The sequence below is a fragment of the Girardinichthys multiradiatus genome, chromosome 15 (genome assembly GCF_021462225.1).
Source record: "Girardinichthys multiradiatus isolate DD_20200921_A chromosome 15, DD_fGirMul_XY1, whole genome shotgun sequence".
Classification (NCBI taxonomy): domain Eukaryota; kingdom Metazoa; phylum Chordata; class Actinopteri; order Cyprinodontiformes; family Goodeidae; genus Girardinichthys; species Girardinichthys multiradiatus.
In genome coordinates, this window is record NC_061808.1 from 32,568,105 (window position 1) to 32,640,193 (window position 72,089).

At 38.2% G+C, this 72,089-nt stretch overlaps 2 protein-coding genes, 1 long non-coding RNA gene and 2 pseudogenes across 3 annotated transcripts in view; 2 read left to right on the forward strand and 3 right to left on the reverse strand.

The window, feature by feature from the left end:
- LOC124882311 overlaps positions 1-459 on the reverse strand; it is an 11,146-nt gene extending 10,687 nt beyond the window's left edge. The window contains exon 1 of the long non-coding RNA XR_007041856.1: positions 260-459. This is a non-coding gene — a long non-coding RNA (uncharacterized LOC124882311). The remainder of the gene's footprint in view (positions 1-259) is intronic.
- Positions 460-2,616: 2,157 nt separating this feature from the next.
- On the forward strand, positions 2,617-4,040 carry LOC124881837 (annotated as a pseudogene).
- Positions 4,041-20,314: 16,274 nt separating this feature from the next.
- On the forward strand, positions 20,315-21,462 carry LOC124881838 (annotated as a pseudogene).
- A 7,139-nt stretch (positions 21,463-28,601) lies between these two features.
- Positions 28,602-45,218, reverse strand: LOC124882554 (adhesion G protein-coupled receptor F4-like). The gene is made up of 16 exons (XM_047388999.1): positions 45,059-45,218; positions 44,848-44,877; positions 44,122-44,184; positions 37,921-38,111; positions 37,762-37,823; positions 35,849-35,970; positions 35,528-35,734; positions 35,137-35,328; positions 34,881-35,015; positions 34,048-34,226; positions 33,379-33,555; positions 31,590-32,939; positions 31,431-31,472; positions 31,187-31,240; positions 31,041-31,107; positions 28,602-30,062 (listed from the first exon to the last, which is right to left on the reverse strand). Exons 3-16 carry the CDS (start codon positions 44,162-44,164, stop codon positions 30,007-30,009), a joined length of 2,877 nt encoding a protein of 958 aa, XP_047244955.1. The 5' UTR covers positions 44,165-44,184; positions 44,848-44,877; positions 45,059-45,218; the 3' UTR covers positions 28,602-30,006.
- An 18,430-nt stretch (positions 45,219-63,648) lies between these two features.
- On the reverse strand, positions 63,649-68,788 carry LOC124881839 (adhesion G-protein coupled receptor F1-like). The gene is made up of 7 exons (XM_047387662.1): positions 68,746-68,788; positions 66,548-66,694; positions 66,264-66,442; positions 65,574-65,750; positions 64,128-65,498; positions 63,965-64,006; positions 63,649-63,687 (listed from the first exon to the last, which is right to left on the reverse strand). Exons 1-7 carry the CDS (start codon positions 68,786-68,788, stop codon positions 63,649-63,651), a joined length of 1,998 nt encoding a protein of 665 aa, XP_047243618.1.
- Between the last annotated feature and the right edge of the window lie 3,301 nt (positions 68,789-72,089).

The following is a 72,089-nucleotide window of genomic DNA, read 5'->3' on the forward strand; positions in this document are numbered from 1 at the left end:
CCTGAAAGAATACATTCAGATCAAGGAGCAAACTTTGAGAGTGAGTTGATGTCAGCCCTTCTTCAGGTCTCTGGTGTAAAAAAGTCTCACACCACAGCCTATCATCCAATGGGAAATGGATCTGCTGAGCGCTTCAACTGTACATTGGGGAATATGATTAGAACTCTTCCACCACGTGCAAAACATGTTTGGCCTCAGATGTTACACAACTTGACATTCATGTACAATAGCACCATTCATGAGACAACTGGATTTCCACCTTTTTATCTAATGTTCGGCTGAGTTCCCCGCCTCCCTGTTGACGTCCTGTTCAAATCTGCTCTGAGAGACAACAGTGAAGACTCATTCCCACAGTTCATCAAAGAGCTAACAAAAGATCTTCATGAAGCCATGATGGTGGCAGAGAAACATTCAAGTGATGAACAGTCAGTTGGTTACCATAGCAATCAGTAACAGTCAGCTCTTCCCCTTTTTCTGTTGCTGCCTGTTACTGTGGTATGTATTAGGATCAGCTTTGTGTTTTCTTAACAAATATGATTTTTTTTACATATATTTTAGATTAATTTAATCATATAAATTTTTTCATATTTGATTTTGCCATATTTTGTAAATGTTTTAAACTGTTATTGTAATTCATGTTGTGTATTTCAGCTGTGTTTAATATTACAACTGCTAACTGTTTTATCAACTGTTCATTTGATTACTCAGTAGTTTGTCTAGAGTTATTTATTGTATTTTATTTAATGTATAAGGGCAGAAACTGCTGGAGCTGCTAACCACCAACTTGTTTATTTGTCTCTTGTTAGGTATGTTTTACTTTTTGATACAAAGTAACAATTCAGTTGCCAATTGTACAATAGTCTTTGAATGTTAAATATTTGTGTGTACTCTGTTTCTCTTACCACAATATATGTATTCATTGCTAACTGTGTTAAATATAATGTAGAAAATTGATGTAAATTGATGTTAAAACCTCTATACAATCACAGTCAGCTCTCCCCCTTTTTCTGTTGCTGTCTGTTACTGTGGGGCAGAAGCTGCTGGAGCTGCTAACCACCAACTTGTTTATTTGTCTCTTGTTAGAATAAATACAGAGAACCAGAATGTGTCTGTCATGAAGTCAACCTGCTGGATCAGAACGAACAAGATGGGTTACAGTTAGACAGAGCCAGAAGTAGAGTTGAGTCTTCCGAGTTGAGTTTTCATCTGAACTCCATTTTACTAAACGTGATAACTAACTAAACACCACTAAAGATCATTTACTCAGAAAGGTGGTTGGTCCTCATTCAGAATAATATTTTCTCAAATATTATTTTAACATCTCCTTAATAATATTTTCTTAAATATTATTTTTACTAGACAAAGCCAGCTAATTAAACACCTTTGAGAATTGGTCATCCAGAAGGTTGGTTTAATTCAGCAAATAATTCTTAAAAATGTTATTTTATTAAATAATGCTTTATTTGATCATGCATTGTGAATGTTTTTGAAAAGGTATACCAATTATTGCCTACGTTAGTTCCAAGACTAACTTAACTTAATTTCCAGATTCTTCACGACAAGACACAAAACACAACCTCTGGATACAGATGTGCAACAAACTTTCTGGACAGTGAGGTTAACTGTGATGTTAAACTAAGTCTCAAGCTTTTGCTTACACAGAAGAAACCAGACTGAGTCAAAACCTCTAAAATGATTGTTACTAGCATGGAGATATTATTGGAGTTATTAACTTTGACAAAAGTCTAAAATTGTATTCTCCTGGATATGTTATAATGTTCTCTTAAATATAATCAGTGACATCTGATGTTAGAACTCTGATGTTTTGAGTGCTATTGTGACCAGTGACCGCTGATTTCACGTTTAGTAAAAATAATATATAAAGAAATATTACTTCCTAGATTGGAAACTTACAATCTTACAACTTACATCTTCAGCTGATTCATAAAGTGGGCGAGCACGTGTTCTTAACTGGCTAAGGTGTAAATGGAGCATGGTACAGGTAAAAAACAAAGCTGATTAACATATTACAGGTGGCCCAAACAAACAAAAACCCAAAACACCCTCAAATCATGACAATTTTGAAAATTCCAGAAAAGATCAAACTGGCCTTTAAATGTTGAAATCCATGGCTGGGGTCCCAACAGTCAAAACAACTCCAAAGGGCTTTGAGCCTTTTTAATTAAAATTTTCTGCATAGTCTGCATAGAAACAAATTCCTAAACAAGAATATCGACCATTTCCAAGTGGTTTTATTGTTGTATTATCCATCCATCCATCCATCCATCCATCCATCCATCCAGTCAGTGGATTTTATGGATAAATACTTTGACTTGGCAAAAGTTGTTCCATGATGATTTTTACCGTGATACTTCTTATTGGACAACATTTGCAAATCCCATAAGAGGTCAATGAGAAGATAATAAACCTTAATACACAGAGGCCGATGTAGCCTAGAGCACACAGCTCCTGTGCTCTTAAAGGCTGAGAGTTGATCAGAAAATACACAGACACATTGCTCAGCCTGTACCTGGTGGCTTTCTAAAATACTGTGTTATTACAATATCTCTAATGTTCTCTTTTTTAATGTGAATTAATTCTGATTTGTTTCATATCATGGGCACAGACGTTACAGTGAATAGGACTCGCGTTGTCATTGAATTTCATGCCTGCTTTGAGATGAATTATTTTAGTTATAAACTAACCACTTCCTATACAACTGTATGTGTACTGCTATATGGTTTTCTAACACTTTTGTCTATTGTCACTGTGTGTGGAAACCTTTTTGTTATAATTTCTGTAATCTACTTTAAACAGCTGCACACTCCGACCAACACTCTCATTCTGTCTTTGGCTGTGGCTGACATGCTGGTTGGGATGTCAATTTTTCCTCTCAGCATGCTTTTTTCTCCCAGTTCATGTATGTACAATGTAAGTTTATTTTGCAATATAAGAGACAGCTTTGATGTATTGTTTAGCACATGCTCTATTATGCACCTGTGTTGCATTTCTGTTGATAGGTATTACGCAGTGTGTTAGCCTCTAACATATAGGCCCTGTCCCAATACTCACACTCCCACCCTTGTGTCCCTGAATTGCGCGTTCCCGTTGATGGGTTCGAGTGCGTAGTGTGTCCCAATTCTCCAGAGTGGTCCTTAGCCCCGCCCCCTTTGTGTCCCCCATCCACCCTTCGGTGAAGCCCGCATCTAAGGAGACTTCGCCAAAGTATATTACCCACAATTCACTGCTGCAGATGAAGTTCTGAGCAAAAGCAATCACAACCGTCAACGTAATCAGCCATCAAATCAGAATAATAAGAACTCTGTAAACTTTAGACAGCAAGCCGACAAATATATTTTTTTACTGGTTTTCCAGGCTCAACATTGTAACATACCACTGGGTTCAGAGTAAGTCTGGGCAGTCAGTAGGTCATAACACTGAAGTTACCTTTCAAACAAACCCTGGCACGGCGAGAGTCTGGTGTATAAGCCTCCTTCGCTTCCTGCACTTTCTTCTCCTCAAAACAATTGCTTGTTGCATTTTAAATAGTTTTTTTTAGCAGCAAGACTGTGAAAACAGCGCCGGTTCCCGCCCTTTTTGATGTTGCAATTACGGTGCAGAGGTGCAAGTTGATGACGTAACCCCTACTGTCCCAATTCTCCAATTTTGCACGCTTGTAACCTGCGCACTTCAACCCCTACATGCACTTGTACAAAGTACACCTTCATAGAGGGCATAGGGTCTAGTGTGGGTATTGGGACAGGGCCACAGATTTAAAATCAACCGTCATGTTGTCATCATGATTTCTGTGAGCTGGGGGTTTTCTGTTTTTATTGCCATTAGTGTGGTGAAAACTAGATCAAACAATGATGAATGTGAGGACGTGCTTTATTGTTGTTATCATAGCAAACATTGTTGGACCTTTACCAGTATTTTACCTTCCAGTGCTCATAATGCTTTGCATCTACCTGAAGATCTTTGTTGTTGCACAGAGACAGGCATGAAGCATCCAAACCAGGTCTGGAGCAGGTGCCAGTAAGATGGAAAGAAAAGCCACCAAAACTCTGGCTATTGTTCTGGGAGCCTTTCTATTTTTTTGGGCTCCTTTCTTCCTTTTCTTAACTTTTCAACATTTAGGAGAAAACTCAGCACTAGTTCCTGTGATTGAAACAATCTCTTGGCTTTCAATTTCAAACTCTACAGTGAATCCGTTTATCTATGCTTTCTTTTATAGCTGGTTCAGATCAGCTTTCAAAATAATTGTTTCTGGGAAAATCCTAATGGGAGATTCTGTCAACTTGAAGTTGCACTGAAGTTTTTTGAAGAAATGACAGAGATGTAAAAATATATAACAATAAAATTTTGTAGCTAGAGCTGTACCTTGCCTAATTAGAGTTATGTTGGCGTGTATTAAACTTGTAAAAGCAACTGAAATGATCATTTTATTAGATGCTTTAAGGAATAGCCAAATACTAGTCTAAATTGGAGACAAAATGTATTTTGTGTTCCACAGAGTCCTATTGTCTTTTCACAGTAAATTTGAAGCTTCAAACAGAATGTCTTGAAACAATTGAAAATTTAATAAACTACATAAAAGACTCCTTAAAATCTGCTCTTTTTAAAGTTTTACAAATATAGTATAGCACTAGTACAGAGGGGTAATGTGATGTTGCAGGTACAAGTTGAAACATTTTTCATCTTCTCTAATAAAGAAAAAAAAAGTCATAATTAATCTAGAATCTGGATCCACATCAAATAACTGAACACAAATGTGTCAAAAATGTTTTTGTTAATGGAGTACTGGGTAGAGAATGCTTTCTTTAATACGGGACTGTTTTTTACTCTTACTATGTTCTGTTTAATGCATTACAGTAAGTCTAACTCACCTTTTGTATTTGTATGTAGCATGTCTTTTTTAGTACAAGTAGAAGTACAGTGCCTTGAAACAGTATTGACATCTCCCCCCTCTACATTTGGCTTTTCATCTATTTTGTTACATTCCAACCTGTAATTTAAATATTTTTTAAATCTAATTTTATGTGATGGATACACAAAATACTCTAGGTTGGTGAAGTAAAATCAGAAACATATACAAAAAACAATAATTAAAGAAAAAGAAAAAACAGAAACTTTTTCTGGTGCAACCAGAATCTAAGCGTCACATGATCTGTCAGTAAGCTAAAGGTCTCACACTATTAAGATAAGGAGCTCTCCAAACATGCCAAGGACAATGTTATTTAGAAGTACAAGTTCTCAACTCCAATTATTTTTACCTCTGCCTTCTTCCCTCCCATTTGGTTGGAGTAAGGGGGAGTCAGGTTTAGCCTAAACCGGCTCAGTTATGGTTGAAGTGCAAACACACCCTCCATTTCTGCTACCAGTGTGACCCCTTTTCTTTTCCACTGGTTATAATCAGTCTGACAGAGAGAGGTACCCCCAATCCTTGTGGTTTTTAGTATAACAATGGCCACCAGTGGGCTCTAGAAAGGCAAACTTTATCAGTTTATTATTTTACTTAGTACCCCTACACATAGCCCATTCTAAAACACTCAGTAGTTTATTCTAACCTCCCCAACAACCCCACACCATTCCAAACCCTTTGTGAAGTGCCTTGAGACGACTTGTGTTGTGAATTGGCGCTATATAAATAAAACTGAATTGATGTATGAAAGCTACCAACCTCAAATTTGAGCCAGGGAAATAAATAGGTGGTAGGAAAAGTTAATTAAAACACTTAAGGGTGAATGGTAGGGAAAGAAAGAAAAAGGGCAAGATAGTGTAGGATTCAGAAGAAAATAGTGTTGTTTTGTGTGTGTATAGGAAAATAAGAGGAAATTTGTGGAAGCAGTGGATGAGGGGAAACCAGACAGTATTAAAGTAGCCTCACTGACAGTTGAAGTACACTGATCTATGGGCAAGCCTCATAAGGTGTGGTGTGAAATAAACTTTGGTGTCAGAGAGGAAGATTAGATTCCTCTCCAAAGACCAGGGACAGGGGGACATAGCGAGCTGCAGGTCCTGGTTGGGTAGAGGGTGTGAATGTATGCGTGAAATATGGCTAGCACAGAAAATGAGTATCTAGATAGGTCTCTTCTGGATAAAGGGAGGAGGAGAATAGCTGCCTCCCAGCCACTCAAAGGCACAAAGGCACTCATACCTGGATAAAAGATTTTTTAAGGGCATTTAGCTGATGCTAATTAGCTAGTGGCCCAAAATGTATGTGTAGCACTGTAAAACATGTCCCCTTTGCGAACAGATTTCAATTGATTAATTGACACCACAAGAAAAGCACATATATCTGGAGAAGAGTATGTGGGGAGAATTTTAAAGTTATGGGAGGAACAAACAGGATCCAGCCCCATTACTGAAGTGCTACAAAAACTGTTTAAACAGGCCATTATAAAAGCACAAGCAGGAACTGTAAGAGATTAAATGTTAAAACTGGTGGCTGGGGACCAACTCTCCACTGGTCCACCATATTGATAGAGCAGATGAAAACCAAGAGAGCCGAGGGAGTAAGTAAATGACAAGAAGAAAGAAAACAAAGAACAAAAAACATAGATGGTTGTCATTCCCCTTCCTTCCTGTAAATTCCAGCACATACCCCAAAGACAGCTTCCAAATGAATCAAGTTCCTTACCAAAATCAATCTTTTAGGGGAATAGGTAGAGGAGGAATGAGAGGGGGAAGAGGGAGACCACAACTGCCCATGAATCTGATTGACTGTTGGCACTGTGGACAGGCAGGACACCATTGTAGAGATTGCCCAAATGGCCAGGGGTATGCTTTTAATTATTCTAGATCCCAGAATAGGGAATATTTGAAATCACAGGATTTCCAACAAATTCCAAACTATCCACAAAACTCACTACTGCCACCTGAAACGTTTCAACAACCCCATTACAGAGCTCCAGGGCATTTGCCTCAAAATCCTCAACCCAGCCAGGGTCCACCAATACATGCAGCACCAAATCAGAGGCAAATGCCACAGCAGTAGGACTCCCGTGGTTCTATTACAGGGGAAACTCTGTTACACTCTAAAAAGAGTTTTTAGGCAGTAGCTGTTGTTTGGGACTTATTTACATTAATCTTACTTAATTCCTTTGGTTTAGTAATGACTTACTTATTTTAATGGGTTCCATTAACTTAAAAGTCACACATTTTCATCTGAAAATAACTTTTTTACATTCAGTCAAAGTAAACTGGTAAAGTTAAATGTAGCTTTAGTATCCTAGGTTGGACGTCATGACTTAAACTTTGCCCGAGGCTGAGACAGACCCCACAGTATCGGCATCAGCTGCATGTGTATAAAGTGACAAACATTGTATTTGGTGTCTGTATTTAGATATTATGATCAAGTGCAGGTGAAATGCAATTCTGATGCGACTAGCTTATTCATAGAACTGTCTTCGAGTTACAGTAGGAAAGCGCAAGACTGCATCAATGCCTGGTAGCGGCTCATGTGTTGCAGTGGCCACCAGACTTGACTTTATATAAAGACATGCTACAACATGGATACGGCAGTGGTTTTATAAGGGTTAGCTTTACTGGACGTTGATGTGTGGAGGATCTTTATAATGTGTAGCACAAAGCTAATTTAATCTGGTGCAACTCCACTGTGCCCATTAGTGTGAGCTGCTGCTGCTGCAGTCAGTGAAGCTGTCTCTCAGGTACTGTCTATATATGATATGACGTAAAAAATGCATAAAAGCGGGCCTTTTGCTTAAACAAAATGGAATCACTTGGTTTTAAAATCTTACCCTCATTGGGTGCGGTGCTGGTGCTACAGGGGTTTAAGTGTAATCCTTGACCCAGGCTGTCATGGGATCAAATCCTAGCCTATCAACGTTTCCTGACCCTTATGAAAATTGTATTTCTGGCAGGGATCCGAGCTAATCTACTGGATACTCAAAATGCAACCATGACAAAAGCAGTGTTGCCAGATCCTGCGAGAGAAACAAGCAACCAGCTCTATGAAGACAAGCCCAAACAAGCTCAACGGGCAACCACCACACTATGTAAAACAGAAGGCAATTATATACAGTATAAATGTATACAAATATTATGGCATAAGCAACAGGAAAATTATGCTAAACACTTTAACCATGAAAATTTTGAATAACTTAAATTCTTTGAGTAACTTCTACTTTTAAACACTGATATAAAGAAAAGTGCATTTTGCATACATAACAGCAAAGTGACACTAAACATAGTCAATAAATAAATGTCTTTAAACTGTTCACACATGAGTCAATTCCAACAGGCTCAGTGTAAAACCGTCTTTGTTCGTAGTCAGAAATTACATAGGTAAAAGTTAGCATAAAGCCTGGTACAGTTGCATTTACCTGGAGTACAATACATCATTGCTATTTTCCCCACTTACTGCAACTCATTCTCCCGCTGTCACTCTGAGCTCTGGCATGTATGTGTTTAGGGTCTATGGTCAACTCGGGCAGGCGGCGCGATAACCAGGAAACAGGGGTGTGGAATAGACAAACTACCTATCATGTTTTGCTTTATTGTGGGGAGCTCAGAGATAATCAAGGGGTTTCACTTGGAAAGAAAGTCAAGCCCAAATAAACAACTTCACATTTAAAAACAAGCCCAAAAGACTGCCACCCGCGATTCATGAGATTTGCAAACAACTTTAGAAAAAAAAAGCCTAAATTCGTTTATAATAAGTGGACTTGGCAACACTGGACAAAAGTCAATTTTTCATAATGTAAACCAAGTTGGACCCCTATGATCATAATTTATAGTTGCAAAACATCACTGCTAATAACCAGTCTGAATAAAAATCGGCTCAACAAGGTTTTGCATTCTTTGTGGTTAAATAAATGTCACATAGTAATTTGTCGTTTAAACATCCATGCCAAGTTTCATTATGAGGTTTGAGCTGTTTGATATCTTGACATAACTATTAAAAATTTTCCAAAATCTAGAATGATGTTGACAAAAACAATAAGTATTCATAAATACTCGCAACCCCACTTAAAGAGAAAAACAATGTTGGGACCCCAGCCATGGGTTACAACATTGAAAGCCAGTAAGAACTTTTCTGGAACTTTCAAAATAAATCGCAGCCAGGAACAGGAGTAACAGCGGACTTCTCGTTCTGCCAGAATGGTGGAATCCCATTATGTTATGAATTCAGCAAACGTGGAGAGGCAGAAGGTTGTTGCTGATCTCATCTGTTTGTCTCCAGATGAGTGGAATGCTTTAAATCAATTTAACCTTGCTGCATGTGATAAAAATATTAAATAATTACTTGACCTAATTGAAAATCCAATTAGGGAGATTTGGATTTCAGATGTTGTTGGTAGGTTTACCTTGTTGTATCAGCAGAAATCACAACTGGAAATTAAAGGTATTTCCAGATACAGACTGCCCATCGGATGACCCTTCTAAGAGAGAATGCTGTGAAGCTTGAGCTCTCAGAAGCTGAGGAGAGGATGGAGAAAGCTGAAGCATAGTTAGAGGACCTGAAGTCAGATGAGCTCAGGAAAGTTGAATCCCAAAAGTGGGAACAGACCCCCACCTCTCAGGTACCTGATTTCCATTTTCACTCACAGCAACTGCAGCAGCCACATCAGGAGGCAGACTCAGACGACAGGCATCCAGTGCCTACAGAGTCTCCCTTTCCTAAACTTAGTCCAAGTTTTTAACTTACTTCCGCAGACCCTAACAAAAGTGTTGGAAGTCAGACGGTCTCCAGTGGTGTCCTGCCACCTCACATTGCACTGAACAACCACCAAGATGACCGAGCGCTGGACTCAGCATGTGCAAGTGGTCCAACTGGGTGGAAGGAGCAGCCTTCCAAACTGATCTGCACCTCTTCCTTCTGACTCTGTGTCGACCCCTATGGGCCAGGAGAGACGCACATGGTTCTCAGGTGACTCAATCCAACATGACCCACCACCACATGCACAAGTCCATTCATTTGAAAGCTCTCATTTAATTGAGAAAACTCGTTTTCTTCCCCAAAGGTTAGAACATGATCTTCCACCATTTCATGAACCTACCCAGCTTGACTTCTCAGATGGACATGGTCCACCTTGGGAGCATGGTGTCCGTTTTAAGCAGCATCAGGACCCCCTTCAGTTTGCTTATCGCTGTGGAGTTGGAGTTGAAGATGCCATCATACACCTGCTTCAACAAACCCACTCTCATCTGGACAAAGCCAGTAGCACTGTGAGGATCATGTTCTTTGATTTCTCCAGTGCATTTAATACAATCCAACCTGATTTGCTTTGTCAAAAACTCTAGAAGACTTAGGCGGAGGCCTCAACAATCTCCTGGATCAAAGACTACCTGACAAACAGACCACAGATTCTGAGACCAGGTAGTCAGCAGCACAGGAGCACCACAGGGGACTGTGCTCTCACCATTCCTTTTCACTATGTACATCTCAGACTTCCAGTATAAGACAGACTCCTGTCATCTGCAGAAATACTTGAATGATTATGCAGTTGTGGGATGGATCAGAGATGGACAAGAAGCTGAGTACAGGAAGGTGGTGGAACACTTTGTGGCATGGTGTGGAAACAATCATCTCATTTTGAACGTGACTAAAACAAAGGAGATGATTGTAGATTTTAAGAGAAACATGAATAAGTCAAAAACTATTTCCATCATGGGAGAAGAGGTGGAGGTGGTGGAGGAGTATAAATACATCGGTGTTCACCATGACAACAGACTGGAGTGGAGATGCAACTGTGAAGCCATCTACAAGAAGGGACAGAGCAGACTGCATTTCTTGAGGAAGCTTCGGTCCTTTGGTGTTTGCAGCAAGATGCTGCATATCTTCTATAAGTCTGTTGTGGAGAGTGTGATCTCTCCTGCCATCATCTGATTCTGACGATAAGCTATAAGCTTCTTTTGTTTGCCCCAACTGCTAACAGCTCAGACCACGTGCTTGCCTATTTAGTCAGCTAAAGATCATTTACTCAAAAAGGTTGTTAGTTTTCAATCTAGGACATAATATTTCCCTAAATATTATTTTTATTAATAAAGGCAGCTAATTAAACACCATTAAGCCCCATTTCTCCAGAAAAATTTGGTTCTTATTCAGAATGTTTCCTTAAATATTAGTTTACTATTTCCTTAATAATATTTCTTTAAATATTATTTTAATAAATAAAGGCAGCTAATTAAACACCGTTGAGAATTGGTCATCCAGAAGGTTGGTTTTATTCAGCAAATCATTCTTTAAAATATTATTTTATTAAAATAATGTTTTATCTGATCTTGCATTGTGAATGGTTGTTTGAAGGTATACCAATGCCAGAGTTTGGCTCATCCCTTTCAATTTTGTCCTAATGCCCCCACCTTATTGGGTTGGTATTCACAGAACAACCCGTAACAAACCGAAATATTATTTAATAAAATATAAATGTATTAATATTAAATAATATATTCTTATTCATAATCACAACAGCAATATCCTTTGTGAAGTTTCAGGAGAAGGGCTGCATGGTGGCATAGTTGGTAGCACTGTTGTCTTGCACCAAGAAATTCATGGGTTTGACTCCCGGCTCCCGAGCTTGCATGTTCTCTCCGGGTACTCTGGCTTCTTCCAGTCCAAAAACATGACTGTTAGGTTAATTGATCTCTCTAAATAGCCCTTAGGTGTGAATGGTTGTGTGTTTTTGTGTTGCCCTGCGATGGACTAGCGACCTGGTTGCCTGTAGTCTGTAGGAGGTAGGTACCAGCTCACCCATGACCCACTATACAAAATGGATGGAAGTTTCAAAAGAAATGTAAAACTCTTCATGAATTTGTGATGTTTTCACAATAAAATTTCAAATGTTTCTTTTAGGCAATGGAGAATTCTTTTTTTAGCTAACTTGAATTTCTGATTACCATGAAAGTATTTTAAGTCTATTAGAAAAACTAAAATAACATGCTAAAACACATATTTAAGATGATTTACATTCAAGTTGTATTTTAATATAGTATGAGTGATAATGTACTTTTGGATTATTCTGTTTTTGGTTTTGAAACAACTAGATTTTTTGAGTTGAGTTTCCATAAAATTCAAAGTCAGAGGTTTTTGAATTCTTTATTTGAAAGAAACCAAAAGATTTAAGTCAGTCTAACTTAAATCTTTACATTGAACAAACTTAATAAATTAACTTGGATAAACTTAGTTCAATTACTTGATATCAATTGAAGCAATTAATTTAAGTTGGATCAACTCTCTTTTTAGTGTAAAGGAATTCCCTGCTCTAGTGTTAGATACAATAATCGACTTTATCCGTTTATGGTGGACACTGGCACCAGTTATAGTACTCTAAATGTAGATCTTCCAACTTCTCCAAAATTCACTGAGTTAATGGGATTTTCTGGAGAAAAACAAACAAGTCATTTTCCACACCAGTTAAATGCCAAATTGTCCTTGATGAAAATTTTTGAATTTTCATGCATGAGTTCCTTATCCAGAAACAATGTCCCTGAAATCATTTAGCCAGAGATCTAATAGCCACTTTACATGCAACTGTAGTTTGTGCCCACAACTATATGTAATCTTCCCAAATGGTAAAATAATAAGATCCAATTTAAATTCTGAAAGCCAAATCACACAGCTTCAATCATTTCAAGAAGATAATGCTTATGTGTGGTGGGTAAGAGTAGTACACACTGAACAAAATGCAAGTGAAATAACAAATAGACAGTAGCTAAGAGCTACTGTGATTGACCATGTTCTTGTCCATGGTATGAGCATAAGGGAGGCCGGACAAAGGGTACAACCAAACATCAGTAGATTCACTGTGTCCACCATAATCCAAAGATTTAGAGAAGAGAACAGGTAATTGCCTTTTTGATTTTATATTGTTGTTGACAGCAAGAGTCCCCACAACAAGAGACTCAGTTACTGATATGGTCCTTGAGAACAACCCCATTAAACTGTGTGAAATTCAGCAGATCATTGAGGACCATGGACATTTTGAGGGTATCAACAGCATGGTGGCAATGTCACATTGAGTGCTGCCATCAGCAATCGTGGGGTTGTCCACCATCATGCCAACCAGGGGTCCTACAATACCCACCAGCTCCTCATTTTCCTCAATCACATGTGAGATGCTCTGTGAGGGCAGCAGGTTGAACATCCCAATCTGTGTAGTTGTTTGGCACAATGTGAGGTTTCAGAGTCCTCCAGGTTAGAGTTCGGTTCAATATGAACCAAGGTTCAATCAATCTTTGCCTTCCTTTCCTGAACCCTAATGCAGAATTCTTCTCCTCATGGCGATGGAATATATATGAACACCAACCTCACACCAGGGTAAATCTCCTGTAGTCTGGCCTGTGGTGACCTAGGTGTGAGGCGTGCGAAGCCTGGATACGGCATGCCAGGGTTTTTTTTTTCCTGATGCCTGGCCAGATAAAAAGTGACCTGTGAGGTACATGAAGTCCTCTGGCCTGACCCAGTAAGGAGAAATAATGGTGTGGCTGAGTAATGCACTTCTCATTTTTATATTTTTGTACTTTATTTGTATGTAGGCATTCTGTATACAATTGCTAAATGCACAGGATTTCTGTTTTTTGTACTTTTTTCCCCTTTTTATATGTACAAGTGCTAAATACACGTTTTTGTTTTTGTTTTGCAACATGCTTTTAGCCTACAGTGAATAATAAACATTTCTCTCTGCAACTTAATGTCCTGAGCATTGTATTTTAAATTTTTCTATGTAGCGTTTAGAGACTGCTCAGTAGTGTTTTTAATTTTGATTGAATCGGGGCGCGATTTGACAGCATTGTTCAGTTTTGAGCACAGATTGAAATGTTTGAGGTGAAGGAAAGCTGAAAAAAGGCTGAAAAAGGCCTGGGAGACAACAAGGAACACAGTATGCAACAAGAATCAAACACAAACCCTAAATCCGGTGGGCGAAATGTATGGGGAAAATTTACCACCAAAATCAAGAGCACATATATTTCCAATTTAAGAGCAGGATTTCCTTCTGCTTGTTCTCAAACTTGTAATGCTTGCACTTAAAACTTCTGCTTTCTTTCAAATATATTCTGTTCTCTTTCAAATCTTGTTTCCGTGCTCAGATTTGATGCTCCTTGAACAGATATTTTCTTCTCTCGCTTGACTCCTCCTCCCGTGCAAACCTGCTCTCTGCACAGATCAAAAATGCGCTCGCAAACCTGTCATCTCTGCTTGTGGATTTTTTTGGCTCTCGCTGGGATTGGGGCGGTACCATCACCTAGCCAAAGGAAACAGTGTACAGCAGACACAGTCATAGTTGGAGTGCACTTGTTTTTATTCTAGTAGGTGTGCTTGTGTGGCAGCAGTAGATTGCTACATTTCCTCTTCCAGCGCTGCCAACTGCAAGTTGGAAACTGCCACAAACCAGTCATCAAGCTAACAGTGAAGCTGCTGTCTGGATCTGGAATTATTGTTGTTTTCTATCTCAGAAACAGACCAACTGATTGAAGTTGCATCTGAATATTTTGTTTCTAAACAAATGTTTTATAGAATAATTAAAGTGCTATTTTTGACAGCAATGAATGTCTCTACTCTTTAATGTGTGAATCTGCTTATCTAGAGGACAACAGCAGCTAATTGCCTGCCCTTCTCTGTGCCATGACTTCCATTTCATTCAAAACATATAGTTTTTGAACTTATTATAGAAAACTTAATAATAGTCAATAAGTTGTAATTTAAACTTCAAACCAAATATTTTACAGATACTAGCAGTGTTAAGGCTTGCGAAATAGGACCCCGGAATGCAGACGAGCGGGCAGCGTGATGGTAAGTGAAAAAATATTTAATGACAAAAACCTCACTCACAGCAGGAGGCAGGAAAAAAACAACAAATGGGCGAGACAGGCATGGCATGATCAGAAAACAAGACTTGAGCATGAAAAATGTTTCTGTGCCGAATGACACTGGTGTGTATTAATGGAGTGTGACAAGGTGAAACAAGAAGACAGATTAACTAGGTGCAGGTGATCTGAATAAACTTAATTGACAGAAGAACAAAACATGCCTGGAGCAAAACAAACTAGAAAAACATGAAACAAAAGCATAACCAGATCCGAAAACCAAACTTGACAAAACATGAACAAGACGACAAAACTAAAGCATGACCAGAAAAACAACAAACAGAAGCATGATTCAAAAACTGTGAGAACATAGAAAAAAACAGAAACAAAACAACCCTAAATCATAACCAGCAGACCTCCTTTTAAAATAAAGCTAACTCAGACTGAGATTTTTTTAATGCAGTTTATTGTACAATGTGCTGAGTAGAGTTATAATTCCAGGTAACTGGTTGGCTAATCAGTGCCATATTGGTAAACAACTTGTCAAATGCATTTAACATATATTATATACATTTGTCAGGAAATTGCAGGATTTACCATTATTCTTTTTATTATTTGAAGATACAATTTGTCATATGAGTTTCATCTGGGATTCCTTGAAATAAAAATGCTGTTTTTTGTCTTTATCTCCAGGCTTTACAGTTTACAGAGCAAAACATTGGACCAGATTCTTACCACTATAGACACAAAGTTAGACCAGTTATTGCAAAGCAATACACACAGTGATTTGCGAAACACTAAACACACTTGTAGACGTTAGACACAAAAGTATATCATGATGTCTCTTGCAATTCCCAAGCACTGACTGACAAATCACCACACCCATGAGCCAGTTCATTAAACACACACATCAGGTGTGCAAACACATGATTGCTTTATTGTAGACACACCAATCAGGTTTGAGCACTACAAAAATGCAGCAGGTGAGTTCACCTGCTTTCAACAAAATGGAAGGCCCCGGCTCCGTTTCCCCTCATTCAGGCCATGGAAGAGGCTAGAGGAGTCCCCAGAACAGAGCTAGCCTTCTTTATTAGCTTGTTGATCTCTGGCTTTGATGCTGCTATCCCAGCAGATGATGGCAGAAGAGATCACACTCTTCACAACAGACTTATAGAAAATATGCAGCATCTTTCTTCAAACACCAAAGGACCTAAGCTTCCTCAAGAAGTATAGCCTGCTATGTCCCTTCTTGTAGACGGCTTCACAGTTGCATCTGCACCCCAGTCTGTTGTCCAGGTGAACACCAAGGTATTTATACTCCTCCACCACCTCGTCTTCTTCTCCCATGATGGAAATAGTGTTTGACCTATTCTTGTTTCTCTTAAAATCTACAATCATCTCCTTTGTTCTATTTACGTTCAAGATGAGATGATTGTTTCCACACCATGCCACAAAGCGGTCCACCAGCTCTCCGTACTCAGTTTCTTGTCCTTCTCTGATCCACCCCACGACTGCAGAATCATCCGAGTATTTCTGCAGATGACACCAGTCTGTCTTGTACTGGAAGTCTGACGTGTACAGAGTGAAAAGGAATGGTGAGAGCACAGTCCCCTGAGATGTTTCTGTGCTGCTGACCTTTAAATATTTTTCTGTTTCATGAAGACCCCAGATTAACAAATTTTGTACATTCTGACAATCCTAGTCTATGTAATACATTTATGTAGTTAATATGGTGCCCCCTGCTTGTTAAATATTAAGAAAATATATAAACCCAATAAAAATAAATTAGATCTATTTTAATGGGGAACATCATCAACATATAGTTTCTGGGCTTAAAACTTAACAAACTTTCTTTGCCACATCTTTCTTACTATGTATTTTCAGCAATAACAAATTATAACCTAAAAAAGTGTCAGTTAAATGAACAGCTGTTCAAGATGGGTTTAGAAGATATTTAGTGACAATAGATTTGCTTTCTCATGTAAATCAATGCAAAATTAACGATCGCAGCTCATTCGGCAAAAATCCTTCTCTATAAGTTTTGACCAGCTACAAAACTACTGAACTGACAAAAACAAATGGGTAGTCTTTAGTACATCTCTCAGGACTCCCTGATAAATGTAACAGGGAGCAGAGAGCTGAGGTTGTTTTTCCCTACATGCTGTTGGCAGTGCCGGAAGAGGAGATGTAGCGATCTACTGCAGCCACACAAGCAAACCCATTAGGAGGAAAAACAAGCACACCCCAACTAAGACTGTGACCTCACTGTTGTACACTGTCATTCTATTGGCTGGAATGACGTTGTTGGGAGTATGATTATTGATTGAATAATCTTGATCAATAATTATAATTACAAATCATAATCTGACAAAATCAATTTCTTAACCATAAATCCTCATTTACGAATCGAGACCAGAGATGTTTCTGGTGTTGTAATTGTGGCTCAACGCCTCTGACAATTACAACCGTTAAATACTCCGTAATAATTAATAACTATTGCCGGAGATGTCACTGTTTAATCGACCGTTTCTGCTGAAACGTGTGGAACTTGAACCTTATTTTGACTGGCACATCACTTTTTGCACACAATGAAACCCCAAACGCTCTCTCTTTATCTATCTGAATATTTATTAATTTTCACCTACTCAACATGCACACTTCTACAAACACAGGGGTAACACATCTAAATAAGCAAAATCAACAAACGGTAGTGGGTATGTATTGAGTCAACCAGCAGTTTATGGCACTACAGACGAAGGGAGAGGGGGATATGAGTGGTGGCGAGTGGTGGGGGTTGGAGCGCAGCTCCGACTGTCCTTATGGTCTTCTGATCATAAAACTTCCCCCTAACTCCTGACCACAAAGGATTGATAACTTTTGGCGGCAAGTTAGCACAGTGAGATTGAAGACAAAGGTAAAATGGAGAATTTTACCATGAGGTTGTTTTAACAGTCCAGTCTTGCAACGCACCCGCGTTCAGATAGTAAACACAAACAGCTCTGGGGGACACGGCGGATCCCGATATTACATAACACATCAAAGTTTCAACAAGCAAGGTTACATGTACATATTATTCAGAACACATGAGATCCTAACCAGCAATTCTGATCGCTTCTACAACCTCTGACCCTGCCCAGGCCTTCTAATAAAGAAATAAAAACAAATGGGTTTTACTTGTGTCGTCTTCTTCCGAATGAGGGAATTCGAGCGAGGAAAAGTGGGATTAAGTTAATGTGCGTCCACAATTAACTTCAGGGGAACGGTCAGTCTTTGTCCTTTGGTCTTCTTGACAAAAAGGAAAAATATGATCTGACCATCAAAGTCGACTTGAAAATGAAACACGGTAGCGGTTCGTCTCTCCGAAACTCCGTGTCTCCAGTTACGTGTTAACTCACGTCTTCGATCGGCAAAGTGAAATCTCTGGCCTTCTTAGTCCACAGACTTCAGTTATGAATGGTTCGTTGTCCAATGAGAGAGAATGAATGAACTCTGCACAGAATTCTTCTCTTAAAGTGACGCGCTTCAATCACCAGATGATTTCTAGCAGAAGGCGACTTTTCAAACATGGGCGCCTCCTATATAGCACCCTGTGACGTCAGACTGGGGACGCCCAGTCATATCAGTCGCAATGCTCGATGGGATATGTAGGAGCGGGCTGTCCTGGGTACAAAATGGCCGATGCCATTGGAGGGGCACAGTGACGTCCAACAACTTGCAGATAATCCAATACTCAGCAAACAAGTGGTCCAACAGCGTTGGTATCGCTTCAATCCGAGAGAGAGCAAAAAATCCACAAGCAGAGAAGGTAGATTTGTGAGCGCATTCTTAATCTGTGCAGATTGCAACTTTGCGTGTGAGGAGTCAAGCAGGCGGAGAAAATATCTGTTCAAATTTGATCGCGAAATCAATGATTTGAAGGAGAACAGAATATATTTGAAATAAATAGAAGCACGAGTTTTGAATGCTAGCAGACGTTTTGAGCACAAACATTACCAAATTTGAGTACAAGCAGAATGGAATCCTGCTCTTATACAGAAAATATGCGCTCTTGAATTTTGGCTGTAAATTTCCCCTATAGAAGTGAGTCTCTGATAAAGAAAATGAAAGACAAACAAAAGCTCAGTGCAGATGAGCAGCCCCGAGGCCATCATGTGTAGGCACTGAGTTTATGCGGGCAGCTTGGAGGTTGTCAGATCAAATGAGTCTTTAGAAGGCAATCAGCAAAACATATTATATAATGTTGATAAATGTTATGAAGACCTAACGAGAGTTAAGGTCTTTCTACTCTTGATATATTACAAGCACATATACCAGAAAGTGAGTAGTCTATCCAGCTACTGGAAACAAATTCTGCACTATTGACAAAGAAACAACTTTGCTTTAGTTCTTAATCACTGTCAGAACATCTCAATATCCTTTGCTGATCAATTAAAGAAGCGTTACCGATTGTTTTACTGACACACAATAGGCCGTTCTTGGTAATAGTGCTAAATGTTGCAGTTATATTATAACAAGATATTTCTGATATATTGTGCAGCCCTTGCTAACAGGCTGGGCAACGAGTCCACAATTTACAGAATTTGATGGGGCAGATTGTGGGCTCCTACCAGAGTACATGACTAGTCTATGGTTGAGATGGGTCATCTTGAACCCCTCTAGGAGCTAAAGAAGCTGCAGAGGAAGGTTATTTTTGATCATCCACCAGGGGCACAGGAAGTGGCCTTTAAGGTCTTGGGAACATTTGCTGGCAGAAAAAGCATTATTGAACATTCTGATCGCACAGAACCTGATTGCTGAAATGAATACAATGATGGGGCAATGATTAATAGACTTCACATTCCCATTTGTGTTCAATTATTGCTAAAGGGAAACATATGGAAAAAACAAAAAAATTACTACACAGAACATTAATATGCACCCAATAATCTACTCAAAACCCAAAAACACATCAATTCCCAAAGCAAATTTAAAAACAAAAAAACTCAAACCAAAGTGACAGAAACCCAATATCATACAGATCAACAAAATACTATACTGTATGTGTTTATTTTTTATAATACAAAAGTGTGAATTAAATTCAGGTGAAACATTAAATTGTGAATTAAATAAAATTGAAAGATTAAATCAAATACGAAGAGGGTTAGTAAATCTGTTCCAGAAGCTAATGATATGGTATGAGTGACAGATTTAACAACATATAATTATGAATATCCAACTGAGAATATTACATAAAAACAGATTAAAAGAAAAAATAAGTAAATTAAATAACTAATACAATAAAATTCCAATTTTGCAATAGAATTAAGCAGTATAGTAATAATATAAGAGACACCAAAAACATTCTCATATAGTGAACCTGACCCATTTGGGGAATTACAAAGCTCCACGTACATGTTGTCATGCTGTAAGATAGAATGCAGTTTTCCCATCCTCATTGGATAACATTTGTGGGATCCAGAAAGGGATCATAAAGCTTTCTGCACAGAGACCATTTTGGCTCAGAGCAACCATCACTGACACGCTGACTGGTGGCACTGAGACTCACATGGCTGTGAGCAACTAGCACTGATGCTCTAACAGGGTGTAAGTGCTGATTAGCCGTAACAGAGAAAAGCCACTCAGTGCTTATATATGTAATGTCTTTCTGACATATTATATTACAAGCATTTTATATGAGAGATTGTTTTTGTTTTGATAAAAAATGTGTTCAGTTTTCGGTCATCTTAGAAAACAGGACTGATGTGACTGGGTTACTACATCCCTGCTATGAGTAATCAGTTAAGTTACAAAATAACCACATCTCCTTCTGTTGTATTTATAGCATTGTATTGCTTTCTGACATTTCTGTCTCTTGTCACAGTATGTGGAAACCTCCTTGTAATAATCTCTATATTTTACTTCAAACAGCTGCACACTCCCACCAACACTCTCATTCAATCTCTGGCTGTGGCTGACCTGCTGGTTGGTGTACTTGTATTTCCTTTAAGCATGTCATTCTCTCTTAGCTCATGTTTATATAATGACAATATGTTTTGTAAAATAAGAGACAGCTTTGATATTTTGCTCAGTACATGCTCTATTATGCACCTGTGCTGTATTTCAGTTGACAGGTATTACGCAGTATGCCAGCCTCTAACCTATAGTTCTAAAATCAGCCGTCACGTTGTTGTCATCATGATCGCTTTGAGCTGGGGTGTTTCTGCTCTTATTGCAATTGATGTGATCGTTTCTAGATTGAACAAAGAATGTGTGGAGACGTGTTTAATTAATGTTATCATGGCATTCATTGTTGGACCTTTACTATCATTTTACCTTCCAGTGGTCATAATACTTTGCATCTACCTGAAGATCTTTGTTGTTGCACAGAGACAGGCACGGAGCATCCAAACCAGGACAAAGTCTGGAGCAAGTGCCAGTAAGATGGAAAGAAAAGCCACTAAAACTCTAGCTATTGTTCTGGGAGCTTTTCTGTTTTGTTGGACTCCTTTCTTCCTTTGCGTCACTTTTCCACCTCTAACCAACAGTTCTGTACCGGTTATTGTGTTAGACTCAACAGGTTGGCTCGCACTGATAAATTCAACTCTTAACCCATTTATCTATGCTTTCTTTTACACTTGGTTCAGGTCAGCCTTTAAAATAATTGTTTCTGGAAAAATATTCTTTGGGGACTTTGGTAACACAAAGTTACACTAAGGCACAGACAATATAATGTGACAATATAAAGTCACATCCAGTGGATTGCTTTAAAACAGAGATTTCCTAATGTTTTGCCATTGTGGACAAATTTGAGTTAAAGTATGGGCATCAAAAAAAAAAAAAAAAGAATATATATATATATATATATATATATATTTTTTTTTTTTTGTTTGTTTGTTTGAATACATTTTTTAATTAATTTAGTTTGTTGTGATCAAATTTTTTTATTTAATTATTAATTTGTCAGTGAAAGTCCTGCATTAAAATGCAAGAGATTCCTGACTAGTAGAGATGGCGATGCCCAGCTTCACATAACTTCAGCTTAACACCGTCTTCTCCTTTCCCGTGAAACACAATAAAACTCTTGTGTAATACGCTTTGCATGTTCAACATCTATAGAACATTCAATTGGGTGAATTTCAGATGTGATTTCAGGAAATAACAATCAACATATCTGCATAAGGGTGACCAGTTCTTCCTTCTTCCTGTTATCTAAATGTTTCACTAAATCACTTTTTCAAACTGCCTTGAGGTATCTTACATGAAGCTTCAAATTTTTCACTTTCCCTCTCAATATAATCTGGCTCAGTGGACTCTGACAGATGTGCACCTGTCATCAATGGCTTTATGGATGTAGAAACTAGGAAGGTGGCATCCCTTTGGCAGTAGTATGGTTTCAAGAAATTTATATGACAAGGTTTTGGGTTCTTGCAGTGGAATTTGATTAAACTCAGACACTTCAGTGAATGGACCACTATATTTTGATTGAAAAAGATAACTGACAAGCAGCAAATGTTAAAGAACCTAGTCACTGAGGCTCAACTGACGTGCTACAGCCCTCCTGTCATCTTCGTCTTCAACTGTGTGCTTTCCAACCTTCCCCTGACCATCTCAACTTGTCTGTATAATGTAAATCTTAACCCATTCACACACTCTCTGGGGTTATGAGAATGACAGGTGTGTTGACTGACTTACAACATCCCTGCTTTGACATAAATCAGTTTAGTTATAAACTAACCACATCTCCTTCTGTTGAATATATAATGGTGTATGGGTTTGACACTTTTGTCTTTTGTCAATGTAGGTGGAAACATTCTTGAACTTCCATCAAAAGACAGACACACAGATGGATATATCTTCCATGACATAGTACTGTATTTTACATGTTAAACACACACACATTAACTCCTAATGTCTTTGAAGTTGACTACCCAGGAAGAATCAGCGCATGCTCCGGGAGAACAGGCAGAAAGAGACCCAGCCTGAACCTTCTCTGTGAACATCATAAGAAATTCCAAACCATGCAGTCTACAGAATATGACCAATTGTGCAGAAAATAAAAAATGAAGTAAAGTCATCACAATTACTGACTCGATGCAATCTGCTGGGTTTCCTTAGGTAGAAAAACTTTTTAACCAATTTGAATAATAAACTCAATCTGACTGCACTGTTTGATAGTTAGGATTAATTGAAATGTATTTACCTGACTGAAAATCTATATGATAGGACTGAATTGACTTTATAAAGTGTGTTGTCAATTGGCGCTATATAAATAAAACTGAATTGAATTGAACAGTAGGCAGGACCAATGGTGTCTTTAAATTCAAAATTCAAACACAAATCTACTGACCATGATAAATCCCACGGAACCTTAATGTAGAAATGAAACAGCAGCCTAAAGAGCACTGGATGTGGACCACATTTCATGAAGGCCATGAGCCACATGTTCCAGAAGTTGGATTTGTTTGGGTTAAAGTTCTGGTATCCAATTGGCCTAGATGTCAGAATCACCCTATCAAACATCTGGCCCAAAGATTGCTTACATTTGCCCTAACACAATTATTCATTTAAAAGTTATTAACTAAAAAGAACATGTACATAAAGTCCATACTCAAGAATCCTTTGACTAAAATATATTATTAAATCTTTACAACAGCAAAATGTTTTAGCAGACACTATATGTTGAACAGTTTTTTTTAAACTGCAATGACACAGAAGTAGACCCGAAACAAAAACTAAAATGTACAAAAAACCAAAAATGGTTTAATTAAGAGTATACTTTTTACCAAATCGAACCAGTCTTATAATTTATCGCCAAACCATTACTTCCCCATCACAGAGGACAGCACCCACTTGACTCAATGGTTCAGTTCTCTGAAGATAGAAGATGCTGTTCTTCTACAGCGGACAAGAACTTTGAAAAACAACACATTGAACTTAAAAATGAGATTAGATGTTTTTAACCAACTGTTGAGTTTCATTAAACTGGGTAGGAATGTTTTTTTAGGAAAACTGTCCTGATTCTTTTAATTTTAAACTATTTAATGTTGAGCTGATGGTGGGTCTTATCTCTCTTATCTGCATTGGTCCTTGTGGGACACATTGACAAAGCGTTCTTTGTGTCACACACAGGAGTTACTTCCTGCAGCAGGTGCTTTCCAGGAAGGTTACTATGTTTACAGAAACACACAAACAAAACAGGCTGTGGTGGTTATTTTTATACAGGCAGCATCTGATTTAGAACCATGGTGTATGAAAATGTCATATAAAAAATAGCCAAAAATAATATAGTCAAATATTTAATTAATTTTAAGTTAATTTATTATAATCTCCCTTTATAACATTCATCCATCAGTCAGAAATACATTTTTATAATCTTTGAAAGTAGTCTTGATCATCAGCTTTACATGATGTCTGAAGGTGTTTTTAAAGTCTTATTTGTATTTTGCATTTAACATTTTCAACAATTAATTGTTTCTGCCAGTACTTTTAGGAAAAAGGAAAAGGTCCAACAAATACCTGAGAGATGCATTATACCTGTTCTCGTTATGATCGTTCTCTCTTTGTGAAAATGTTTTTGGAGCAATTTTTTTTTATCATCTTTTGAATTTTTAAATAAATATCTTACTGATTATTGTTGAATTATCTTTCAAGTTTTGGGGGCTCTTGTCTCTCTCTGTCTAGGAGTTAAGCTTAATAAACAAACAAAAAACATTGTTTCTCGAAAATGTTGAGGTGCTGGACTGAAAAAAAAAAAAAAGAGTAAAAAAGCTGCCCCACTCCAAAGAGACACTTTGACCGAGGGGCCTAGTGGTTAGGGAGCAGCGCATTTGCATTCCAGAAAGGCCACAAGTACCCTGGTTCGAATCCCACAGCCTGCCACTCTGGGTCCCTGAGCAAGACCCTTAATCCCTGAATGCTCCCCAGGCACCGCACAATGGAAGCTCACACAATTGCACTGTTCCCAAGGGATTGGTTAAATGCAGATGACAATTTCTCCATTGTTAGATCAATAAAATCTATATTATTATCATGAATTGTAGTTTGAAGCATGATGTGTACAAAACTGAACGGAGATTAAAAGCACTGAAATAATCAAAGCAGTACAATCTTTACAAATGGACCTTTGGTAATGTGTGCAGGACAGAAACACAGAATAGGAAGGTATTGGAGATACTGGTGAAAACCTACATCACTGTTTTTGTTTGAATTGTACCCTGATCATGCCCCACAGCCACCAAAACAGAACCCCTCTCATAGCAAATTCCACTTTAAACCATGACTACAATTATACCCAGACTGTGGAGTTGATGAAGTCCTACCACCATCTGCTGGCAAGCTTAAGCGGCAAAATGACTCTTTCCTTACTGAAACTATCTAAGCAATAAAACATTTCTAAAAATTGCTATAATAATAAAATCATAAGGACATGCCTAGATTTTTTGATGTACCTCTAATGCTGGTTAGAGGTTACAGTTGGTTAGAGGTTACATGTGTTACATCTTCCTACATATATACACAATTGACTGTACAAAATAAAATAACATGAGATCAGTCCAAGTACGCATGGTGTTGTTCTGGAACTCTGACTGTCTGGTACTCATCAGAGAAACAGCCTGGGGGAAGAAACTGTCTCTGTGGTGGCTGGATTTAGCAGACAGCGCTCCATTCAAGCGCGTTTTCCAAGGTTGCTGTTGATAAATTAGGATTTATTGCATTTGCCAAGGTTGCCATTCTTACATTCATTTCAGATGTTAGGTTTGAAAGAGCTGCTGGGTGTTTGGCCTTTTTTTCTCTGGTTGTAGTTGATGGTATTATTGATGTCACTGCCAAAAAAGGTCAAACAGTATCAATAACAAGTTAGTTTAAACACATGTTCTCTTTCGTATTAGCTAAGTCATTTTCTGAAAGCTAAATTCTTTTGAAAAGCAACAAATTAATATGCTTATTTGCGACTGACTGACATAAACTGTGATCGTAATGAAGTCCGTGTATGTGTGTGCAGATTTGATTGCTGTTTTTGCTGCAGGTTTTTCTGGCAGATGTCATGTATCTAAGCAACACATCCTCATATTGACATACTGACATTGCTGACATGAATATTCGGAAAATAAAAAATAATGAAAATTACATAACTTTGAATAATTATTAATACTGAAGGTCTTCAAATGGAAATCCGTAGTCTAGATCAGGGGTCTGCAAGCTGCAGCTCTTTGGTCTTCCATTGTGGCCCTTAGAATAGTTGGCCAACAATGATAAAAAATTTTGTAACTTTTTAAAAATGTAAAGGTAATAAATAAATGCTATACATAGTATTTGTTTTTATGCTAATAGTTTACAAAGCATTTTATTTGTGAAGTAACTTCCTTTTTGTTTAGGTTGCTTTTTTGACATCATTTTTTTAATACTTGAATGTTCCATAAAATAAAATGTATTCATTGCCTTTTATTTTATGAGTTTCCTTAACTTTAAACCAAAAAACAAGAATAAACATTTTTTTTCTTTTATTTAAAAGTCAAAACAAATGTCCTGTAGTGGATATTGAAAAAAATAATAAGCTATTTTGTTTTGAAGGGTCATGTAGCTTTTGTTTTGCTAAGCCAATTTTGTTTAGCTGGACCAAAGGAAAAAGGTCAAAAATGGCTATTAGGGTTAAGGTTAAGTTTGCTGACCTCTGGTCTACCTTACCCAAATGAAGTCTTTTGTGAACCAAAAGGTTATCAGATTTCTACAGAATAAAAAAAAATGCAATAGGGTGAAAAAGAAGTATTTCGCTGTCTACAAAAACAGCAGTTATGAAGGAAGATATAGATTTTCATCTTAGGTGAATTAATTGTTTGTTTATTTATCTAATGAGGAACATAAACCTTTTTGTGTACAAAGAGATAATTACAAGTATTAAAATCAATGATGCAAAATGTTACACAAATTACCTATGATGATAAAAAAGACCTTAACTGAGAGTGCAGAATGTAAATGACCTGGAAGTACTCACTCTAATTTGAGTAGATGTGTTAGAAGAGAGTCTTCAGACCTGTATTCCTCTGAAAAGTATTAGACCCCTTAAAGAACTTTTTGATTTTAGCTTTTTTGGGGGGAACTCTAACCCTAAGTCATCTCGGTCCTTAAGAAGAAAAGCACCCCTTGACCATCACACTACCACCACAATGTTTGATTGTCACTATGTTATTTTATGTTTATACTGCATATAATGGAACACACAGCATTCAGTGAGTTCCACTTTTATTACATCCATTAAGAGAATAATTTTCCAAAAGCCTTTGGGATCATCAAGATCCTTTTTAGGCAAATGTGAGATGGGTATGTTTTACTTTGGTTAACAGTGGTTCTGACCTTGGAACTATAGATGAATTTGGTAGGTTGGCCACTCCAAGGAAGGTTCCCCACTGTTTCATGTTTTCTCTATTTGTGGATAGTGGTTCTTACTGTGGTTCTCTGGAGTCCCAAAGCATTAGAATTGGTTTTATCATATAATTTAGTGACTTTCTTTGGCATCTGTTCTTGAATTTCTGCTGATAGGGACATGTTGAAGGTTCTGTTTGAGTAATTTCTTAATTACTAAGTAAGCTTTCCAAAAAAGATACAAAAATAAATACAGTTAATCACAATCGGTTAAGGTGTAAGGGATGTTTATTTTTTTGCATTGGACCAGGTTAGTTGGGGTAGCAATTCCCTGTCCTCTTTTGAAAAATGTTATTTTCATGTTTGTAGGTTATCTTTGTCTGATATCAAAAAAGGCTTTGAAGGAGATGAGTCACTTCTGAGACTTTTGTTTTTTGTTTGAATGAAAAAACAGTAAAACAGTAAAAGCATAAATACAATCTTTCTGTGAAGAGAAGGCTTTACTAAAGTTAAAGTGAAGTGATATCATTAGCTGAGAGAAAACATTTTAAAGAACTTGTAGGATTATTTCAACTCTTGTTTTCTGGCGACCTACAGTGCCTTTGTCAACTTCCTTAACATACATTCCCCGAGTTGCTGAGAGACTTGTTAGTCTGGTTTGAGAACATAATTTCTGACAACTACACATGCAATGCTTAATTATCTGGTGCACCGTTTAACTGTGATTAGTCTTCTACCTTTTCAATTCTTTCCATTATTTTGTGAGTGAAAACTCACTAAACAATTTCAGAATGGTCTGAAATACTAGGTCTGAACCCATAACACGTAGAAGCTCCAAGCTGAGGGGCTACAGGAGCAGAAGACCACACAGGGTGTCACGTCTGTCAGCTAGAAACAGGAAACTGAGGCTAAAATTCACACAGACTCGCCAACATTGGACAGTAACAGATTGGAATAATGTCTGGTCTAATGATTCTTGATTTCGGCAGCAACATTTAGGTAATAGGCTTAAAATGTGGTGTTAACAACAAGAAAGCATGGATCCATCCTGCTTTGCATCAATTCAGGCTGGTAGTGGAATAGTGGTGTGTGTCTGTGTGTGTTGGGGGGTAGATTTCATAGCTTACCCGATTATAGTTGTTATTGCCCATCCCTTTATGAACATGGTGTCCCCATGTTCTGATGGCAACTTCCAACTATATACTGTTTTATCTTACTTTACCAGAAGGTCAGAAATAATTTTCACTTCCTTCATGAGAAACTAAAATTAATTTGTTGTCTGTTTGAATTTACATAACAGGTATTTTGGCAACTGGCAACTTTTAAACGCAGGATGCAAACATATTTTCTCTATCACGTACTCAAGCTTTACAAGTTTAATCTTTAAACTCTGAGTCAAGCCTTTAAAACCAGGAAACTCATTAAGAGAAAATGCAAGCAGAATGCAGGAAACAAAAAATAAACTTGGCATAAAGAGAGAAACACAACAGAGATAAACATGCCGGTTTTATTTAACTCAGACTAAAATGTAGTTGATAAAATCAGTAAAAGGTTGTTAGGTTTATTCCATTATTACAGAAGAAACTTCTTGTCTGAATATAAACTATATAATCTCACCCCTTTCAATTCATTGAAAATTAAAAAGTAAATTAAAAAAAGACTCACTGTTCTGATTAAATTCCTGTTTTTAGAAGTCCTTATGTTTTCTTTGACTAGCAAGGAAGCATTTTGAGATGTGAAAATGAATAAAAGTGAAAAAAGTGTGTTTTTTCTTGTTGCTACACAAGTACAAAAAACAAACAAAATTAATCAACATGGACTCATCTGTACCAACTTTATAATATTTTGCATCTATTCAAATTTTAGCTTCTATGACCAAGTCTTAAAAATCTGGAAAACTAAGCAAAATTTACTTTATTCTGCAGATTTTATACTTTCATCAGGAATTTTTCTTGCCTTTTAGTGCACATCTTTTAGTAAATATAGCTTTAGCTGCACACATTTAACTTTGCAGCAAACACAGTCTGATCTCTAGCTAGATAGACTGTCACATATTGTTTGGACATGACAAATAAAAAAATGTAGCATAATGAGCTCACAGCTCTGAGATGCATACATACCACATTAGTTCCACTGCTATGGACCCAATCTAATATTCAAATGCCATAGCACTGACATAAAAATAAACATTATTGTGATGTTTAAGTGCTCTGTCTGCGCTAAAGAAGATCCACTTATCTCAGCAGACTAAAAGCTCAGAGTAGCTCCATCTGAAGAATTCTAAGCTACTGTCTTATTAATTTAGCTGATAATTATTTGCCCAGTTTTCTGTACAAACAGACTGGAAAAGATATTGAAATTACATCTCCAAATCTTTAAGTTTGGAAAAATAAATAAAAAGAGACAGTGACATTACAAAAGTAACATACATATCCTGATGCAGTGCAACACTGGGTATTCTACACCATTCATCCAAACAAAAAAATCAACTTCATCTCTTTACATTAATATCCACATCAGAAGTATTATGTGTTCACAGCAGCTTTATAATCATTTTGATCCTACAAAAGTCTACTATCTTTTATCTGTTAACTGTGCTTTGGGTGACTTGTTTTAAAAGGTAAATCTTTGACTTTCCTGCCTCCACTTTGTGCACATTAACGTTATGTAAAATAAGGAACAAAATTAGTAGCCAACCATAAAAAGATTATGAAATCTTCTGATCAAATGTTGGGATGACAAATGCATTAAACAGATATTACTGCACAGTACTAAATATTTTGAAAACATACGTATAGGTAAGATGAAAATGACAATGCCATATTTTTAAATAAACAAAATGCTGGTTGGTTTAATTGACTGCCTTTTCAAATTAACCATACTTGTCTTTGCTTTGTATTAAGTGTTGGAGGCCGTGGGTACATTAGAAGACACATGGTAGCCATTCGAAGAATCTGCAACAAAATACATTTTACTTAGTTTAAGGTACACAATACACCACCTTATGCAGTATTTAAAATAAATTATCTTCTTGTTCACATTTTTTAACTTTACAGCTTTAAAACGTAATGTATGTTATTGGGATTTTATGGGACAGAGCAACAAATGTACTGCATAATTGTGAAGTTAAAAGAAAATAAGTTAGTATTTGGCTTGCCATCGTTAGTACTTCGTAGTACTTCTGTAATTAGAGCAGCAAGTCCTTTTGAGTATGTCAACCTGCATTGCACATCTACAGACATTTTTGCCCATTCTTTGCAAAATAGATCAAACTTAGACTGGATGGAAAGCTTATGTTAATATATATTTTTTGCAGCCTCTAACACATTTTCCTGTAGTTACTTCCATTTATTTTCCTATGAACTCTGACCACCTTCCCCTTCCCTGCTGAAGAAAAGCATCCCACTGATGCTGACCCAATGATGCTGCCACTACCGTGTTTTACCACGGGGATTAAGTTCTAAGTGTCATTTTTCCACCACACAAGTTTCATTTCACTCTCATCTAACCAAAGCACATTCTTTCACATGTTTGCCATATCCCTGACATGACTGCTGATGCACTTTAAACAGGATGTCTTAAACCTTTCATTTAACATTTGATTTTTGGAGTGCACGATTAATAGTGTCAGGTCAAAATATTCTTGCACTTGAGGTGTGGATCTTGGGCATCTTTATGTTCTCCTTGTCTGGCCAGTTAGTGCATGTGGACGGCCATTTCTTGGTGAGTTTGTGTTTGTGCCATGCCCCATTTTCAGATGAGTGATCTTTAAAGCTGTTTTCTAACCTAACCCTGCTTTAAACTTCTCCACAACTTTCATCCTGAGTTGTCTGCTGTTCTCATATACTTGTACACTACGGACTAAAATAGAGCTTTAAGTATGTATATTGTAAAAACAAAAATAAAAAAGGTTTTTTTTTTGTCTGACATACGTCTTCGTTTTCTCAGTCTCCTGAAAAAGTTTCCAACTCCACTGGATAGGGTTCCAGTACCGGTGCTCTAAAACAAGAATAAAAGTAAATGTGAGAAGCCCTAAAACTAAACAATGAGCTAAATAAATTAGGAAAAGAAAACTTACGGTTGTTCTGCCTTGGGAGGTAGCTAGCTGAGATGGTGTTAATGCTGACCGCACCTGAAAAGTTTTTTCCTTCAGTTAGTTTAGTACTTTAAGAACCTTAGGAATTATGTAGAACAAGGAAAGAACGCTCTTTATGAAATAAACCCAATGACTGATTCCACTCCAATGTCTGTGCTTTAAATTCCAATTTTTATTGTATTATCTTGTAAAGTTAACAAAATCCGGACAGCTAAGACAAACTCACCGTTCTGTCCAATAGTGTTCCAAACACCAGAATGAAGAAACCCTTTTGAAACACACATGGTGTACGTGACATACCACAAAATAATCATTTTATTTTCATTACAATATTAATAAACCATCAGTGTGAGAATATAAAAAGTTATTAAACATGAAATGTTACCTGCAGTGAATTGAACAATGCAAATGTTATATGGATCCCCTTGTTTTGTGGGCTGACCATGGTTCCAACTCCCAAACCCCAAGTAAGTCCAAAAAATGGAGTGAGCACAGCCAAACTCCTGGCGATCACCACCAGCACATGTTTCTCTCCTGCTTGGGCAGCATTCTCCCCTACTCTTCTCCTCAGCAGTTTGGCTATCACCACAATTAGGATGATAAGGTTTATCACCACTATCATAAGTGCGGGGATCACAAACCCAAGCAGAGCTTTGGACCCATCCCAGTTGAGCCAACAGACAACATTTTCCCGGATGTATTGATGTGAAGGGGCAGTTGCAGCTATGGTTATTGTTGCAATGATCAGAGGTGCACCATATCCCAAACAGAATCCAATTATCAGCATGGACATTTTAGACAGCCCTCCTTCAAAGACGTTGACAGTTCGGTAGAGCAACAGCAGTCCTGATGCTAACATCCAAAAGAACAGGGCAAGGTAGAAAAAATGGATAAAGAAGGTAGTTGCTGTGCATGCTGACTCATTTTTTGTTTTTGAAATGGCTGCTCCAATGATGAACCAAATGTCTGCAATCAGGAGAGAGACTGCGATATTAACGATAGAGACGTGACGCAAATATGATGTTGTGTTCCTTCTTATTTTTCTCCATACAATGCCTTCAATTATGAGACATATGACCAAGCAGGCGATAGATATGCCAACTCCAATGTAGGTTATGATGTCCAACGCACGATCGTCAGGACTGGAAGGTGACATTAGAATAGAAAACGAGGTGGTGTGGTTACAGTTGCAGCTGACTGTTCCATTTATACTGTCTACAAATGAGCAGCCATCATTGCTCCATCCTCCAAGACCGTCAAACAGGTCAAATTTCCAGAAAACACATTTAGGGTTTCCCAGGGTATCATTCAAAACATCAAACGCAATCGATATGTTTGTAATGTCAGAATTTGGACGAATAAGTGCAACTTTTCCATTGATAACAGCAGATGATAAGGTAGCTTTTTCTCTTGCAGGAAGCACGGTGTCCATGGAAGCAAATAATATTACAGTGATTGACTGCTTGCCTCCCCCAGCTTCTGGTATGTCTATTTCCACTGAGGAATTAAAGTCTTCACTGAAAAAGTTTGTGAAATTAGTTTTAGTGAAAATAATATGCGGTGTATTTATCTTCAGAGGTTGATTGACAACACTGGTTGTTATTCCTTCAAAAGCTCTCAAAAACAAAGAGCTGGCAAATTTGTTTTGTTTGTTTGTACTGTTTTCATTGTTCAGGTTAAGCCATGACTTTCTTGCTGTGTCAGTGGTAAGAATGCCTGCACTTTCCATGATGTTCTGTAAAACAACAAAAGAAGAACATATATTTCTACATCTGTGGCACACATTTTGTGGAAAAGAAAATTGTGACACAAAAACAGTGGCATTTTTTTTCATAAATAGCACCCAGTGCAAGTCCTATTAAATTGTGTCCAAAAGATCTGAGTTTCTGGGGTAGGATAAAACGCAGTGCAGTCACACACAAAACACATTGGCTAACCTCCCTATTCTTGGCAGCAAACAGGAGGTGCATACTTAACACATGGTGCGCCAAAATCCCCACCGACTTCACATGTATATTGTAAAATCAATAGAAAACATGTTCAGAGCACAACTGATAGACAAGTTATACTTTTAACCTGGTGTTTGTGCACTTCCCTTTTTAATGCTGCCCTGGGACACTGTCTATATAATCCATTTCAAAAACCACCACTGCACACAAATTTTCACTACCTACCTTTGTGGATTCTTCAAATATTGTGATATTTAAAGAATCAGCCCTCTTGGCGACATTTTCTAAGATCTGAACCATGGCTCTGATGGTGGCTGGAGAATCAGTTATGGTCTTAGTGTTGTTGATAGCTGCATCCTTGAGATCTTTCAGGAATCCTGGCAGGGTAACTTCATCCAATTCCTGTCCCATTTCAAGAACGGAATATTTATTATTACAAGTTATTGAATGGCTTAAATCTAAATCACTTGGAACTGTTATTACTCTTATAAAATGCAGAAAGATATGTAACCCTGTATCATTTTATATTTCGGTTTTTTAGGCTCATAAATGCAAGCTTTTGATCAATTAGGTGTTGGATTTAAAGCTGTTTTATTTAGTTTTCTTAGATTTAGAATATCGATATTAAGCACAGGAAGCTGTATTATTGAGATAAAATGCCATAAAATTATTTGAAATGACAATAACATAATTAAAGTTCATCAAATAATACCATATTATCTGTTAATCTGTGGAAGCTATCTAGTTGTGCTTTATACTCAGGTGGAAGACAAATTCCTCATGTCCTCAAATGTTATAGTTTTAGGTCTTAACATTGAAGCAAATAAAATGTTTCATGAAGAAGAGGAAGGACTCTATCAACAAGTTTCAGACACATAAGATGAAGTGGATTACCTCTGACTGAAGGAGCAGGTTATGTATAACTTCTAGAACACAGTTGTCTTGGAAATCTTGATATGTGCCATCAATCTTACAAACCGCTGTTTTGTTTCCCACTTTGCCCTTTTCACAGGATGCAACAGCTTCAAAATCTAACTGTCCGGCACTGAAATCCTTAGTGCCTTCACAAACAACTATACAAAAAGAAAAACTGTTTTAGGTGATTTTTAGCTTACTTTCCAATCACAATCCATGCCAATATAAAACCCTAAATTTTTTGTATCCCCTGACAGATTTAGAAATAAAGTATTGTATTTCAACTGTATTTCATCAACAGGTTTCTTCAGAAATATTGCTATTTTGGAGCGGCCCAGTCAAAGTTCCAAATTTAATCTGATTGAGAATCTGTGGAGGGAGCTAAAGATTAGGGTAATGGCAAAGCCTTCCAACCTCAAAGATTTGGAACTCATTACTAAAGATAAGTCCTTAAAATACCATTGGAAACATGCAAAAGACTGCTCTGCATTAACAGGAATGCTTTGATCACTGTAATGTAAGGAATCAGTAGTGGTTCTACTGATTATTAGGAAGGGTATAAATCATTTTCAATATGCAATTTTCTACATTAAATGTGAATACAAACTCAAAAATGTTACCTCTTACACATCATCGCAGTGTCTTTTGGGAGAGGTCTGAGTCATTTCCAATCAGAAACCAATTTCTTAGTTGAATGAGAATATGTTTAAATCTAAATCAACTAGGGGTATAAATAATTTGGGGCTTTACTGTATACATGGCATGGATTGTATTTTACTTTTTGAGGTTCTGTTGTATGAATAAATACCCACCATTTGGGGTTAATGTCAATATGATTGTTTCTTTGGCCCCTGAGTTTGTCACTTGACAGGTTATTGTCTTTTGCTGTGTGGTGCATCCCTTAGGGGCTGTGTACACATAGCTGATTTCTGAATCTGGAGAAAGGGCTAAATCACAGAATTATAAAACTTTGTTTAGAGTGCAGTTCAGAGCAAATATTCACAGTCTGAAACTTTTACATAGTATATTATCATAAAGCCATAAATTATGTGATTGTTTAACATTTACTTGGAAGATCCGGGCCATTAAATTGAACCTTGTAATCACTGTTGACAGAACACTGCAGTGTCACAGAATCCCCACATTTCACTGTTCCTCTGACAGGGTCCACAAAGATCAGGGGTGCTAGTTTGGACTTTAAGACGCTGCTCTGTGTAAAAGTGGCACCGTCTGCCCGGTTCATCTTACATACATATGTTCCTGAAAGACAAAAACAAAATTATCATTGTCGACCTAATTTTCCAAAGTAAGACATTTAATTGCTGTTTATTGTATGACAACAAGATAGTTGCTATCTTTTTTTTTTTTAACCTTACAAGCTGCTACATTTCAGCACAATAATTGCGGTTATTATTGGATCCAGGTAAACAGCTGTACTGTAGGCCTATACATTTCATACCTTCATGAATGTCAAAAAACTTTCTGATCGTGTATTTCGATGTTCCGTCTTGACTGGGTTTGTCAGTTTGGATGATCTTGTCTTTAAATGTCCACTCCACCGTCAGGTTTGAACCGAAATTAGTAGGAGGAGGTCCACATGTCACAATTACAGAATCTCCAGCAATTATTTGCTCTGAAGGAACTGAAGTATTAAATGTTTTAGTACCTGTGTGACAGAAATATTGAAATAAATTATAAACAATTATCTTCCCACACTGGCTTATAAATCTATATGAGAACATAATGAGACAGTGGCCCAGATTTGTTGAGGCTCACTTACTGACAAACCTCACAGGATACTTTTCTGCTAGTTGGTTCAACATTTCATCTATTACTAATTGAACTTGTGTTCCACCCTGAGAAGAACTGCTGAGAGTAAAGTCAGCGATGGTACTTCCAGACCTGGAACACAGAATTGGATCTGTTTAACTGAATCTTGTTCAGGGGTCACAAACATGGCAACCAAATGTAATTTGAGATGACACAGTCATAAAACATCTTATGAAAAGCATCATCCTTGAACTTTATACATATCTTATCATCTGTTATTGTAAGCCATGAAAAGCTTCCAGGGTTGCATTTTTTAGTAATCTGACAGTCAATGATGTGGTTGTGGCCTGACTGAATAAGCAAGGACTCACAGCAGCAATGGTACCAACTCAAACATAAGATTATAGCATAATACACAAAAGATTGAAATGCATTTGGTCACATAGTAAACAGGCACACTGATGGGGAAAGGTAGTGGTGTTGATTTGTTTTCTTTATTAAATAAGCAAACACCAGTGTGATGAAATATTGCCTCCTCAGTTTTTGTTCTGGATACATCCTGAATAAAAGTCTGTTGAAAGCTGAGATCGTATTTTGATAAATGTAACTCAGGTATGGAAAAACGTAATAGCTCCTTTTCTATTACTGTTGGAAGCCCTAGAATTTTAAAAGCCCAGGGCTCATTTCGATACAATTCTACTTTGATAATTTCCCATTCCTGTGACCTTGCTTTCACTGGTAAGACGTCCTAGACTGGGGTAATTCTTTCCAGATTTACCCCAGGGTTGTTAAATGGGAGGGGTTGTGTGCAGCAAGGCATTGCACCATCAGCAGCAGTGATGGCAGAGGTGAATCTACATGTTCACTGTTTTTATACCATTAATTTATCATAGAAAGTGGTTTAAAATGTTTTTAAGTGAGAAAGTAGACCTCAAAACCTTATCTGTGCAGTCAGTTGATCAGAATTAGCGTTCTAGTTCCAGGTTTGGATGCACTTTCCCAAAAGCTCCCAGTGATTCTCTTCACCCTTGTGTCCTGCCATCATCTACTCCGCTGATTAGATAGTCAAGGTATCAGTTCCCTGAACTTCTAAACTGATTATCTGTTATTTTTGTTTTTTGTTTATTCTAATAAAAATGTTACTGGACATTTTGCTGTTTGTGCTGTAGATATCTCATATTAGTTTACCTGATTATTGTGTGAGCAAGAGAAAAATAAGTGTGTTAAATCAGAATTTAGTAGTTATTGTAAATGAATCATGCAGTTGTAAATCAACAACTCTGGTTAGATGCAACTTAAGGAAGAATGGAAGGAATTATTCAGCTGTATAAAGCTAGTCACCATCTATTTGTAGGTTGAAACAAAAAATAATTTATAAGTTAATAGCTTGTTAAAGGTGGCCTTACTCATTTTTCTCTCTTTAAAAGACTGCACTATACCTGGATTCAATGTATAGGGAAATCTTGAAGTATGTTTGGCAAAATGACAGATGGCTCCATCAGGTACAAGACAACCAAAACTACAATTACACTATTACAAATTACAAATTACAAATACACTATTTACTATGTTGAATTAACAAATATGTCCCCTTGTGGATCTAAAATGGCTGCCTTTATGCAGGGTTTGGACAATGGCCCTAAGATGCTCATATATAGGTTGATTGGTTAATAAAGTGGGTTGAAATTTCCCAGACCTTGGTCAAGGCAGGGGTAGGGGCAAATTGTTTGAAACCTTTGCTGCAGCTACAATAACAAAATACATTGACAAATGTTTTGGGATGGACTAAAATAAATCATTAAAATATGCTAATGATCTGCATGAACTAGCATGAACTTTAGTATTTACCAGCAACTTAAATAGCATATCATTTTGAAAAATATATTTCTGCATATATGATGTAAACTATAAATTAAGACTTACCGTAAGGTCAGATTTGTTACGCTACAGTCTTTTGACAAGTGCTGTTGACAATTTGTTTTAGTCTGTTTGAGACAATAACATGGTCAAAGAAAAAGTAAATGTAACATTCTGTATAATAAATTTATCCATGTTAAAAAACTGAAATGAAAAATGGCTTACAGCATTAAGAATATCTTTGTAAACATCACTGTTTTGTGTATTGAATGAGTCCTTGAAATCCATGTTCAGAATAATGTTCCCTTTTACAGCAAAGGTTTTAGTTGTTGTGGCTACTGGTGTTGTTGCGTTTGTCACCATGGTAATATCCGGTGTTGTTATGTTTGTCACTGTTGTCACTTCTGGTGTTGTTGCTGTTGAAAAAGGGGAGGAAAATGAATACTCAAAATGTCAGTGATAGCTTTGATCCATTAAGTCCTTTCAAACAAAAAAAATAATAGTTGCAAAACAAGGAGCCAAAATATTTATGTTTAAAATCTCCTGATACAACCTTTTAGTTCAAGAGTTTATGATGCTATTAAGCCTAACAGGGTTTTTAGGGTCTGTAAGAGTAAAATGGGGCCAGAGAATCACAGATCCTTCACCATAAGTAAAAGTGGGCATTAAGGGGCTTTTCCATAAATATCTTTTTATTTAATGTTAGACCACCTGGAGTGTTAGTTGCTAAAAAGGTCAGTCTTAATCCCCTTCAACATCATAGTTAGATCATGTACGTTGCTGGAATTGTCGGAACAAAGGGAAGTCCCTCACAACTTGCGGGGAATTTTCCCAGAATTGACCTCTATGTAGTTATCTTTTAGTGTTTTAAAGACAAGCAAGTTGTTGCACATCACCCTCAGCATGTTATTGTCTTCATTGGATTTTACTGATTAACATTGTTTTCAGATCAGATGAACAATGGAGAAAAATAAGATACTGTTGTTCTGTTTGCAGCTGGGGACTGAATAGCTACTGCAGCTGCTGTTGTCTTTGATATATACTACATCAATTCAATTCAATTCAAAAATACTTTTTTAATCCCAAAGGGAAATTAAATGTTGTTGTAGCTCATTATGAGGGTTTCCTGAAAGAGCCGTTGTAGATGCTGATGGCTGTGGGCAGGAAGGATCTCCTGTAGCGCTCCGTCTTACAACAGTTCTGAAGAAGCCTCTGTTGTTGTAGGACAGTCTCATGAAGAGGATGCTCAGGGTTCTCCATAATGTTCTTCATTTTATGAAGAATCTGTCTTTCCACAATGATCTCCAGAGGTTCCAGAGGAGTCCCCAAAACAGAGCCAGCCTTTTTTATCAGCTTGTTGAGGTTTTTTAAGTCCCTGGCTCTGATGCTGTTTCCCCAGCAGATGATGGCAGAAGAGATCACACTTTCCACAACAGACTTATAGAAGATATGCAGCATCTTGCTGCAAACACCAAAGGACCTAAGCTTCCTCAAGAAGTACAGTCTGCTCTGTCCCTTCTTGTAGATGGCTTCACAGCTGCATCTCCACTCCAGTCTGTTGTCCAGGTGAACACTGAGGTATTTATACTCCTCCATCACCTCCACTTCTTCTCCCATTATAGAAATAGTTTTTGACTTATTCCTGTTTCTCTTAAAATCTACAATCATCTCCTTCGTTTTAGTCATGTTCAAAATGAGATGATTGTTTCCACACCATGCCACAAAGCACCACCTTCCTGTACTCAGCTTCTTGTCCATCTCTGATCCACCCCATGACTGCAGAATCATCCGAGTATTTCTGCAGATGACAGGAGTCTGTCTTGTACTGGAGGTCTGAGGTGTACACAGTGAAAAGGAATGGTGAGAGTACAGTCCCCTGTGGTGCTCCTGTGCTGCTGACTACCTGGTTAGACTCACAACCCTTCAGTCTCACAAACTGTGGTCTGTTTGTCAGGTAGTCTTTGATCCAGGAGATTGTTGAGGCCTCCACCTGAGTCTTCTGGAGTTTCTGACAAAGCAAATCAGGTTGGATTGTATTAAATGCACTGGAGAAATCAAAGAACATGACCCTCACAGTGCTACTGACTTTGTCCAGATGACAGTGGATTTGTTGAAGCAGGTGTATGATGGCATCTTCAACTCCAACTCCACAGCGATAAGCAAACTGAAGGGAGTCCTGATGGTTTACTGTTTGCTTACTCAGGTGGGTCAACAGGAGTCTCTGTAGGACCTTCATGATGTGAGATGTCAGGGCAACAGGTCTATAGTCATTGAGGACTGATGGGTTTTCTTTGGTACCGGAACAAGACAGGAGGTCTTCCACAACACTGGGACCTTCTTCTGGGCCAGGCTAAGGTTGAAGAGGTGCTGCAGAATCCCACAGAGCTGCTTTGCACAGGCCTTCAGGACTCTAGGGCTGACATGATCTGGACCTACAGCCTTATTCCGATTCAGTCTCTCCAGTTGCATCTTCACTTGACTTCTTGAGACACACAGGTGGAAGGGGGAAGCAAAGGAAGCATCAGCATCTTCTGATATGGTTGAAGGCAAACATGTAGAAGCAGTAGGTTCTATGGCTGAGGTGGAAGATAAAAAATGTGAGGTGTTACTGGACAGCTGTGGGTCAAAGGAAGGTGGAATGTCTGTTTGGCTGTGAGCAGGACAGGAGGATGCGAAGCTTGTTTCTGAACTGAACCTATTGAAGAATGTGTTCAGTTCATTGGCTCTGCCCAGACCTCCATCGGTCTGATCATCCTTCTGCTTGAAGCCTGTGATCTTCTTCATACCTGTCCACACATCTCTGATATTGCTTGCTCTCCAGCTTCTTCTTGTACACCTCCTTGCTGTCTCTTATCTTGACTTTAAGTTGCTTTTGTATACTCGTCCATAATTCCCTGTCTCCCTCTCTGAAGGCTCTTTTTTTCTTGTTAAGCAGGTCCTTCAGGTCACTGGTGATCCAAGGTTTGTTATTGGGGAAGCATCTCACGGTTCTGGTGGGGATGATGTTATCCACGCAGAAGTTTATATAGTCGGTTACACACTCAGTCATGGCATTGATGTCCTCTCCATGTGGCTGGCACAGTGTGTCCCAGTCTGTAGCCTCAAAGCAACCTTGCAGAGCTTCTTCAGTTTCCAGTGACCATTTTCTCACAGTCCTCTTTATTACTGGTTGCCTCTGAACAAGGGGCTTATATTTCGAGCAGAGAAAAAGAAGATTGTGATCTGATTTGCCTAGAGGAAGTCTTGCTGAAGAGATGTATGAGTCCTTGACATTTGCATAAAACAAATCCAATGTTTTGTTTTCTCTGGTAGAGCAGCTGACAAACTGTTGAAACGTTGGAAGTGTAGCAGAGAGTGAAGCGTGGTTAAAATCACCAGAAATTGCCACAAAAGCATTGGGGTTTTGTGTCTGTAGCTTAGCAACAACTGAGCTGATGGCATCACATGCAGTGTCGGTAACAGCGGAAGGTGGAACATAAATTGTTGCCAAAACAACACTGGTGAACTCTCTGGGTAAATAATATGGATGAAAACTTACTGCCAACAATTCAATATCTGGACTGCAGAGATGACACTTCACAGTTACATGTCCTGGATTACACCATCTGTTGTTCAGAAGTACTGCCAGTCCACCTCCTTTACATTTGCCACTCCTCTTTAAATCTCTGTCTGCTCGTATGGTTAAAAAGACCGGCAGAGAGACGCTGGATATGATCCTGCAGCCATGTCTCAGTAAAACACATAATACTGCATGCCCGATACTCTGGCTGGGTCCTTTCTAGGGCTTGGAGTTCATCCAACTCATTTCCCAACGATCTCACATTGCCCATCATAATCGACGGAAGAGATGGTTTGAACTTCCTCCTTCTCTCTCTTCTCTTAGCTCCTGCTCTGCATCCACAGCATCTCCTTTTCAACTCATCAGGGATTTGGGGTTGTAGTTGAAGTATTATTTGAGCTTTTGACATATTAATCAGCTGCTCCCGGCTGTAAGAAACAACCCCGTTGCCATGGCAATGCATAATAACAAATGTCCAAAAATAGAAAGTATTAAGAAAAATCCTCCAAGCTGCACAGCATCCGACACCGGAGTGGACAGTCGTCCAAAAAAAATCAACTGTATCCACCACAAGAGGAATAGTTCCCAAAAAAGAATACATCGGAATCTGAAGTCACAGAGCTACTCCAACCTGCTGCCACCTTGAGCAGCGCAATTCTAGAACATTTACTCACAAAAAATGATTGCCTCTTATAAGTTATAGTGGTTACGGTTTTATGACTATTTTCTGAGGTGGAGTGGGGGCGTAATAAGGGTGGTCAGTATTAACCTCCATTCTGTCAGGATCTTTCAGCTGATCGTAAGCTGTGATGAACACATGTAGATAACATCTTATGTTTGTTATGGATACCAAGTGACCCCAAGATGCAATTTTTAATGCAATTCTGTAACAGTCCAATCTTGTTTTACCTCACATAACATTCTTGTGATTGTGCATAATGGCAAGATAAAATTGGGTCCTTGCCCAAACTAGTTTTTCTGTTCTGTTTTTTTTTTAAATTAGTTATTGCTTCTGTTGTAGATTTCAGAAAGTTTAAACAAGGAAATATTTTCCTGTAGCTTATTTGTGACTTATAAAGCTCAAAACACATGAGTGTCTTTTCGAAAAGGATCTGAGGCACAACATGTTTATATCCCAAGGAAACAGGAAGTCATGAATTACTGATTCTTGGGCACTGTGAGCAACTCAAAAAAGGAAAATGTGCATTTAATATAAAAATAATCCAAAATTATTATTATTAAAATAAGGTATATTACACTTGCATACAATATATTTAGATAAATGTTTTTCTGAAGATTCAAATATAAAGTTTAAAAAAATTACACTCCAGGCAGTGTCTTCAGATCTTGAATCATCCCTTATGTCTGCTGCTACTGCTGCTCAGCTTCGCCTCAGATATTTCACTAAGTGCTGTATATATACTGTAAGCCTGGATTTACACTGTATATGCTTTGCTGCACTCCGCTCTGACCGCAGACTTCTCTGCCCTTCTGATTTACATCTGCACTGAAGCCCAGAGGAGCTCCAAGAAATATCTGCAGATTGTGCAATAAAAGCATATGATAAATGCAGTAGCAAGTCCAAAACAACTCATTCTGTGGAAGTTAAACCAGTTAAAACTGCTTTACTTTTCATTTTATCCATCCAGATATTTTCCTATGTTTTGTTCTATAATGGGTGAGTTCAATGAGTGCAGCAAAGCTATATTTGTTGCTTAGTTTGGTGCATTTAGTGTTTAATTGCTTGGTTTAGAATACCATAGTGAATGTATATAGACCAGTACTAAACTACTTTATTTAATGTAAACAATTGCTAATATGTACGTGTATATATAAATAAATGTAATGTATGTATTTATTGATATAGTGAGATCTAGTCTGTCTTTAGTGAATTGTTTTAAAATCCAAATATTGTGCTCATTCTGTTTCCTGTTGGTGCGGTATGATTTATTTATAATTGACTCCGGTTGTGCTGCGGCATCCGGCAAAAATAGACTGGTCGAATTAGATGTCCGTCCATCTGCACGCCGTAGCACTTGTGCACTGCCATTTGATGAAAGATGACTTTCTTCTTCTGACTCTGCTTTGTTTCTTGCTGACAGTGACTGAAATTTATCTGAAGAAACATCAGACTGTGCTACTGTCTGTGTTGTCAACCATTGTAGCAACAGTCAGTTTATGTGCCAGGGTTCCCCTTTTACGTCATAAAAGAGCGCAAAGTAGTCTGGAAGTGCTTCTTTAGTGAAATTTATGACCATATATCCTTATGTAAAGTGTAAACAGTGAAAGTTATATTCTACAAAGCAAGCTTTGTGGAACCACTAAGACAGACGTCATTTAACTTCTTTAAAATTGTGAAAAAATCAACCCATTCTTGTTAAAATGCCAGTTCAAAAGTTACCCATGAATAATCACTTCAGGGCTTTTTCTACCATTAACAGAACATAATAACAATAATGCATTCTGTATATCCTGCTTAGCTGAAAAACAAACAAACAAATCTATTAGAAGGAAAACAAATGTAGATACATAAAAAGCTTGGTTGAACAGTAAACAGCCTTAAATTAATACTTTCTTGAAGTATGTTCTGATTCAGTTTAAGGCCTTTGGGTTAAACACGAGACGTCGTTTAAGTTCTCATGCCTAGAACTACATACATTAGAATCTGCACTAAAATACCTTATATTGCATAAATAATTGAATCAAAATAGGAGAAAATTTCAAACTTTAGGCTTGCAATGAAAAAGAATATGCCAACAGACCAGGGAACCTGAGAATTTTCACAGTACCAGGAGAAAGGGATCACTTTCTGCAGTCGTTACAAGTTCACAGCCAGAACTTAATTTGTAATATATTTTGAGTCATACCATATATTGTTGTTGAAGGAGATGGTGTTGTTGAATTTGGCATTGCTGTTGTTGTTGTCAATACTGTAAATAGAAAATATATACATTAATACTCTTACATGCCCTTATGTAAAGTGTAAACAGTGAAAGTTATATTCTACAAAGCAAGCTTTGTGGAACCACTTAGACAGATGTCATCTAGCTGTTTAAAATTGTGAAAAAAACAAAAACTCTTTGTTACAATGCCAGTTCAAAATTTACCCATGAAAAATCACTTCAGGCCTTTTTCTATCTTTAACGGAACACAATAACAATAATGTATTCTGTGTATCCTGTTTAGCTGAAAAACAAATAAACAAATCTGCTGTAACCTGGTTGAATAGTAAACAGTCATCAATAATTGGATGACACAACCCATAATCTTGGAGAATCAACGGGTTTGATATTTATAGACAAAGTGGTCTGTGATGGGTGGTTTGTTATTGTGTGTTTATTTGGCAAAGCTAACTACTAGTGATATCACACAAACTGGATGTTCCACATAATTTTTAAGGAGACAATAGGGAACAGGCGAGGTATACTGCCAAGAGCCTTGCACATACACTGAAGGAGCTGCAGGCATTCCTGGTTAGTACTAGTTTTGTGGCTAGTTTTGTTCACTTGGCAGATTAAGACTTTGTTAAAACCTGTTTTTAGGAAAAGATCAAAAACCTTGACTCACACCACAGGTTTTCATGTTTTACATACCTGGAGTAACGGTTGGGCAGATAGAGTCATCTGTGGGTCAATAAGAAATTAAATATTTGAGTTTTTGTCCAGAAAAATCTAAAACATTAATGTATATTCAAAATAAAATCACCTAGACACAAATCTTTTGTGTAATTAAAATAAAAGAACAGTATTTATGTACTGGCACTACACAAACCTCTACATAACTGGGGTTAAAGATTTCACTTACTGGTGATAGGCTGACAGAACTTGTTGTCAGAGGGAAGTCCATATATGCATGTACAGGTTCTACTGCTCACATTATTGCATGAATTGCTGTTGTTGCACTTGTCACATGGCCAAGCAAAATCATCCTCACAGTTACAAAGCAGTCCGTTGGTGGAGTTTGGAGAGCATGCTGTATGTTTCATAGAAGGAATGTCATTGGATTGTTTATTATTAGCACCATTGCTTTATGTGGTTTGGTATTCAACAGTACACATTACAGGTTCTTCTCATAGGGGACTTCTCTTTTGTGGTAGCTAACCCTACGGTACGTCTGATCTGCACTGCTTTCAACAGATTTAAATGCTGATTTAACAACCAAAGAAAAAAAGCATGGGAAATGCTTACACCTATCCTCCAACCACTGTTTAACAATGCATAAGCAAAAAAGTAACCTTTATAAACTGTTCAGAACCTACATTTATTGTTAAATATGCTTTTATAGAACAACTAATAAATCTAGGTGGCAAGTGTGGGATTGAGGAAGGGGAATAGAGGCTGTGGTTCTTTACCCACTTGTAACATCTGATTAAGGAGAAAGAGCCACATGGGACACATACCCTGTCTCACCCTGGTATGTCACTTGTAGTCCTATAACTTTAGGTTTTTCCCCAGTCCAGCAGGTCTAAATAAAATAGCTAAATGATCTCGTTAGCATACAGTCAAACTCTAGAGTCCTGCTAATTAAATTCATACTCGCCGTCTCCCGCTACTTCTGGGACCGGGTCGCGGGGCAACAGACTTAGTAGAGACGCTCAGACCTCCCTTTCCCCAGACACCTCATCCAGCTCCTCTGGATGGTGCCAATGCGTTCCCAGACCAGCCAAAAGACGTAGTCGCTTCAGCGTGTCCTGGGCCGTCCCATGGGCCTCCTCCCAGTAGGACATGGCTGGAATACCTCCCAGGGGAGGCATCCAATACAGATACCTGTGCTACCTTAACTGACTCCTCCCGATGTGGTAAAGGAGCGGCTCTACTCCAAGCTCCTCCCGGATGGCCGAGGTCACGCTATCTCTAAGGGAGTGCCTGGCCACCCTGCGGAGGAAGCTCATTTCAGCTGCTTGTATCTGGAATCTTGTTGTTTTGGTTGTGACATAAATTTAATGTCCACAGGTGAGGGTAGTGTGGCTAATGATTTAATCATTGGATGAGGGTGTGATGAGCAGAGATGAAGAGCAACATCTATAGGTTGCAAGACATTTGTCCACCAGGAAGGCACTTTGACAACTCTAAGACAGACTGTTGAAAAGTATTACCTGTGGTGAAGAACAACTTTGTCACTTCCAAATATTGTGAAATGTTTGCAGGGAAGGGTTGATTTTTCAGAGCTCTTCTAAATTCCCCAAGTAAATCGGCTTGAGCACTTGAGAATGGAATGTGCAGGTTAAGGCTCACATCAAAGTCCACCAGCTCTGTGGATGTAAGGAAGAAGTCTTTAGATAAGCTAGACATAACCATACAAAACAAATTTCCCCAGTAAGATTTACAGTCCCATACACACAACATATGAGGCACAGTATGGACAGTTAGAGCCATAGTTATTCATAGCCATGGCAAATGAATCAGCCAAAATGTTTTTTTTTTTTCTGGTAGGAAAGGAGACAAGCATCTCTCAAAAGAAAACCAATATAAAAGGAGCATCAGTTTTGAAAAACAAAAATCTGTTTACATTTACAATTTACTAAGAAAATGGTATGTCAATAATAATGTACACCCTTGTCACGAATCAAGAGAAAAGTCTTGATTGGCATTACAGCAAACTGCTGACAAGGTTTTTGCATGTTTCCGTTTGTGTTTTTCGACACTTTATTTTTGATGATGAGGTCCCAGTCTTTAAGGTGTGAAGGCCTCCTTGCCATTACCCTAAGTATTTTTGAAAAGTCAAACTTTAACAATTCAATTTCTGTGTAGAACTGCAGAATTTCTGGCAGAACAGTTTCATACCAAAAAAGAAGGCTAAAACGCTTGTTTTTCAGTAGTAGTCATTTGAGTCAATTCCCTAATATGAAAACATACTAGTTGTACTTCTGTCCATTGAACTATTTCACTTTTCTCTATGTGTATATAATAATTATTAATTAAGAATTATTGTAGGATATATCATGAAGTATAAAAAATTAAATTAATGATCAAGTCATCATGAATTCATGTGATTAGGTCACACTTGATCATGAATTGAGGAATTCTTCAGACATTAATTAATACTCAAAAAGTTAGCTAAATGAATTGGCCAAAATTGTAATTTAATTCCATGATGATATTTTGAGTGAGGTATTGTAAAAGTGATGTATTTGCTAGTAAATCATGAAATCCTTTGGTTTTGTATTCCATAGAACTCAGCTTCATCAAAAGCCATCTGAAGGAGAACCCTGTAGTATAGCTGCTTGGAGTTAACCTGATGATTGCCCTGCTTGATGATGGGAAGAAAAGTCCTCATGTGAAGATCGGTATGCATCATACCGATCCAGTTGATACCATTGACGTCCTGAAATCTTTCCTAGCAGTGTGCAATTTGTTACTGAAGCTCAACAGCTCTGCCTGCCTCGGCTGCCTGTTAGAGCCCTTTTAGGATTGAAGGAAACATTTTTAGATCCAAAAGGGCATGTCTTGATTCTCAGAACTTTGAAAATGAGCTTCTGTTTAAGCTTAAAACATATTTTAGTATTCTTGAAGAGATGGGTGAATTTCTAACACATGAAAAAAATTCATACTTTATTAGATTTGAAGTCTCCATGTTGATTATGTTAAGTTTATTTTTGCAGCACTAGAGGCCTTTATTTTTCATTTTTCAACAAAAGTGGACAGGAAAGAGAGCGAAGAGAGTGGGGACATTCAGCAAAGGTCGCTGGGTCCAGGGCTCAAACCCAGAACAGCTGCATCAAGGACCATAGCCTCTGCTCATGGTTGCGCACTTAACCCCTACACCACCAGCACCGCTATGTTTCAAGTTTTATGACTAATGCAACTTTAGTGCTGAGAATACCAAAGTTCTAAACACACACACACACACACATATATATATATATATATATATATATATAGTTTGGACACACCTTCCCATTCAAATAGTTTTCTTTATTTTCATGACTATGAATATTGTAGCTTCACACTGAAGGCATCAAAGCTATGAATTAACACATGTGGAATTATATACTGAACAAAAAATTGTGAAACAACTGAAAATATGTCTTATATTCTAGGTTCTTCAAAGTAGCCACCTTTTGCTTTGATTACTGCTCTGCACACTCTTGGCATTCTGTTGATGAGCTTCAAGAGGTAGTCACCTGTAATGGTTTTCACTTCACAGGTGTGCCATGTCAGGTTTAATAAGTGGAATTTCAAGCCTTATAAATGGGGTTGGGACTATCAGTTGTGTTGTGCAGGAGGTGGATACAGTACACAGCTGATAGTCCTACTGAATAGACTGTTAGAATTTGTATTATGGCAAGAAAAAAGCAGCTAAGTAAAGAAAAACGAGTGGCCATCATTACTTTAAGAAATGAAGGTCAGTCAGTCCAAACAATTGGGAAAACTTTGAAAGTTTCTCCAAGTGCCGTCGCAAAAATCATCAAGTGCTACAAAGAAACTGGCTCACATGAGGACCGCCCCAGGAAAGGAAGACCAAGAGTCACCTCTGCTGTGGACGATAAGTTCACCCGAGTCACCAGCCTCAGAAATCGCAGGTTAACAGCAGCTCAGATTAGAGAACAGGTCAATGCCACACAGAGTTCTAGCAGCAGACACATCTCTAGAACAACTGTTACGAGGAGACTGTGTGAATCAGGCCTTCATGGTGAAATAGCTGCTAGGAAACCACTGCTGAGGACAGGCAACAAGCAGAAGAGACTTGTTTGGGCTGAAGAACACAAGGAATGGACATTAGACCAGTGGAAATCTGTGCTTTGGTCTGATAAGTCCAAGTGTGAGATCTGTGGTTCCAACCACCGTGTCCTTGTGCGGCACAGAAGAGGTGAACGGATTGACTCTACATGCCTGGACTGTGAAGCATGGAGGAGGAGGTGTGATGGTGTGGGGGTGCTTTGCTGGTGACACTGTTGGGGATATCTTCAAAATTGAAGGCATACTGGACCAGCATGGCTACCACAGAATCTTGCAGTGGCATGCTATTCTGTCCGGTTTGCGTTTAGTTGGACTATCATTTATTTTTCAACAGGACAATGACCCCAAACACACCTCCAGGCTGTGTAAGGGCTATTTGACCAAGAAGGATAGTGACGGGGAGCTGCACCAGATGACATGGCCTCCACAGTCACTGGACCTGAACCCAATCGAGATGGTTTGGGGTGAGCTGGACCGCAGAGTGAAGTCAAAAGGGCCAACAAGTGCTAAGCATCTCTGGGAATTCCTTCAAGACTGTTGGAAAACCATTTCAGTTGACTACCTCTTGAAGCTCATCAACAGAATGCCAAGAGTGTGCGGAGCAGTAATCAAAGCAAAAGGTGGCTACTTTGAAGAACCTAGAATATAAGACATATTTTCAGTTGTTTCACACTTTTTTGTTCAGTATATAATTCCACATGTGTTAATTCATAGTTTTGATGCCTTCAGTGTGAAGCTACAATATTCATAGTCATGAAAATAAAGAAAACTCTTTGAATGAGAAGGTGTGTCCAAACCTTTGGTCTGTTATGTACATTACATAAGGGCATGTGAGAGTATTAAAGTGTAAACAGTGAAAGTTATATTCTACAAAGCAAGCTTTGTGGAACCACTTAGACAGATGTCCTCTAGCTTGTTTAAAATTGTGAAAAAAACAAACAAGACAAGAGGGAACAGGCGAGGTATACTGCCAAGAGCCTTGTACTAGTTTTGTTCTACATGTGACAATCATCTAATGCATAATACGTATCTTTTGGTTAGTTGATCATTTGGTGTCCTGTTTTATTCCCTCTGTGTCATTTCTAGGTTTATTGTTAAGATTCCCTCGGGCTCTCTGCTCTGGTTCTTCCCCAACTGCGCCACATTTTCCTGATTAGTCACACCTGGTCCTCATGTCACTCATTCACCTTCCCAGAAGTTTAAAAGTCTTTCAGTTACCCTCCATCCTTGCTGGGGTCTCTGTGGCGTATTCAAGGTTCCTGGTTCTCTTAAACGTCTCACCATATTTTCAGTTTAAACTAAGATTTGGACTTTTTCCTCATTAAACAAGAGACCAGTCAAGCTTTGATTGCCTCAGTCATTTCTGCACTCGGCAGATTCAGACTTTGTTAAAACACGCTTTCAGGAAAAGATCAAAAACTTTGACGTAAACCTCGCTAACACAATTGAATGTATTTAGAAATATCTTCCCTGTCTTTACTTAAGCTTGATATTTGGGGAGCAGATGAATAATGTTGTGGTCTGACTTCCGCATAAGGTAAGTTTAAGGCCTTTGGGTTAAACACGAGACGTCGTTTAAGTTCTCATGCCTAGAACTACATACATTAGAATCTGCACTAAAATACCTTATATTGCATAAATAATTGAATCAAAATAAGAGAAAATTTCAAACTCTAGGCTTGCAATGAAAAAGAATATGCCAACAGACCAGGGAACCTGAGAATTTTCACAGTACCAGGAGAAAGGGATCACTTTCTGCAGTCGTTACAAGCTCACAGCCAGAACTTAATTTGTAATATATTTTGAGTCATACCATATATTGTTGTTGAAGGAGATGGTGTTGTTGAATTTGGCATTGCTGTTGTTGTTGTTGTCAATACTGTAAATAGAAAATATATACATTAATACTCTTACATGCCCTTATGTAAAGTGTAAACAGTGAAAGTTATATTCTACAAAGCAAGCTTTGTGGAACCACTTAGACAGATGTCATCTAGCTGTTTAAAACTGTGAAAAAAACAAAAACTCTTTGTTACAATGCCAGTTCAAAATTTACCCATGAAAAATCACTTCAGGCCTTTTTCTATCTTTAACGGAACACAATAACAATAATGTATTTTGTGTATCCTGTTTAGCTGAAAAACAAATAAACAAATCTGCTGCAACCTGGTTGAATAGTAAACAGTCATCAATAATTGGATGACACAACCCATAATCTTGGAGAATCAACGGGTTTGATATTTATAGACAAAGTGGTCTGTGATGGGTGGTTTGTTATTGTGTGTTTATTTGGCAAAGCTAACTACTAGTGATATCACACAAACTGGATGTTCCACATAATTTTTAAGGAGACAATAGGGAACAGGCGAGGTATACTGCCAAGAGCCTTGCACATACACGGAAGGAGCTGCAGGCATTCCTGGTTAGTGCTAGTTTTGTGGCTAGTTTTGTTCACTCGGCAGATTAAGACTTTGTTAAAACTTGTTTTTAGGAAAAGATCAAAAACCTTGACTCACACCACAGGTTTTCATGTTTTACATACCTGGAGTAACGGTTGGGCAGATAGAGTCATCTGTGGGTCAATAAGAAATTAAATATTTGAATTTTTGTCCAGAAAAATCTAAAACATTAATGTATATTCAAAATAAAATCACCTAGACACAAATCTTTTGTGTAATTAAAATAAAAGGACAGTATTTATGTACTGGCACTACACAAACCTCTACATAACTGGGGTTAAAGATTTCACTTACTGGTGATAGGCTGACAGAACTTGTTGTCAGAGGGAAGTCCATATATGCATGTACAGGTTCTACTGCTCACATCATTGCATGAACTGCTGTTGTTGCACTTGTCACATGGCCAAGCAAAATCATCCTCACAGTTACACAGCAGTCCGTTGGTGGAGTTTGGAGAGCATGCTGTATGTTTCATAGAAGGAATGTCATTGGATTGTTTATTATTAGCACCTTTGCTTTATGTGGTTTGGTATTCAACAGTACACATTACAGGTTCTTCTCATAGGGGACTTCTCTTTTGTGGTAGCTAACCCTATGGTACGTCTGATCTGCACTGCTTTCAACAGATCTAAATGCTGATTTTACAACCAAAGATTAAAAGCATGGGAAATGCTTACACCTATCCTCCAACCACTGTTTAACAATGCATAAGCAAAAAAGTAACATTTATAAACTGTTCAGAACCTACATTTATTGTTAAATATGCTATTATAGAACAACTAATAAATCTAGGTGGCAAGTGTGGGATTGAGGAAGGGGAATAGAGGCTGTGGTTCTTTACCCACTTGTAACATCTGATTAAGGAGAAAGAGCCACATGGGACACATACCCTGTCTCACCCTGGTATGTCACTTGTAGTCCTATAACTTTAGGTTTTTCCACGGTCCAGCAGGTCTAAATAAAATAGCTAAATGATCTTGTTAGCATACAGTCAAACTCTAGAGTCCTGCTAATTAAATTCAAACTCGCCATCTCCCGCTTCATCTGGGACCGGGTCGCGGGGCAACAGACTTAGTAGAGGTGCTCAGACCTCTCTTTCCCCAGACACTTCATCCAGCTCCTCTGGATGGTGCCAATGCATTCCCAGGCCAGCCGAGAGACGTAGTCGCTTCAGTGTGTCCTGGGCCGTCCCCTGGGCCTCCTCCCAGTGGGACATGGCTGGAATACCTTCCAGGGGAGGCATCCAATACAGATACCTGTGCTACCTTAACTGACTCCTCCCGATGTGGTAAAGGAGCGGCTCTACTCCGAGCTCCTCCCGGATGGCCGAGGTCACACTATCTCTAAGGGAGTGCCTGGCCACCCTGCGGAGGAAGCTCATTTCAGCTGCTTGTATCTGGAATCTTGTTGTTTTGGTTGTGACATAAATGTAATGTCCATAGGTGAGGGTAGTCCTGCTATTGATTTAATCATTGGATGAGGGTGTGATGAGCAGAGATGAAGAGCAACATCTAAAGGTTGCAAGACATTTGTCCACCAGGAAGGCACTTTGACAACTCTGAGACAGACTGTTGAAAAGTATTACCTGTGGTGAAGAACAACTTTGTCACTTCCAAATATTGTGAAATGTTTGCAGGGAAGGGTTGATTTTTCAGAGCTCTTCTAAATTCCCCAAGTAAATCGGCTTGAGCACTTGAGAATGGAATGTGCAGGTTAAGGCTCACATCAAAGTCCACCAGCTCTGTGGATGTAAGGAAGAAGTCTTTAGATAAGCTGGACATAACCGTACAAAACAAACTTCCCCAGTAAGATTTACAGTCCCATACACATAATATATGAGGCACAGTATGGACAGTTAAGGCCATAATTATTCATAGCCATGGCAAATGAATCAGCCAAAATGTTTGTTTCTGGTAGGAAAGGAAACAAGCATCTCTCAAAAGAAAAAAACAATATAAAAAGGAGCATCAGTTTTGAAAACCAAAAATCTGTTTACATTTCCCAGGGTGTACCCCGCCTCTCGCCCATAGACTGCTGGAGATAGGCACCAGCTCCCCCGCGACCCACTATGGAATAAGCGGTAGAAAATGACTGACTGACTGAATGTTTACATTTACAATTTACTAAAAAAATGGTATGTCAATAATAATGTATACCCTTGTCACTAATCAAGAGAAAAGTCTTGATTGGCATTACAGCAAACTGCTGATAATGTTTTTGCATGTTTCCGTTTGTGTTTTTCGACACTATCTTTGATGATGAGGTCCCAGTCTTTAAGGTGTGAAGGCCTCCTTGCCATTACCCTAATATTTAGATCTCTCCATATCTATCTAGTCTCTGTCATGTTTAATTTGGGACTCTGGCTGGATGACTTGAATATGCTTTCACCATGGTTAATGGGGGGTGGGAGGTTCATGGGGTTGAGATCAGAATTTATTAGGTGTTTGGGACTGTTTCGTCCTAAGACGGCTTTGGTAAGCGGGCTTGTTTGGACAGGGTTGAGACCTCTTTTGTTCGTGACCCCTGCTCTGGATGGGGACAGGGGTTGTTGAAGGCCATGGTCAGGGCAGGGGGTTGTGGTCTTGCCCAAGGTCTTTCGGGTTTGGGCTGTGCCAGCACTAGTCTGGACTGGTGGATGTTTTGAATGTTTGTGGCTCAGACCTCCTCTGTGTCTGCCTCGGGTCCTAAGGAGCCGGTCTGTGGCTCCTCACATCGGCTATTGAATGAACCCTTATTTATACGAGCACGCTCACACATACACCCACAGATGTTTGGATTCAGGTGTTAACAGATACACACATATGCTCTATATTTAGTTGCTGTTGCAACTAAATACATCTTGCATTTATTAGTACCGTCTACTTTTGTTTTCTCTTTATCCTTCTTTTTCTTTGCTATTCTTTTCTCCTTCCTTCCCTTTTACATTTTTAACCCACCTCTCTCTCTTTCTTCAAAGTTTCCCTTTCGCAATAAGAACACAAAAAAAACATTAAAAAAAACACAAATACATGATCCATAATGTTAATGCCATACCTTTATCTGGTGTAGAAGTTGGTGTTGTTAGGGTAATGACTGTAAAAGTATAAAATAACATTAGCAGAGACAGACTTTTCTCAAAGTCTCTAAATAGAAAAGTATTTTCTAATGTAGCTCAAACATTGTATGGAGTAACAAAATATTTCAACACAATCCATTGTCAGTGCTGGAGGACATATAAACATGTGGCTAACATCCCAGCTTTTTCTGAGCATTATGTAAATTGTGTTGACCTCACATTACTCTGCTAACAAAAGCGTGACATCTTACTGCAGTCAAGTTCAAAAGTGGCTTTCAAGCATCATGGTTTTGGGAAAACAAGTTGAACATGTTTATGTGCAACACATTCTTCCTTCCCACACAAGCCTGAAAGTATTTTGTTTCTTGTTTCCTTCTTGAGTAAATCACAGAGAAGTGTTGAGTGCCTCAGGCATCATATTACATAATAAACAAAGTGATTAGAGAGCATTTTTGAACACTGCTAAGAATCAGAGATTGCACAAAATTCTCAAACTAATGAAGTAATTAGGTAATTTGAATCAAGTGTGTAGGAACAGAAACAGATGGAAACCTCAAAAGACAGTTGTTTCAAATCACTGGGAGTTTACAATCAGGGAAGTTGCAGAGGACTCCAGTACCAACAAGAAACAGTTGAAACCTCATATTAACATACACTTTACAAAAGGATCACTTAAACGTTTTTTTTTCACTGACATTAAATCATCCTGTACCAGCTTATCTTTGCTGGAACAGAAGGGGCTTGGCACCCATCTCTAATTGAATGAGAGCCATGGTAGACCTTTTTCTTGTTTTAGGTTAGCTAGAAGTACTAAAATAACATCTATCTGCAAAATGGCAAAATGAGTGAGATTTTTTTAGAGATCTTATTTTTAATTTTACATACACTTCATGAGTATTTGTTAGAACTGCCTTTAAATTTTGACTAGGTTTAAACATTTTGGGAATCCTTCCAAAACATTTCACAATAAATCAGAACTGGTGTAACTGAGTAAAAGTTGTAGACCTAACCCTAACCTGCACACCTTTTCAGCTCTGCCCACCAACTTTCAATGGGTTGGAGATCATCCGCTCCAAAATATCTTTGTCATGGAGTTTTGACGAAAATTCACCCTGAAAGACTCACCCTCCACCCCCCGGCCGTGGGTGAAGGTGAGTGCATCTCTTCTCCATCCAATCAGCGTCAGATCCGGATGTGTCTTCAATCCATCATCCTCCGAGGCTTTGCTTTTAAGAACTTCCAGTCTTGGATTTCCCGCTCCTCAGCTGAGCTTCGTCTTCAGTGTAAGAATGTCTGACTATGAGTCTGACGATTTCACTGGCTCCGCTCAATTCCTCATCCTCCTTCCTTTTCTTCTGCTCGTAGGAGTGCTCGCTTAGCATCCAGTCGTGTTTGCCCTTCTCCATTGTCCCAGCTCAGGGCGAGCGGGATTTCTCCGGGCTCCGACCTGGACGCCTCTCAACTTGCTCAGCTTGTCGGGTTACTGCCTTACCCCGGTTCTTCTCCATCTCTGCCTCCTGCCTCCTCTGGAAAGCGCCTTCGGAAATCACAAACCCCACAGCCAAATGTCACTGGGGTCACCCTGCCTCCACTCCGGCTCCTGCCGCCGCACTGCCTGGCCCATCCTCTGTGTCCAGCCTTGGGCTCGGCCCTTTTTGGGGGATGACTCATATAATTCTAAGCCTAAGACATTCATTTAAGCTCATGTCATTCTCAGCATTCATGTCTTCCTCCGGGGTTCGAGCGCCAAAGATATTAAATTTTATCGATAAGCCATCTTTGTGTTTCCTATTGTGAGTCTTTTCAGGTTGAAATGGAGTTCAGATGAAAATTCAAACTGAAAGACTCACCTCCACCATCTCCCTTCCATACTCCTCCTGGCTCACTCACATTCACCCCCCTACCAGTATCTGATCCCAAAGGGGGGAACGACTCATATAATTCTAAACCTAAGACGTTCATTCAGGCTTATGTCATTCTCAGCATTCATGTCTTCCTCCGGGGTCCGAGCGCCAAAGATATTAACTTTTATCAATAAACTTCTCTACTCGCCATCTTTGTGCTTCTTATTGTGAATCTTCTCAGTATTTTGGTGGTATTGGCATTTGGAGGACCCATTTGTTGCAAAGCTTTACTTTGCCTTGGATGTCTTGAGGTGATGCCACAATACCAAATCGTTATATGAGCTTTCCCAAGTTGTTTAAAAGTAAAGTAATCCAAATCTATGCAAACAACCAATTGTATGTAAGTAATTAAACGTCACTAAGCTATTGTTTTGATGTTGGAACTGAACTAAAACAGGAAAACTTGAGTCAAATTTATCTTCAGACCGTGAACAAAATTAGTTATGTATCTTTTTTACAGTGCATGTAAATATTTATTTTCTATTGTATCTTTTAAACCTAAATCTTAAACCTACCTGTTTGGCTGCTGTTTACCTGGCAGAACTGACCATCAGCTGGGAGGTCATTAATGCAACCACATGTGTCACCGATGATAACGTCACAGACTCCGTATGTAATGCAGTTTTTATGAGACCAGACAAAATTCTCCTCACACCTGCACTGATGCCCAGTTTTATTTGGTGAACACACTGCGGGAAAAGAAAAATGTCAACACACTGCACACTGCAAATTTTAAATGTTATTTTTGAGAGTAGTGGAAAATGCGTCGGAAGCTTTTTACATTCAGTGAGGAAATTAAAACTAAACTGGAGGTCTGCAATCTGTGGCCCCAGAGCGACATGTAGCTCCTAGGTGCCCCCACAATGGCTTTGGTAACGCTGACCAAAAATGCTACAGAAAAAAAAAGCTATGTACTAAGTATTAAGGCAATAGAAGGATTAGTTTTAAGAGTTCTTGACATGTTTTATGTAATTTCTCTATTTGATTTTTAAAACCGAGCAGCACTACAGGTATAAGAAACTATTTTCTGTCATTTCATGTCAACCGGCTGCAAGTTGTGTGCTTTGTTTTTATTTTTTTTAAGAGGTACCTGTTTGTCTTTACTTTCCATAATTATGAAAGGACTCAGTTGGCCCCAGGCAACTAACATTTTTACATTCCTACTTTAAAAATATTAAATCATTTATTCTGTAATTGATGATAAAAAAAAAAATCCAAAGGCCAAGGAGGCTTGTTGCTCAAGACACATTTTAGTCTGGGAAAAGAGGAAAAATGGCTCATCGGACTGTAAGGGCTGACAACTTTTAAACAATACTGTACATTACCTGTTGTTGCGTGAATGTTGGACATTTCAGTAGAGTTGTTGATAGGTATTGGAAAACTGAGGTTGTTGAGAATCGACAGGAGAACCGCCAGGTCAGAAAGGCTTATAACAACCTTAAGATCATAATCAGTGAAATCTGTGGGAGCTAGAGAAAAAACAGACAAAGAAAGATGCTGCAACATAGCTGAGCCAATTATTCTTCCCATATATTACGCTGATATGCAGATAATAGTCATTGTGCTTTGGAGCAACTCACTTTCTCGTTTTTCTCTAACATGAATGCTGGGTGATTTAATAGCTGTCACTTCCTGTAATAATTCCACAGATTAGTCCAGACAAAATAACTAGAGATAATTGGTTTGTACCATTTGTTGTAGAACTTGTTGCATTATTATTTTTTATGCTGACCTCAAACAAGACGGACAGAGACTGTCTGAATCCCGGCTTGTCCAGAGTGTTGCATACAACAAAAAGAATAACAGCAAATCGTAGCATTTTTGGTAAAGCCATTCTCACTGCAGAGAAGATAAATATCATCATTACTAAAAATAAAATGCTTTAAACAAAATTCAATTAAGATTTGAACAACTGTGTACATTTGAAAAGAAAGGTGATTATTGGAAAGACTACAGGTAAGTCAGTAATATTTAATAGACATAAGATCACTTGTTAACAAAAAACGTATGCACAGAGAAACCAGACACATCTATTTAGACAAAACACACAGCTTTTCGTTTTTTTGCACAACGCTGTCCAAATAGTTAAGGCTTCATATCAATGCTGCCTTTGTCTCTATTATCATATTATGGCTTGCGAATTCTTAGACATATCTTATTGACTCCATCAGTGTTTGATACCTTGGGAATTAGAACATGTTGGTCAAAATTCACCTGTTATAAATTTAAGTTTAAACAACTAGATACAGTTCAATAATATTGTGATGTTTTAATGACCACTGTGAGACAATTAAGGCTAAAGACTTTAGACCCTTATAGGAAGAGACATCCAGAGTAAATGAATCACCAGAACACAATAAAAAATTCTAAAACATTAAAACTTTCGGATAAGTCCCAAAACAAAACAGCTCCTAAACAGTCACAGTGGTGTAGTGTGCATTGTGGTGCAGTGGTTAGCACTGCTCCCTTACTCATCAGCAAAGGTTTCCTGTGATGTACATTCATTGAAGATTGGCTTTGGCTTGGTTTATTTTCTGGTCATTTTATTTCTTCCCAGATAGGGTCCAGCTCGCAGTACTAAGCAAAATTCTAAGTACTTCAATAAAAAGCAACTTGGCTTCCTAAACCTCCCACACAAAATCTGATCATGTTCTGATCATGGATTTGGATTTCCGTCTTGCAATTTGAGGTACGTTTTGGAACTGTATCCTACGAGGTAAACGAATATTTTTGTTTACAAAAGCATCTTTATGTTATTTGACTATGTGTGACAGTTTAGTTTACAAGAAAAGTGTACATTATAAAAGGCTCCAAACTGTAATTACAAATTCCTGTTGAGAAAACTATCTTTCAACACTTTGTTTTCTCTCCTCACTTTGTCAGCAAATCTGAATGAAAGCTCTGTAATTATATATGATTGTAGATAAAATTCTTAACAATAGCGTGATAGATTAGCTCAGGTTTTCCTAACCCAGGTCCTGACTTAAATGAATGGGTGATGAACAAGGTTCTGCAGCACTTGAAGGCACGCTGGCAAAGTAATGCAATCATGTTAATCAGGTGAGCTAAAGCAGAGACACATCTAAAACATGAAGGATCGTGAGCCTCCTGGACCAGGGTTAATAACACTGGTTAACCTAAAACCAGTTTAACACAGACTAAACTTGATAATATATTTTTTTAATATGTCACTCATGACTAAAACTCATTGCACATAGAATCTTTGCAATCTTAAAATGTTGTCCTTTTCTATTTGGGAAAAATGAATAAGTGCTGGAGATTTCCAAAAATCTTAGACTTTCTTGAAAATCTCAGTAAGCATACATCTCTGCTATTTGTCAAATGATTTTAAAAAGAGACATAAAGTGATTTTTGTTTATCTTTATTGAGTAAGCAACAGGTTTGTGTATCTTCTTCAAACAGGAAATTTATAGTAAAAGTTGAAAAGCGTAACAAGAATCAGTATTTGAATATCAAGCTCCGCTAAACTGGGCATACACTGATAAAAGTTACGTTTAATTACTTTACCTCTCCATGTAGTCTGGTGTGCAAAGAGGCTTGTGTCTTGAGTGCACGTTCATTGTACTGCTCTTCTTTAAATACAAAGAGGAAGAGTCATCTAAACAGGGAAAACCCCCTTTGTGAGATTCCTGGAGTACTTTGCTCAACTCACAATCATTGCATAATCCCCAACAAATGCACATCTACTGCTGGATCGCTTTGGTCTTATTGTGATCCTTTTTCTGTTTATATCAATGTTTGTACCATTTTCTGGTTCATTTACATTCTAATAAAAAATATCCACCCACAGGTGCAGACACAGTGTTATAGTGCCTCAGGAAAATGCCTCAGATAATTCTATATCTGTGCAACAGAATGGCTTCAAATAGTAAGCAAGCGCTGCCTTAAAATAATTTCAGGGGAATCTTAGTTTTGTATTCCTCATTCCTCATCTTCTACACTGCCATAATTCAGTCTGTCCTGTCTTTGTCCATCTCAATGTGGTTTGGCTCATTCACAAAAAAGGACAGGTCCAGACTGCAGCGAACAATCAGGTCAGCAGAGAGAATTATTGGGACTGACCTTCCCTCCATCCAGGACTTATACAGGTCTAGGTTCAGGAAAAGGGCAGCTACTACCTCTGCAGAAATCACGAACACTGCACATGAACTGACTTTTAAAGAGTTTTACTTTCAGGTTGGCACTATAGAGCGGTGTTTGCTAAAACGAGCTGCCACGGAGACAATTATTCCCCCCCGAGGCTGTTTCTTTGATTAACTCTTCACAGAGTTTCACAACAACACCATGCATACTTGGACCCTGATCTAACATTATCTTCTCTTCTAACGTCTCTTGTGTATATTATTACATTTTAAAGATTTTAATTAATTAATTTAAAAAATAAATAATAACAATGATCTTCGCTAAGTGTAAAATGCTATGTTTGTGTGCACAAACGTGGCAATAAAGCTAATTCTGATTTTACTTGTTGATTTTAGCCACCCCCATTATAGAGGCAAACACTAATAGCAATAAATAAAACAATACAGCCGCCTTATACCATTTGGTTTTTTTACATTAACACCTTTACTCAGAAGATTTTAAATATTTTTAACGACACAATCCTCAGAAGTGACATATTTAACATGACAGAATATGATAAACTATTATTATAGAAACATGACGTGCAACATGTTTTAAACAAAACAAAAAACATACTTTCAGCGTACTTTCATGGTAAATGAGACAGACGAACAATCAGTACAGAATTTAGCTGCATATACTAAGTATAAATGCTCATACCTTTTAGACAATTATTATCATAGTTTGGTTATTAACACACTCCAGTGCAGGTACAACTACAGACTTGGAAGGAAGTTTAAAGTAATTTATAAGGGAGATTACAGTGAAGATATAAAGACTGGCTGGTTCATGAGTTCGCAGTTCTGGAGGAGTGAGTGCCATACACCTGATAGGAGCTGAAGTTGGCAAATTTGAACGGAGGTGAGCTGCTTGTCTTTTGTGTTCTGAATCTTTTTTGAAAGGAGGTGTTGCAGACAGAGGAGACAGGAAGTGAGGCAAGTTCCTGCTGACTGAGCTCAAGGAGGTGCTCTTAGAGACAGTGAGGAGATCCAGAGGGTCCGGGGCAAGGAGGAGGAACCAGTAGGTCGGCATAGACCCCAGCAAGACACTAGGAAAGGATCAGAGGGAGGATCCAGGATGTGGAGAAGGAGCTTCAAGTAAGTACTAGTAGTAAGATCAAAATATCACAGCAACAATGGTCCAGTTTACCACAGGAATATGGAGAACAGACAACTCTCCCCTGCCTCAGTCAGTCTTTTAAACAGCCTCCTGATGAGCCTTAAGGAGCAGCAGCTGTCGTTCATTAAACAACCTGCTGGCCATACCTACTGAGAGGTGACACACACACACACACACACACACACACACACACACACGATCTGCACTCATCCCCACAGATAATTAAATACCTATACAAATCCCAGGAGTGTGTGAGCTGAAAGCACATTCAGCTGTTACTGGTGACAAAAAGAGACAGAATAAAATCTAAAACTCTTGCTGATTACTTAGTTTTTAAGTTACTGAATTTCCTGTCATGCTATTGCATAAAAGCATTTAATTTTATTTGCATTGGAAGTGTCGAGGTAGGAAAACTTTACTGGCCATCCGTTAACTCTTACATTACTCCTCACCTCTCATCGACTCTTTTTATTTGGCACCCCAAAGGACAATCCTCAGTCAGAGATCAGTTGTACGTTTCCACAAGTTTATTAAAATCCATCTGAAATCACGTCGGGGTCACCAAATTGTCGGAGTTTGTCACCTAGAACTCCTGCGTGTTGGTTTGTTTTGGAAAAGCTATCCTATACATTATAGTAAAAATAAAAACACAAAGACTGCGCAGTTAAGTTTCTTTGCCTAGCGCCAGGGAGAAGTGACAAGTACTACACCGCTGGACACTTCTGACACTTCTCCAGCTTCAGCAGTTTTTATTCAACAGCAAGGCATGTACATGCAAAGAAAAAACATACACTTTATCAGATGTCAGTTGAACTGTCTGATATATCTTCACTGTTGCCGGGCAAATTTTATCTAAGTCAAACACACACAGAGGCCTGTTAGCAGGCCACTAAGTTACACAATACATTTTATTTCACACATTATTAAACATAACTTGAACATAGCAATTCAGACCCTATTAAGTAATTTAAATGTTTCCAACAGAAGACAGGATGCCATAGGAAAATAATGTTCCCACATCACCATCCCATGCATTTACCACTGTAGCATACACAATTGAATCAGGTAAACCAGACTGCTATTCCTCCACACATCATGTATGCTGCACATGTGCAGCGTTGCTACAGCAAAAAAATGCAACTGTGCCTCAGATGTCCCAGCCATGAACCAATAATAACATGGCATAATTTCACACTAAGCCATACAAAAGCTGTTCTCACCTGTACTGTATATGTGGAATGGCTGAAACTGACAGTGAGGCATCACTTACTGTCAGGTGAATTTTCCTGTGGAACGGAAGTGGGGAAAGTCTTTTTGTTCAGGGATTCTAGCTCTGACTCCTCCTCTTCCGGTGATGCTAGAATGTAGGTTAGTGTTTACCTGAAGGTGCAGAGAGGTTCATATTGGCCTTTGTGTAAAGTTCAGTCAATGTTCCATCCATGTTTTTATCTATGGATGGGGCCCAATATATTCTGTTACTTTAGGTCCACTTTTGAAGAAAAAAGGTTGAATGGCATAATAGCTAAGCCGATGTTAAGAACTTATATAGAAATGAAGGATGTATATGAAACAGAATTTTATGTGCAGGCAAATTTGATTGCCAGAGAATGAAACTGAAAGGTTTACTCAAACTCCAGAAGCGAACAGACTAGTTGGTCTATGTGAGTTGGGAAAGGTGGAAAATGAAGTTCATTTTATGTTGTATTGTCCTTTTTATGATGATTTGAGAATTGTGTTTTTTGATGATTCATTTGTTAAAAAGCCTGAAATGTTCTGGTTCAGCAATGACGATTAGATTAAAATGTTATTTAATTTTTATGTATTTAAACTGGCAACCTTTGTTTGTAGAACCTGGAAGAGGTGGCAGGCTTATTTATTTAAATAATTTATTTGTATGTTGTGTCCACTGTATCTGGTCCTTATGTTTGTTTAATGGTGTCTCATAAGCCCTTGAGGGCTGGGCATACTGAGGTATGCAAGACATGAAAATAATAAAATATTGGTTCATTCATTTTCATCTTAATGTCCAAAAGATTCACCGACTGAATGAGGATTTTATTTTGGCACCGGTGGTCTGAAACCAGAAGAGGAAAAATTTAAAGATACACCCATAAGTACAATCAAAGAAAATAAAACTTGACTGATAAAACTGTTCTTACATTTATCACATTCTGGCAGGAGAATGTCATTGTTATTGCTGATCGTGCCTAAAAGTTAGTCCTTAAGTTAGTACACCGCATGAAAAACTGTAATTATTGTAATCCATTATTCTGCTGTTGAAACAATGTAGTGCAACACGTTATGCATAATATTTTAGGTTGACAAAAGCCTGACAGCTAAGACAAACTCACCTTTTTGTCCGTCAGGGTTCCAAACATCAGAATGAAGAAACCCTTTAGAAATACACAGTTGAGGCCATTTCAGTACATGTTGTTACTATTTAAAAAAAAAACAAGTAAAAACTGGAATATTAACAAAACACTATTCAAAAACTCTTGAGGTAATTATTATTACCTGCAGTGAATTGAAGAATGTAAAAGCCCAATGGATTTCATCGCTTTTTGTGTCAATCAAGGTTCCAATTCCCAAACCCCAAGATAGTCCAAAAAATGGTGTGAGCACAACCAAACTCCTGGCAATCACCAGCAATGCATTTTTCTCTCCTGCTTGGGCAGCCTTCTTTCCTACTCTTCTCCTCAACAGTTTGGATATCACCACAATCAGGATTATGAAGTTTATAGCTGTTATCATAAGTGCAGGGATCAGAAACGCCAGCAGAGCTTTGGACTCATCCCATTTGAGCCAACATTCACTGTCTCTGATGTATTGATTTGAGGGAGCAGTTGTAGCTATAGTTATTGTTGCAATGATCAGGGGTGCACCATATCCCAAGGAGAATCCAATAGCCAGCATGGATGTTATAGACAGCCCTCTATGAAAGACCCAGACAGTGCGGTAGAGCAACAGCAGGGCTGAGGCCAACATCCAAAAGAATAGGGCCAGGTAGAAAAGATGGGCAAAGAAGGTAGCTGCTGTGCATGCTGGTGGACTTTTCTTGCCTGCATCTGGAACGGCCGCTCCAATAAGGAACCAAATGTTTGCAGTCAAGAGACACACAGCGATGTTAACGATTGAGATGTGACGCAAGTATGATGTTGCGTTCTTGTTTATTTTTCTCCAAATGATTCCTTCAATGATGAGACATATGACCAAGGAGGCTATAGAAATACCAACTCCAATGTAGGTTATTAAGTACAACTTAGGATGGTGACTGTGAGTTGACATAAGAATAGAAAACGAGGTGGTGTGGTTGCAGTTGCAGCGGATTGTTCCAATTTCATTGAATGCTAGCATGCACCCCTCATCACTCCATCCTCCTTGACCCTCAAAGAGGTTGAAATCCCAGAAAACACATTTAGGATTCCCCAGAATATTGTCTAGAATATCAAATGTTAAAGAAATATTTGTCATTTCAGTTTCAGGCTGAAGAAGTGCAACATTTCCAATGATAACGTTGGATGATGAATTGCTTTTATCTCTTGCAGGAAGTACATTATGCATCAAAGCAAATATCATTATGGTTATGAATTGACTTCTTCCACCAGTGTCTGGTATGTCTATTTCCACTGAGGGGTTAAAGTCACCACTAAAAGTGTTTACTAATGTAGTTTTGTTCAAGCAAATATAGCGTGTGGCAATGTTAAAAGATTTATTAACAAGACGGGTTGTGATTTTTTCAAAAGAGTTCAACAGGGAAGAGCTGGCACTTTTCATGTTGCCATTTCCTTTTGTTTCTTTAGTGTTACTGGTGTTGTGCTTGTTGAGGGTTTCCCATGAACTCTTTGCCTTGTCAGCAGTAAGAATGCCTGCAGTTTCCAGGATGTTCTGTATTGAAAGAAAATCTATATTTCAAAGCTGAAAAGTGTCTTAGTTTAAAAATATATATAAAGATTTACGGACCTTCATGGAATCTTGTTCTATATTAATGTTTAAGGATGACGATGTATTGGCTACATTACTGAGGATCCTCACGATGGCATCAATGGTGGCTGGAGAATCAGTTACTTCATCACTGAGGTTGATAGTCTCATTGCTGAGTTTCTCCAAGAACCATGGAAGATGAACTGCATTCAAGACCTGTAACATACTCACGTGAAAAAAAAATCTATATTCTTATATATTTGGTTTATTTAAGAACTTAAATAACCTTGGATGTTGGTATATTATTTTGTACTAAAACTGGCTGTAAGTTGACAATGCAGGCATTTGATAAATTCTTCCTAAGTCAGCTGAACCCCATGGCTACAAATAAAAAAAACTGCTTTATGATCAGGGTTACTTTAAGACATTTTGCTGATACTACTATCACATTTATATTTTAGCTAATGATGACTGAACAAGTCCAAGCTAAAGTAAATAAAACTTTGTCTCAGCAACATTTTGTAAAATCATTAGATTGCTCTGTCTTCAACCCTCAGTAATTTGTTTTATACAGACTGTGTAGGTATGCACCCTTTGAGTTGTTGTCACATTCTTCTTCCACTTGGAGTTCCATTTATTAATTCAAATGTGATTTAGCAAAGGAACAGCAAGAATGGTTCCTTTCAAAGCAGTCATTTAGAGTCAGATCTGTGATAAGATCGAGCTCACCTTAGATTTATCCAGCAGGTTGTTTATAACTTCTAGGATGCAGTTGTCTTGGATCCTTCCGTATTTACCATCTGACTGACAGACTGCTGTTATTTCTCCCACTTTGCCCTCTGTGCAGCCCACCACAGCTTCAAAACCCTCAGGTCCATCACCAAAGGTTTTACTCTCACATTTAATGTCTTTGGAGAAAAATAATTTTTAAGGGTGATAAAGATTGTCATTTGAAAAATGATGATATGGTAGTTAATGCAGGTGAATGTTCCAGAGACTTGATTAAAACTGACCTGTTTTTTGAGTTAAATTCAGTGTAATATTCTTTGCATATTTTGGTGAAGTTAGGGATTCACAGGTGAAGATCTCCCTAGTACTTTCACAGTTCACTGGGACAACATAGTCATAGGTGATGCTAGGTCCTCTCCAAACCGTTGCATCTGCACCACACAGTTATCAAAGATACTTGAGAGAGTTCTGAACTGGAAATATTACATTTTTTTTCACTTCTAATGGTTAACATCAACAATTAAAAAAAAACCAAAACTTGAATATACAGTGCCTTGCAAAGTTAATGATACCTATTTCAGTTTTACACCTTTTGTCATTACAACCACTAACTTCAATGCTTAATGGGATTTTGTGGCAGGCCAACACAAAGTGGAACAAAATGTAACGTGGAATGAAAGTTATACATTATTTTAGTTTTTGTTTAAAAATAAAATTCTGAAAAGTGTGGTGTGCCTTTGTATTCCAACCCCCTACCTTCTTTCGTACCTTTATATAAAATTAAGTACACCAATTCTCAAAAATCAGCATGTTAGTAAACAAGAGTCTTACTTTGTGGAGTTTAATCTTAGAAATCATTCTGCTGCTCTGAGATCATTTAAGAGAACTTTATGAAGAACAAGAAACCCAGCAGACAGGCCAGAGATAATGTTGTGTATGAGTTATGAATTAATATTTAAAGCTCTGAAAGTGTGGGCCACAGGAGAGAACCTAAATAAGATATGGTCATCCATCTTATATGGCAGACTAGGCAAGGAAAGCAGGTATGAGAAAAGCAGCCACAAGACACATGACAACTATGACGGAGCTGCAGAGATCCAGAGGTTCACGGGTTACTATCAGTAGTGAACTGCACAGTTCTGGTCCTCATGGAATATTGATAAGATGTGAAACTACTAAAAGAAAGCACAGCAAACATTTGGAAGAAGGTGCTCTGGTAAGATAAGACTAAGACTTTCTGGCCTGCATGCAAAATGCTATGTGTGGCAGAAAACTACACTCTGAACAAATTCAAACCATTAAACATGGTGTTGGCAGCATCATGTTATACGGAAGCTTTTCTTTGACAGGGACAGGGAAGCTGGTTAGAGTAGATGAGAATAGAACTGGAAGTAAATACAGGGGGCATCGTAGAAGTAAACCTGTTAGAGACTAAACAGACTTTAGATTGGGGCAGCAGTTCACCTTCCAGCAGAATGACTCTTAGCAAACAACCAGAAATGCAACGGAATGGTTTAGCTCAAAGCATATTCATGTGTATGGCTCAGTCAAAATCCAGTCCTGAACCCAATTGGAGATAAAATGGACAATAATCTCTCAATTAGCCAAACTGGCAGAAAAATAGCCCAAGACGTGTAGCTCTAATCACAGTGTAATGTAGTTCTACAATAGTCAGTCAAAGGGGATGAATTCTACAGATCTAGTCCCACATTTTACAAACCTTTGGTGGTAAAAGGTTCTGAAAACCATGTGTTATTTTCCATCCACCTTAAGACCTTAATAAAATAAAAGTTTGTGGTTGTAATGAAATGTGGTGTAATGTGGAACATTGTAAGGCACTGTATTTAAAATGGTATCTCATAAAAGTGGGTAGATCCCTAACATTTTTGTAAATATTTTATTCCTTTAGTCTTTTCATGGGACAACACTGAATGTAAAATGTAAAACAGTCAGTGTACACCTTGCATAAAGAGCATAATTTTGCTGTTCACTCAAAATAACCCAGCACACAGCCATTAATATCTAAACCACAGGCAACATAAAAACATACAGCAACTACAGTAAGTGAAAATGTCCAAATTGTGCCCAAATACCCATTTTCCCTCCCCGCAATCATGTGACACGTTAGTGTTACAAGGTTTCAGGTGTAAATGGGGAGCAGTTGTGTTAAATTTGGTGTCATCACTCCCACAGTCACACTCACATACTGGTCACTGGAAGTTCAACATGGCAAAGATCTCTCTGAGGAGCTGAAAAAAATAATTGTTGCTCTACATAAAGATGGCCTAGGTTATAAGAAGATTATCAACACCCTGAAACTGAGATGCAGCACTGTGGCCAGGACCATACAGCAGTTTAACAGGACAGGTTCCACTCAGAACAGGCCTCGCCATGTTTGACCAAAGGAGTTGAGCACACAGCATCATATCCAGAGGTTGTCTCTTGAAAATAGATGGAGATGTCAGCCTGTCAGTGCTCATACCATACACCACACATTGCATCAACTTAGTCTGCATGGCTGTCATCCTAGAAGGAATCCACTTCTAAATATGAGGCACAGGAAAGCATGCAAACTGTTTGCTGAACAAAAGCAGACTAAAGACATGGATTATGGGAACCATGACATGTGGTATGATGAGACCAAGAGAAACTCATTCGATTCAGATGGTGTCAAGCTTGTGTGGCAGCACCCTGGTGAGGAGTACAAAGACAAGTGTGCCTTGCCTACAGTCAACCATGGTGGTGGGAGTGTCAGTGTTTGGGGCTGCATGAGTGCTGCCGGCTGTGGGGAGCTACAGTTCATTGAGGGGTCCATTAATGCCGACATGCTGTGACATACGGAAGCAGAGCATGATCCCCTCCATTAAGAAATTGAGGCACAGGGCAGTATTCCAATATAATTATAACATATTGGAATACTCCAATAGCACTACCTTGCTAAAAAAACTAATATATGGTAAAAAAAAAATATATATATTGACACTTTGGGCACAATTAATAAGACATTAATGGCAGTGTGTTGAGTTATTATGAGCAAACAGCGAATTTACACTGTTTTACAAGCTGTATACTGACTATTTTACTTACTATAATGTGGGGGTTTTGTAATAGCAGAACTGGAAAACTTACAGGATACGGGACGTAGGACATGGGCTAAGTTACAGGCATGGAGCAGGCAGGCACACAGAGACATGGAGCATGTAGTCAACAGTAGGAACCAGTAGAGAGCAATGAAAACCAGAGAGTATAAATACAGAGGCAGGGTGGAGAGATGACCAGTGAACAAGAAGATCTAATCAGGAGAAACCTGGAGCAGCTGGGGGCAGGGAAAATGCAGAGCAACTGAAGGAGGGACGCTAATGACCAGGAACACAAACATAGGAAAGAATCTAACAGAACTCTAAATACACAAGAATACAGGAAATACATAAATAACAGCAACTAGAGAAAAACAGGGAGAAAACAGATCCATAAAGAAACTCAAACTCAAATACCTAACACAGGGAAGCATGACATTAACATTGTGTCAAAGTGTCATTTTCAGTACTGACCCATGAAAAGATATAATAAAATATTAACAAAAATCTCAGGGGTGTCCTTGCTTTTGTGAGATACTGTATATGAATAGTTTTCTGCAGTTTCAACTAGCATATTGCATCTGTCATATCCTGTTATCACATCATTGTGGCAGCCAGCCAGGTATTTTCCTTGTTACATTTTACTTTTGTTTAGAAGTCTAACTGTGTTGTTATTGTTGACAGAGCAGCTCAGTGTCACTGGGGTTGACTTTTCTGTCCCACATGTCACTGAAATCATGACTGGATTCACGTTGATTTGGAAGTTCGGGATGCATGTGATGTTTATGCTCTGTTTAAAAGTCGAATTGTCTTCTCGTATTAATTTACAGACATAAATCCCTGGAAGAAAAAAAAACAACAACAATTCACTGTTAACATTATGAGCATGATATTATGGCTCCAGAATAACCAAACAAACATTAAACACTATTATAAGACAGAGAGAAGTACAGCAATATGTGAATCCTTTCATTCAAACACAAAGTGCTTGTGGAAGTAAGCACCATACAGCTGCCAGTATATAACAGTTCAAGGACCTTTTTGAGTGTTCCGTAATATATCAAAAACAGTTTTCTTTTAGGTAAGGACGGTGGTGGAGGTGTAGCATGAAATGTGGCAATTGCATTCATTCATTAGGTCCAGAAAACTAACAGGTTTGGTTTAATAAAAATACAAAATAAATTGTTTAAAGTAACTTGTTTCACAGTGTTAACCTAAGAGGAGGGATATTGTTATGGAAACAAACTGTATCACTAGATTTACCACATTTATCTTTGGTGTTGCAAATCAGGAGACTGGTCTAGCTAACAAATTGCTATTTTATAATATATGAGTGTGAGCAAGCTGGTGGTTTAAATATTTATTAAGCCAATATGAAAATAAACTGTAAGTTGTTGAAGCAAGGAATGGCTTCTTTCTGTTACTGGAAGTTTGGTTAATATATTTTTGACACAAAAGTGTAATTCTGTATATTTTACCTGATAAAAACCCATCACAACACAGACTGGATATAAGGTCTACTTCGTTGTTGATAAAGGAACTAAATTCAGTGCAAGGCTTATTTTGCTTCTTTATTTGGTTGTTCTCTGTCTTACTTACTGATAAACAGATAATCCAGCGATTGATAAAGTTTACTTTTTAAAAACCTGCCACTCAGGAATGTTCTTTGATTCAATCTCGCTAACTTTCCAAAGGCACAGGTCATCAACCTAGTGGATGATTTTCTAGGTGAGGGGAAAATGCACCAGAATATTATGCTTGAAAAATATCCTTCTTGGTTTCTGGGATACTCCAGCCACATATGAAAGGATGATGTGATTTTTACTTCTTTTTCTGTTCTTCTTCAGTGGACCTGAGTGTTTTCACACTTTAAATACTGAATGTCTTAACTTGATTTCTCATGAACTTTACAAATACTTATCTCAAAATGCTACAAACCAGCAGTACAAATCACTAACAAAAAATAAAATAAAAAAGCTAAAGTTAAAAGATAAACTTTCAGTCCTTTTTTAAAAGACTCTCCTGTCTGCGGCAACGTCAAATTACCAGAAAGCTCATTCCACAGATGAGGGTCAACTGAGGGGAACACCCTGTCACCCATCGAGGAAAGTTTAGTTCTAGGACTGTGGAGACGAAAAGAGCCAGTGGACCGAAGGGAGTGCCATGTGGTGTGCAAGGGCAGCGATTCTTTAAGGTCTCTCTGAGCTCACTTGGTAATGCGTAGCCATGGAAGGAAACCTATGAGCAGTGCTGATAAGGAGCTGGTGTGTTCAATCACCCTTACTAGGGAAAAACTACATATGCTAGAGGGGGCTGAATCGCATTTACGTTTTTTGGTTTTTTTTGTAGCTTGGCTTTGAACTTCAGCTGTTTGAGTTGAATGTATATATTATTGTTTGTATGTCTATCTATCTGTCTATTGTCTAAAGCTGCTTATCCTTGCAGCTGCTGTTTATATCCAAGAGGCGTGGTAGACCCTGGGCAACAGACTAATCCATCACAGGGCAGCACAGACACACACAAGAAAAGCAACTATGCACGCACACACTCATAGAGCAGTTTGGAGTAACAAATTAACATTTATGTTTTTGGAGTGTGTGAGTTGGAGTACCTGGATTACACCCACACATGAAAGACCCCAGGCCGTGATTCCAACCCCACAGTCTCACTGCAAGTCAACAGTGCTTAACACTACTTCACCATGCAGTCCTTGTATGTATATTTTCTAGATGCTGTAATTAAATTCAAA

What these genes read in the sequence shown, in the direction of transcription:
- LOC124882554 (XM_047388999.1), bottom strand. Translation starts at nt 44,164, where the DNA reads ATGCCAAATTCAACAACACCATCTCCTTCAACAACAATATATG. An exon ending in GTAACAAATCTGACCTTACG is followed by an intron (nt 35,971 to 37,761) that starts GTAAGTCTTAAT and finishes TCTGTGTTCCAG; the next exon opens with GTCTGGAAGTACCATCGCTG. An exon ending in GTTTTTTGACATTCATGAAG is followed by an intron (nt 35,329 to 35,527) that starts GTATGAAATGTA and finishes TTTGTCTTTCAG; the next exon opens with GAACATATGTATGTAAGATG.
- LOC124881839 (XM_047387662.1), bottom strand. Translation starts at nt 68,788, where the DNA reads ATGACAGCCATGCAGACTAAGTTGATGCAATGTGTGGTGTATG. An exon ending in GATGCAATGTGTGGTGTATG is followed by an intron (nt 66,695 to 68,745) that starts GTATGAGCACTG and finishes TGTGTGGTGCAG; the next exon opens with ATGCAACGGTTTGGAGAGGA. An exon ending in GAATTTAACTCAAAAAACAG is followed by an intron (nt 66,443 to 66,547) that starts GTCAGTTTTAAT and finishes TTTTCTCCAAAG; the next exon opens with ACATTAAATGTGAGAGTAAA.